Source organism: Manis javanica, chromosome 6 (genome assembly GCF_040802235.1).
Source record: "Manis javanica isolate MJ-LG chromosome 6, MJ_LKY, whole genome shotgun sequence".
NCBI lineage: Eukaryota > Metazoa > Chordata > Mammalia > Pholidota > Manidae > Manis > Manis javanica.
Genome location: NC_133161.1, coordinates 111,464,635 through 111,536,723, shown reverse-complemented (window position 1 = coordinate 111,536,723; position 72,089 = coordinate 111,464,635). Strand labels below are relative to the sequence as shown.

The 72,089-nt window shown below is 36.8% G+C and overlaps 1 protein-coding gene across 2 annotated transcripts; it reads left to right on the top strand.

Annotated features, from left to right (window-relative positions):
* Positions 1-16,876: 16,876 nt before the first annotated feature.
* FDX1 (ferredoxin 1) lies at positions 16,877-69,941 on the top strand. Of its 2 annotated transcripts, XM_037026632.2 has the most exons (5): positions 16,877-17,235; positions 22,087-22,211; positions 60,866-60,995; positions 68,588-68,704; positions 69,246-69,941. In XM_037026632.2, exons 1-4 carry the CDS (start codon positions 17,039-17,041, stop codon positions 68,658-68,660), a joined length of 525 nt encoding a protein of 174 aa, XP_036882527.2. In that variant the 5' UTR covers positions 16,877-17,038; the 3' UTR covers positions 68,661-68,704; positions 69,246-69,941. The 2 variants fall into 2 exon arrangements, with proteins under 2 accessions (XP_036882527.2, XP_036882526.2); XM_037026631.2 differs by lacking the exon at positions 68,588-68,704 and having other exon boundaries at positions 16,895-17,235.
* Positions 69,942-72,089: the final 2,148 nt, after the last annotated feature.

Here is a 72,089-nt window from a genome sequence, read left to right as displayed (position 1 = left end):
TAAAAGTGGAAATCCTGGATCAAATGGTATTTCTATTTTGAGCTTTTTGAGGAACCTCCATACTGCTTTCCACAATGGTTGAACTAATTTCCATTCCCACCAGCAGTGTAGGAGGGTTCCCCTTTCTCCACAACCTTGCCAGCATTTGTTTTTGTTTGTATTTTGGATGGTAGCCATCCTTACTGGTGTGAAGTGATATCTCATTGTGGTTTTCATTTGCATTTCTCTGATGACAAGCAATGTGGAGCATCTTCTCATATGTCTGTTGGCCATCTGAATTTCTTCTTTGGAGAAGTGGAGTTCAGCTACTCTGCCCATTTATTAATTGGATTATTTGCTTTTTGTTTGTTGAGGTGCGTGAGCTCTTTATATATTTTGGATGTCAAGCCTTTATTGGATCTGTCGTTTATGAATATATTCTCCCATACTATAGGGTACCTTTTTGTTCTATTGATGGTGTCCTTTGCTGTACAGAAGGTTTTCAGCTTGATGTAGTCCCACTAGTTCATTTTTGCTTTTGTTTCCCTTGCCCAGGGAGATATGTTCATGATGAAGTCACTCATGTTTATGTCCAAGAGATTTTTGCCTATGTTTTTTTCTAAGAGTTTTATGATTTCATAACTTACATTCAGGTCTTTGATCCATTTCAAATTTACTTTTGTGTATGGAGTTAGACAGTGATCCAGTTTCATTGTCTTACATGCAGCTGTCCAGTTTTGCAAGCAGCAACTGTTGAAGAGACTGTCATTTCCCCATTGTATGTCCATGGCTCCTTTATCATATATTAATTGGCCATATATGTTTGGGATAATGTCTGGAGTCTCTATTCTGTTCCACTGGTCTGTGGCTCTGTTCTTGTGCCGGTATCAAATTGTCTTGATTACTGTGGCTTTGTAGTAGGGCTTGAATTTGGGGAGTGAGATCTCCCTCACTGTATTCTTCCTTCTCATGATTGCTTTGGCTATTTGGAGTCTTTGGTGTTTCCATATGAATTTTTGAACTATTTGCTCCAGTTCATTGAAGAATGCTGTTGGTAATTTGATAGGAATTGCATCAAATCTGTATATTGCTTTGGGCAGGATGGCCATTTTGATGATATTGATTCTTCCCAGCCAGGAGCATGGGATGAGTTTCCATTTGTTAGTGTCCTCTTTAATTTCTCTTAAGAGTGTCTTGTAGTTTTCAGGGTACAGGTCTTTCACTTCCTTGGTTAGGTTTATTCCTAGGTATTTTATTCTTTTTGATGCAATTGTGAATGGAAGTGTTTTCCTGACTTCTCTTTCTATTAGTTCATTGTTAGTGTATAGGAAAGCCACAGATTTCTGTGTGTTAATTTTGTATCCTGCAACTTTGCTGTATTCCGATATCAGTTCTAGTAGTTTTGGAGTGGAGTCTTTAGGGTTTTTTATGTACAATATCATGTCATCTGCAAATAGTGACAGTTTAACTTCTTCTTTACCAATGTGGATTCCTTGTATTTCTTTGTTTTGTCTAATTGCCATGGCTAGGACCTCCAATACTATGTTGAATAACAGTGGGGAGGGTGGGTATCCCTGTCTTGTTACCAATTGCAGAGGAAAAGCTTTCAGCTTCTCGCTGTTCAGTATGATGTTGGCTGTGGGTTTATCATATTTAGCCTTTATTATGTTGAGGTACTTGCCCTCTATACCCATTTTGCTGAGAGTTTTTATCATGAATGAATGTTGAATTTTGTTGAATGCTTTTTCAACATCTATGGAGATGATCATGTGGTTTTTGTCCTTTTTGTTTATGTGGTGGATGATGTTGATGTTGATGGATTTTCGAATGTTGTCCCATCCTTGCATCCCTGGGATGAATCCCACTTGGTCATGGTGTATGATCCTTTGGAATTAGGGTGATATTGGCTTCATAGAATGAGTTTGGGAGCATTCCCTCCTCTTCTATTTTTTGGAAAACTTTAAGGAGAATGGGTATTATGTCTTCTCTGTATGTCTGATAAAATTATGAGGTAAATCCATCTGGCCCAGGGGTTTTGTTCTTGAGTAGTTTTTTGATTACTGCTTCAATTTCTTTGCTTGTAATTGGTTTGTTTAAATTTTGTGTTTCATCCTTGGTCAGTCTTGGAAGGTTGTATTTTTCTAGGAGGTTGTCCATTTCTTTCAGGTTTTCCAGCTTGTTAGCATGTAGGTTTTCATAGTATTCTCTAATAATTCTTTGTATTTCTGTTGGGTCCGTCGTGATGTTTCCTTTCTCATTTCTGATTCTGTTGATGTGTGTTAATTCTCTTTTTCTTTTAATAAGTTTGGCTAGGGGCTTATGTATTTTGTTTATTTTCTCAAAGGACCAACTCTTGGTTTCATTGATTTTTTTCTATTGTTTTATTCTTCTCAATTTTATTTATTTCTTCTCTGATATTTATTATGTTCCTCCTTCTGCTGACTTTAGACCTCATTTGTTCTTCTTTTTCCAATTTCGATAATTGTAATGTTAGACTATTCATTTGGGATTGTTCTTCCTTCTTTAAGTATGCCTGGATTGCTATATACTTTCCTCTTAAGACTGCTTTCGCTGCGTCCCACCAAAGTTGGGGCTTTGTGTTATTGTTGTCATTTGTTTCCATATATCCCTTGATCTCTATTTTAATTTGTTCATTGATACATTGATTATTTAGGAGCATGTTGGTAAGCCTCCATGTGTTTGTGAGCCTTTTTGTTTTCTTTGTCCAATTTATTTCTAGTTTCATACTTTTATGGTCTGAAAAGTTGGTTGGTAAAATTTCAATCTTTTGGAATTTACTGAGGCTCTTTTTGTTGCCTAGTATGTGGTCTATTCTGGAGAATGTTCCATGTGCAGTTGAGAAGAATGTGTATCCTGTAGAGTAGAGAAGAATGTAGAGTTCTGTAGATGTCTATTAGGTCCATCTGTTCTAGTGTGTTGTTCAGTGCCTCTGTGTCCTTACTTATTTTCTGTCTGGTGGATCTGTCCTTTGGAGTGAGTAGTGTGTTGAAGTCTCCTAAAATGCCTAAAAAAGGAGGCATTCTATTTCCTCCTTTAGTTCTGTTAGTATTTGTTTCACATACGTTGGTGCTCCTGTGTTGGGTGCATATATATTTATAATGGTTATATCCTCTTGTTGGACTGACCCCTTTATCATTACATAATGTCCTTCTTTATCTCTTGTGACTTTCTTTGTTTTGAAGTCTATTTTGTCTGATACTAGTACTGCAGCACTAGTAATTTTGGTAATTCTGCAAAGACTCTTTGTCTTTTGATTGGTGCATTCAGTCCATTTACATTTAGGGTGATTATTGAAATATATGTACTTATTGCCATTGCAGGCTTTAGATTTGTGGTTACCAATGGTTCAAGGTTAGCTTCTTTAGTGTCTTACTGTCTAACTTAACTTGCTTATTGAGCTATTATAAACACTGTCTGGTGATTCTTTATTTTTCTCCCTTCTTATTCCTCCTCCTCCATTCTTTATATGTTGGTTGTTTTATTCTGTGCTCTTTTGTGTTTCCTTTAATTTTTTTTTTTTGTGGGTAGTTGATTTTATTTTTTGCCTTTAGTTAGTATTTGGTTGGTCTGCTTTCTTTGCCATGATATTATTTTCTCTGGTGACATCTATTTAGTCTTAGGAGTGCTCCCATCTAGAGCAGTCCCTGTAAAATACCCTGTAGAGGTGGTTTGTGGGAGGCAAATTCCCTCAACTTTTGTTTGTCTGGGAATTGTTTAATCCCTCCTTCATATTTAAATGATAATCATGCTGGTTCAAGGCCCTTCTGTTTCATTGCATTAAATATATCATGCCATTCTCTTCTGGCCTGTAAGGTTTCTGTTGAGAAGTCTGATGATAGCCTGATCGGTTTTCCTGTGTAGGTGACCTTTTTCCTCTCTGTAGCTGCCTTTCAAACTCTGTCCTTGTCCTTGATCTTTGCCATTTTAATTATTATGTGTCATGTTGTTGTCCTCTTGGGTCTGTTGTGTTGGGAGTTCTGTGTACTTTCATGGTCTGATCAATTATTTCCTCCCACAGTTTGGGGAAGTTTTCAGCAATTATTTCTTCAAAGAGACTTTCTATCCCTTTTTCCTCTCTCTTTTTCTTCTGGTACCCCTATAATGCGGATATTGTTCCCTTTGGATTGGTCCCACAGTTCTCTTAATATTATTTCATTCCTGGAGATCCTTTATCTCTCTCTGCATGAGCTTCTCTGCATTCCTCTTCTCTGATTTCTAGTCCATTAATGGCCTCTTGCACCTCATCCAGTCTGCTCTTAAGTCCTTCCAGAGGTTGCTTTATTTCTGTAATCTCCCTCCAGGCTTCATCCCTTAGCTCTTGCATATTTGTCTGAAGATCCATCAGCATGGTTATGACCTTTATTTTGAATTCTTTTTCAGGGAGATTGGTTAGGTCTATCTCTCCAAGCTCCTTCTCAGGGGTTGTCTGTGTGATTTTGGTCTGGATCAAAGTCTTCTGCCTTTTCATGGTGATAGAGGTAATTGTGGGGAGCTGGTGCGTGTGTCAGCTGGGGGAACATCCCCTTTTTGCTGGTTTGTGGCCTTCCTCTCCTGGGAGAACAGCGACCCCTAGCAGCTTGTTTTGAGCAGCTGCATGCAGATGGGGTCTCTGATTCTTGCCCATCCGCTGTAGAGTTTAGTTCCATGGTTGCTATGCGCTTGGCCAGCCTCAGGCTGCTGCTCCAATATGGTGGAGCCATGTCAGAGGGGAAACGGGTAGGAGGCTGTTTATCACCCTGAGGGGCCTTTGAGCTGTGCTGCCGCCCAGGGTGTTAGGGTGCCCTGAGTTCCTTGGGATTCCCAGCTGCTGGGCTAAGTGTCCCAGGATGCTTCTGTCCAGCTGTGGGGTCCCTGTCCCTTTAAGACTTTCAAGAAGCACTCGCTTTTCTTTTGTCCCAGGGGCACTAGCTGTAGGGACCCACTCACAGGTTTTACTGTCCTATTTCCCTAGTATCCAGCACACCACGCACTGTGTGTCTGTGCTCTGGTGCAGATGGCTAGGGCTGGGTGATTAGCAGTCTTGGGTTCCCTCTCCCTCCCCGCTCCGACTCCTCTCCTCCCGCCGGGAGCTGGGATGAGGGGCGCTCGGATCCCACTGGGCCACAGCTTGTACCTTATCCCCTTTGTGAGGCGCTGGGTTCTCGCAGGTGTGGATGTGGTCTGGATGTTGTCTTGTATCTTCTGGTCTCTCTTTTAGGATTAGTTGTATTGTTGTATTTTCAAAAATATGTATGGTTTTGGGAGGAGATTTCCGCTGCTCTACTCACGCCACCATCTTGGCTCCACTCCATCCCAGTTATTTTATAGATAATACTTATAAACCACATTCTCAGTCTTCTGTGTGAAGTTGTACAGGATGTGACTATTGGCTGAAGTAGCCTGATAACCATGCTATATGCAATAAATGAGTTGGTATCTCATGTCTGCATAATACATATATGCATGGAGTCAAGCCTCCCAGGGAATGATTTATAGTCTGTTTACTAGAAAGGTTTTGCAAAATCCAGATGGAAAAGCTATTAAATATAGGATAATTAAAATGACAGTACCTCCTTTCCATCATTTACATTTTTTCTTCACAGTTTTATAATATAAAGATGTTTCATTGAATTCCTACACAACCACTTAAAAATGTTTTGTAAACACACATACATAAGTAAAATGTATTATATAACTATATATAAATATTATATATCCTTTGTATGTGTATAATTTATTAAATTATTATATATAATATAATTTATATATTATAATAATTTATAATATGTGTTATATAATTATATAACAGCCTAATTTACTATTATTTTAATTCAGTCATATTAAGTAATTTAATTATATAATATATAAATGATAATTACAATATTTATATAAAATAATTTGTATATAATTATAAGACATATAATATGCTTATATATATTATAAATTTATTTATCTGGATGAAACTGGTTTCTTTATGTGAGAAAAACCTTTTCTAGCCACCAATTAGGTGTCAAGGATTATAATATACACAAACTAATTAATATTTATTTGTAATCTGTTAGATTCTGTGATGACAGCAAAATAAAATGATTGCATATAAGAGAATTTCTTCCTTCCTTCTATCCAAATACCTTGGGTTATTATCTTATATTTCTATAAAAAGGCTCGTATTACAAGCCAAAGTAGAAAAACTACTATAATGAGTTAGAGGAAACCAAGTGCATTGAATCTATGGATTATATAGGGATAGGAAGGCATATGATATTTAAAGTTAGAAAAACCTGCATTGAGTTCTTGACCCACCACTGTAAACTATGTGTCTTTGCTAAGATATTCCACCATTTCCCTCAACCTGTTATCATCTGTAAAATAAAAACAATAAAAATAAGAACACTGGGAGCACATATTAGGTGCCAGACTAAGCCCTTTATGTGTATAACCTCATTTACTCTTTATGTTAACCATCTGAGATGGATTACACTATACCAATGTTACAGTAGCTGGATAGCCAGACATGAAGCCAGAGGGAGTTGGGGACTTTGGCCAGAGTTTACATTTGGTTATATGTTTGTTTATATTCTAAACATTCCATGTAAACTGTTCTCCTGGGATGTGGAGAGAGATGGTAGAGATACCAGACCTGCCAAAACTGACTGGTACCAACATGGAGGAGAAGTGGATTCTGACATCACCTCAATGTACATTATATGCTCATTAGCATACTAAAAACTACACCCCTTGGGATGATGACAGCTCTTAGGAAGGCGATCTAAGGACAGAAGGAGGGCATCACCCTATTTCCTAGAAATTCCCTCCCTATTCTGAGAAAAACCCCACCTAACCTGATGAATATTCTACCCTTGCTTAAACTCTAGCTATAAGAACACCCAACCTGAACCCCACTGTGCTGCTCACTCTGAAGCACACCCACACTCCCTCCTTGAGTGTGTACTTTGCTTTATTAAATTACCCTTTGCTTGTAGCAGCTCGACCTGCTCATGAATTCTTCCTTGATCAAAGTCAAGTAGTACTATAGTTTATTTAACTAATCTTCTAATAAGGGAGCCATGGGTTGAGGGCTCACCTAGTACATAAGACAATCTCCCCAGATGGACTGGACTGTCCAACAACATTATCTTATCATAATAATATAATGTAGTAATCAAATAGTTAATATATATTAAAATATTTAACACACTATTCATGTTATTTTTATCTCATTAGAGGGGGTGTCATTTATCAACAGAGAACAAGAAGATATAGAGAAGTAAACATGGAGATTGGTAATCAGGGGTCCTGGGATACTAGTCCCGATTTTTCCGTCAATGAACTGAGTGACTGTGGCAGTTCTCTTAACATTTTGGGCCTTGGTTTTCTTAATCTATAAAAATGAGTAAGTATCATTTAGATCTTTCTAGCTAGAAAATTATGTCTTTTTGTCATTTTATGATCTACTGGATCTAACTTCCTCTACTAAGCCAGCTCTAAGTTTTTTCTAACAGACTTGGTTGCATTTTCCTCCCTTGCCTCTGAATGCCTCGAGTTCATACACAAGTTCAGAAAGTGTAACGTGCTAAGAAAAATCTGTGAACAATAGAAAGAGGAATCTTATTTTGAAAGTTTTGTATATTTTGTTTGGCTCAGTTTTGTTTTGTGTAGGTAAGGCATTTACATAGTCCAAAAGTTAAAACACTGTCACAAGTCATGTATTGAGGACACTGCTCCCTGCCCTGCCTGTTTACCCACCTCCTCTTGCCTCTGTTTCTTTCTTTCTTTATCCTTCCAGTGTTTATCTATGCAAGTTTAAGCAATATGAATATAAATAAAATATTCTTATTTTCTACCCTTTCTTACACAAAAGATGATACATTATTTTCACAGTTATATACTTTGCTTTTCTTACTTAACAGTATGTCTTGGAAATTACTGTACACAAACAGAATGCAAACAGCTTCCTTTATTATATTTTTGCAGCTCCATATTATTCAGTTGCAAGTAGTACTATAGTTTATTTAACTGATCTTCTAATAAGGGACATTTGAAGGGCATTTCTAATATTTTGCTATTACAGAAAATGCTACCAATAATTAACACTGTACACACATCATTTTGTATTATACACAGCTGTATCTGTGGGACAATTTCCCAGAATAGGGATTCCTGGCTTAAAAGGTAAACGAATGTTAATTTTTATACATATTATCATACTGCCCTCCATTGAAATCAGACCATTCCAACTAGGAACATATCAGAGATCCTGCTGCTCCACAGCTTCACCAGCATCATGTTGTCAAATATTGGATTTTAAAATAATCTCTAGGAAAATGGTATGCAGAGTGATTTAGTTTGCACAAAGCAGCCTTTAAAAAAGAGTTGACAAGTTGAAATGTTGGTCAAATTTAAGGTAAGTTTTGATGAAAATGGATTCCTCAAAGCAGACCCCAAATCTAAAGCTATGTAGCAGAGCAGGATGATATTCAGAAACTCATGTAAATATCAACTGACATTGGAAAACAACAGAATATTTTCTGTAACCCAAAGCTTTATGCTAGCCAAGTTCAAGGAAATTCGGCAATTGCTCCTGGTTACTCAATCTTTATACAAAGAGATCAAATGCTGTTTCCCTGAGACCGGCCTTGAGCTGTCCCACAGCACTGCTAACTGAATTTTCTTTACTGTTGGGTTCTGGCCTGGCCAAATTAATATCGGCATATTAATAAACTCCAAAGGCAAAATAATATACATTTAATGTCTTGAACAGATACTATAGAGTAAAAAATGGGAGAAATGAGATGAAAACCAGAACTGGAGGAAATCCCTTTTGATATTGAGTCAATTAAACTTTCACACCCCCTTGTACATGTGTGTGGGCACCCATACACACATACCAGTAGAAGCATTTCTTTTAGATTCAAAGAAATAGAAATGTATAGATTCCATTCCATTTTTCCTCTCAACTCTAGAGGTGAATAGATCCATTTTTTGGTGGAATGTAATATAAATTATGTAATGTATCTGTTGTGTTTATATGTTATAAAAACTACTAATCAAAAGCCATCTAGTATCATTTTTTTTGTAACACCCCAAACCCCATTTAGTTTAAATAAATAAATAGACTGTGCCTTAGTTTATTCATTAGTAAATTGGTAATGATGCTGATATCTACCTCACAGGGATTTTGTGATTAAATAAGATTAAATAAGTCAAAACATATAAAGCACCAAGCAGTGAGCACTCAATGAATGTTAACTATTATTATATTTATTCTTTGTTACTAAGAAATTTCATGTGACTGTAGAATCTTTGGATGTCATACCCATGGTAGGCACAAAACACATTTACTTCTATAAATTGAGGAAAAGTCTTAAAACCTTAAGGCAAAGTGGTCAAATCAGCACAGAAAGTAAGTGATGGTGGAAAAGATTCTCTAATGGTTGGTGTTAATGTTTAATTTATTAAATATTTAAACCCAAGAGTGGGAGGCAAAATAATGGTCCACAGAAATGTCCATGCCTTAATTCTTGGAACCTGTGAAAATGTTGTATTATAACAAAGGGGATTTTGCAGATATTATTAAGGGTATGGCCCTTGAGAACAGAGATTATGCTGGGTTATCCAGATGGGGCTGCACTAACCACGAGTCCTTCAAAGCCAGAACCTTGCCTGCTGTGGTCAGAGAGAGATGACAAGGAAGGGTCAGAGGATTCAATGAGATTACATTAGCAGCCAACCAGCTAGTCTTCCTTTGAAGATAGAAGTCAGCCAAGGAATGCTGGCAGCCACTAGAAGCCAGAAAAAGGCAAGGAAACAGATTCTTCCCCTAGAGCCTCCAGAAAGTAAAGCGGCCCAGGTGAAGCCTTGATTTTAGCCCAGAGAGTCCTATTTCAGATCTGCCTATAGAAATGTAAGATGATACATTTGCTGTGGGAACAAAAAGAACTAACACACCAAAGTAGCAATCTTTTGCAAGGATATAGAATTTATATCCATTTATATGTTTTGTATTTAAAAATTTAAAAAGAAACATGTCATGAATGAACAGCACCACAAACTATATATTCCACTGGTTTGAACCATAGATGAATTAGATACACCATATATGCTACTGACTTGCAGTGCAATGTAGTCTTGAGAACAAAATATCCCAACATTGAAATACAACTGAAATAAGGAAATAACCCTTACTGTATTATTTCAATTACATTGTGGTCCCCATGATATCCTTTTTTGAGATTTAATCATATTTTTTAATCCAGTACATTGTCAATTTTCATAATTGTTCCCTCTGTACATATTGGAAAACTGGATTATTTAACTAAGTACAGGTTACTACTACATGTGTCAAATTTACTACATTCTTACAGCTTGTTTGATCTATTAATTATTGAAAGAGGTATGTTAATAATCTCAACATGATCACATATTTGACCATTTGTCCATGAAATTGTTCTGCATATAACATATGTATATGTAATGCTATGTTGCTAGATACTTGTAAGTTTGCAGTTGCTAGGTATTCCACGTTAATCTAAATGTTGTATACAGCGCTATATAATGACCCCATTTATCCTTTGTTATGAATTTCTTCCCCTCAAAGTCCATTTAACCAAATGGCAATACAGCAAATTAATTTTCTTTTGATTGTATGGATCTTGTACTTCTTTCCCTATATTTCTATCCTTTTGTAATTTGTATATGTCTCTTCTAAATGTGGTAGTCAGAATTTTTGCATCCTAAATGAAAGTTTGCCTTTCCATTGGTGTATTTAATCCATTTACTTTTCATATATTGGGACTTAGTTTTAAGATTTCATTTTATTACTTTAAAATATATGCTTTTTAAATGATTTTTGCTCCTCTTTTATTAATCTTTTGGAGCTTAAATGATGTATTTGTCAAGGTAGAAGTTGTCTGTGGTAACAGAGATTTTAAGATAAGTACCTTAAAGAGCATAAATGTTGACATCTGTTTTGTGGAACATTTCAGAAGTGGCCTGGGGGGAAGGGGAGCAGGTGCTGTGCCATCAGTATTGGTCGCCACTCTGCTACATGAGGTCACACCCGGACCCACACTAGCATGTCGGCCCTGCTATTCTGCTGTCTTTAATGCTCACCTTCCATTTTTCCATCTCGTGCGATCACTCTGGTTGTTGCCATCTTCTAGTGAGTGGGAAAGGAAGAGAGAGGGGAAAAGATCTTCCTCATAAAAAGGGTGTCTGGTTGCACACATCACTTCCAACTGCATACCATTAGCAAAAACTGTTACAAGAACACACATAGCTCCAAGAGAAATTGGGAAATGTGTTTTCTAGCTGGTAAGCCATGTGCTCAACTAAAATTTGGGGTACACTGTTACTAAAAGGAAGAAAGGGAGAACGGATCCTGCCAATAACACTTTGGCTTTTATTATTCCTTTCCTGTTTTATACGATGTATTACCAGTACAGTAACATGGTTCTATCTTGCTTTTACTTTTATTCTCTGATGAGATCATAGTTATTATTTTACAATCAGTTGTTATTTAGCTTTACCCATATGGTTGCTAATTTTTTTTTATCATTTCATTTTGCCTCTTGGTCCTTCCTTTGGGTTCAAATTCACTATTTTAGAAGAACATTAGTTACCTATTGCTGCATAACAAATTGCTCCGAAGCGTAATGAATCGATATACTTATTATCTCACAGTTTCAGGAAGTCAGAATCTGGTGTGGCTTCTCGGGGCCCCCTGCTTCAAGGTCTCTCCTAGGTTCTCACAATCAGTGTGTCAGGTGGGATTGTGGTCATTTCAAGGCTCAACTGAGGAAATATCTGCTTCCTAGCTCACTGAAATGATTGTGGACAGTATTCAAGTCTTCATGAGTGTACAAATGGACCGAGGTCTTGGTTTCTTGTGGCTGTTTGCCAGAGGCCACTCTCAGTTCTTTGCCATGTGAGCCTCTCCAACATTGCAGCTTCTTCATCAAAGCATAGAAGCCAGGAAAGCAATAGAGGAAGAAAGCCAAGAAGACAAAATTCACAGTCTTTTATAACCTAACCAGAGAAAGCATCCCTTTTGCTCTCTTCTGTTAGAAGCCAATCAGTAGGTCTCGCCCACATTCAGGAGGAGGAGACCACACCTAGGCATGAATCCCAGCAGGTGCAGGTCATTGGGAGTCATGTCAGAAGCTGCCTACCACAAACATCTTCATAAGTTCTTTCAGTGAGTGTTTGAGGACAGTAGCTCTATCGATTTTCGATGGTTTGAAAGTGTCTTTATTTCAGTCTCATTCTCTGTCCTTCTGGGATTCCAGGTAGAAGTATGTTAAACCATTTGATATTGTCCCACAGGCCAATGATGCTAGGTTTTTTTCCCCAGATTTTTTTTATATGATTTTCCAAACTTTCTATTGGTGTTTTCAGGGTCACTGCTCTTAGCTGCAGTGTATTGACTTCTAACCTTTGTACATTCAGGCATTTAAAAACATACTTCTAAATGGTTCACCACCAGAGGATAAAGCAGAGTGGAAATTTGAAAATATTAAATTGAACAATAAATAAAGTATCATGTTTCAAACTCTGGACACAGCCAAATATACTACTTAGAGAGAATGTAAATACTAAGGAAAATTTAAATACTCCTTTAAGAAAATTAATGAACTGAATGTCTAGCTAGATCAAGAAGTTAGAAAAAACAAACAATTTAATCCCAAAAACATAGAGTGGAGGAAATTAAAAGAGAAGAATAAAATTACCAAAACTACAGCACAGAAGATCAATGTCTAAGTATTTGAAAAGACTTATGAAATAAACTTTTGGCAAGATTATTCAAAGAAAAGGGAGAAGATCCAGAAAATAATGCAAGAAATAAAAAAAAGCAATGTAACAAAATGTATATCTGAGATTTAAAAAAAGGTAAGTAAGTAACAGGAAAAAATTTGTGCCAATAGGTTTTGAAAATTTAGGTGAAATATTCCATTTTCTAGAAAATTGTCACTTTCTAAACCAGCTTTTGAATAAATAGAAAACATTAATAAACTTGTAACTAAATAAATAAATAAAGGGAAACAATCAAGCATTTATTGTGCCTTTTCTACATAGGCTCTGCTTAAATATCTGAATAAAAGAGGGGCAGTCTGTCTTTACAGAAGTAGTCTCAGTAATGAATGGAGAAGGAATGATAGAATTACAACACCAGTATTTTGCAACCCCAAATGAATTGTTCTTTAGGAGTAGCTGATAACTTCAAAAAAAGACAACCAACTATTAACATTTGAGGGACATGCTAAAAAGTACTGAAAAAGTATGAAAAAAAAAGTAAGAAATAGGACCTGAAACTCAGCAAGTCACTTGATCCAAGTTCTTATTTACATGTAACGATTTAATTGTAAACTATAACAAAGGGATTTAAAGTGTGTAAGGTTCACAAAAGTTGCATATGTCAGAGAATGCTTCCTGTAAGAACTGAACTGAGTCCTGGAAGCTGGTTATGAGTCAGCTACATACAAGCAAAGAAAAACATAACCTGCAGAGGAGAAAGGCATGGGGTAGTACGGGTGGGTAGTAGAAAGAGCTTGAGGGGCATTGCAAGTCCAGCTGAGAATTTTGTTTTATTCAATTAAAAAATTGGTGATGGGATGTCATTCTGATACCAGGGTTCTTGTTTACAGAGTCGAAGAATGAACTTCACAAACACTCAAGGTAGGAGAGCAAGAGAGAGGCTTTTATTTAGAGATAAAGTGAGAGGACAGAGCTCCTGGCTCACACCTGGAGGGGACAAGAGTGCCTGTAGTGGTATGTTGTTTAATGCGTGGTTGAGGACTTTTAGGAACGTGGTAAAGGGCTAGGGGTGCAGACTTGTTAAGTGGTCTCAGAATGCTCATTTTTGATGAGTAACAGAAGAAATTTGCTGCTCTGATTCTTTCTCAGGATAGCAGCTTCCCTCTGTGAGTATGTCAATGAAGACCGCCTGCCCTGCCCCCAAGGTCGGCTGGGCTGCTGCCTGTGTGCTAGAGTGTGTTAAGAATCTTACTTCTTAACTTCTTGGGTTGTTTATAGTTGGGATTGCTTACCAAGTTAATCTTTTGCCCAGGTTGTAGATTACTTGATTAGGGTTAGAGAAGGAAAAACAGCATATAGGAACAGTTAAAAGTAAGCTGGCCCTTTAAGCAGGCTAAGGTAAATTTTAACAGTGTCAGGATCTAATTGACACAATGAAGTCACAGGTTATGCTGAGATACTGTAGCTAGTGAATGTTTAAACATTCCAGGCCGAGTTGCTCCTGGCCTTTTGAGCTTTCACTGATCTCACTGAAGAATGCCTATATTCCTAGTCTGGTATCTTTACCCTAGAGAATTAGTGTGACTCTGACTTTGTGTAATGCTTAAGATGAGTTTCAGTAGGGACTTACTTGCACGTCGTTACATTGTTCTGACTGTAATTATCTTGCTTTGCTCTTTCCTGGAGGCCCTCACCCTACTCTGCCTGAACCCACAGTCCTTGTCTCAATTCCACTGGTGGTGGAACATCACTCATCGATTTTCATCAAGGAAATAACATGATCATATCAGCATTTTAACAGGATCAGCCTACTGGCTCTACAGAGGATGCCTTAGAACAAGGTGAGACCGCAAGCAGGATGACCGGTTAAGACAAACATGGCAATTTATTTAAGTATCAGTTATATCTTTAACTTAAATTTAGGAAACTCACCAATATCATTAGCCATATTAATAAATTACCTGGGGATGGAGTTGGTAATTTCTTGGGGTGAAATATACTAAAGTTTAATTTCATATTCCATCTAAATAATTCAGATATTATAGATGGATCATATAGAACTAAAGCATCTATTACTAAATATAGAGTTGAAAAAATATATAAATGTTCATTAATAATAAAGTTGCATGAATAATATATTTGAGTACATAATAAAACAAAATGATATATAATAATATAATAAAATACTTTGCTTGTGCTTATGCTCTGGTCTTGGGACCAGGAAGGCCTAGATTTAAAGTTTAGCCCTGCGACTTACTAGCAATGTAATTCTAAGAAAGTCACAACCACGGTGGACCTGTTTCTTCATCTGTACAGTAAGACTGTTTTGCTCCCTGCTGTGTCTCCAGTACCCACATAGTGATTTACACACTGCTGATGTCAATAAATATTTGTTGATCAAAGTTGTATCTGCTTTAGAGAGTTGCGGTGATAATGAACTGAGATAAAAAATGTGAAAGTTCTTAACACAATTCTTAACAAAGATATTATAAAATGACTGCTTTATGCCAGGCACTATGCCAGGTGCTGGGCATATGAAATTGAGTAGGACAGTATCACTACTCTTGGGAGCTCTGTCTAAAGCAGCTAAAGTACGTGTGATGGAACCCATGGCAGGTGCTCAGTGAAGTTCAGAGTAGGTGCTCAATAAACTTTGAATCTGAATTTTTATGACACTTTATAAAGCATTTTCATGAATATTATCTTACTTGAAACAACTTATATAAGTTTTAAAAGAATAAACAAAAGCCTTAAGGATTCAGTAGAGGGAGGGATGATCTGTTGGGATGAAGAGGCACAATTTCATGGGAAAGACAGAATTTCAAATGAGCTTCAAACATTGATGGATTTTGACAGGACTAAAAGATGGAGTGATGGGAGTTTTATAACAGAGAAATATATAAGCAGAAGCTTGTCCTTAGTAATTCCATATTGCTTTTCTGTATTCGTGAACCATCTTTACAGATCCCCTCTGGAATCAACCCTACAGTCCTTTGAAAATCCAGAGAACATTTTTTCCATCTTTAGTCTTCATGCACATTTCATGAATTCTGATTACTAATTGGAGTTACATGACAACATCAATTTATTCACAAATATTTGTTAAACTCTTACTATGCTCAAGGCACTCTTCCTGGTAGTGTGTATACAAACTACCACTCCATAAAGCAAAAAGTTGTAAATGCCATAACTGGGTTTGAACTGGAATTTGCTCTACGAAGGCTGAGAAGGAACATTTGTGATTTTTTTTTTCAGTTCTCTTCCTACAATCAACTCATCTGATTTTGGAGATACGACCTTTTTAAAAAAAATTAACTGTTCTTTTATAACCTCTTTCAGATTACTTGCTGGTATTTGTGGTACCCTTTCCCACATGAGGTTTTTCTCTTTAGCCCAAGAGTGAGGCAATTTAAGAGTCAAAAGACTGCCGTCTGCCTGGCACCGGGTTCAATACCCACTATGCATTATCTTGAGAAACTATACCCAGGTGTATACGTTCTTGTTCTGAATGTTCTTTAAAGAATCTTCTATTTGCTTAGCATACTTGCAATATTCCCTCGACATTGGAGGTTGGCTGCTTCAACAGTAACCCTAGGAGGAAGGCCCAGGAAGAGTTCTCTCTCCTGGTTTGTGACGCATGTTGTGCGTATATGTTGTGTAACTCTCTGCACGGCCCTGAAGGATGGAATGTCTTATCAGTGCTGAAGTATTTCGGAAACTGATTCTCTTAGAGGATAATTTATCCAAGGTCTTAGAGCTCAAAAGTGGTAGACCTTGGATATGAACACTGCTATTGCTGACCTCAAAAATATCTTCCCACTACAAGATGCTAACCATAATAAAGTGTATTTTTAAATTTAACCATCTGTTTTTCGTAAAAGACTTAAAAAAAAAATCTGGGTTCATCAAAAAGCTTCCTGTTAGGTCTCACGATTTCAAGTACTCGGCGATCATTTATTACCCAGTTCAAGGCCTAGGCCTATTACCTGCTCTCTTCAGCTATCTTTTCAAATTTATTGCTCCTGCCCAGCAACCTAGACAAGGCAGCAAACTGAGGCAAAACCTGGTCAGGAGATACAGCGCTTAGCCCCGCCCCCTAAGAAAAAAGCCCGGGAGGCGTGGGAATGGGCAGGGGTGGGGCTGCCTTTCGGCCCGAAGCATTTATACGCCTCCCAGAAAGCCCCGGGATCCCTCTGCGCCCGCTCAGGCCAGGCTCCGGCCGGCACGCCGGCCTCCGCACGCTCTGCCGCGCTCGCGGACGCTCTCGCGGCCGGTGTCGCATCTGGGAGTCACGCGACCGCGGGCTATGGCCGCTGCGGGGGGCGCCCGGCTCCTGCGCGCCGCCACCGCGGCCCTCGGCGGCGCAGCCCAGCGGCGGCTGCTTCTCGCCGGAGCCGGGAGCCTCCCGGACGGCCGGGGGCCGGGCGGAAGCGCTGAGCGGGGCCTGCGGGGCCGTGTCGGGGCGCACCGGGCGCTGAGCGCGTCGGCGCAGGCGCACCGCAGGTGAGGCGCGGGCCGGCGGGAGGGGGCGGGGTCTCCGCCTGCGGGGTCCGCGCGCCCTCGTCCGGGGCCTCCTGCTCGTTCTTTCGGGTACCTGCGAGCCCTAAAGTTTTCTGTCTGAATCATCGACGCCTGAAGGGAACTGCGACCCCCGACGCACCCTGCCATTTTTCCAGCGCCTTCTGTGCTGTCAGGAAAGCCGGGCGATTTTGCTGCCGTGTTACTTTGCTTTGCGATCTAACCTTTGCTATGCGAGGATCAAGGATCCGGCAGTGACTTGCATAAGATGCTCCCCGTGGCCATGGTTTCTTTCTGGGTCTTCTGCTCTGTTAGGACATTCTGTCTGCAGTTCTTTGTCCGGGGAAATGTCCATTCAGAGCACACCCGTTCTGTTCTGTGTACTTCCGTGTATGCCCTCCTAGTCCCTGCGATGGAGTGGCAAGGCAGGGCCTTGGCACTTACTGCCTAACTTCCTCAGTCTCTCTAAACCTCAGTTTCCCCAATTGGAAACAGAGGATAACAATATTGTAGGCCTCACAGGGTTATTTGAGGAATAAATGAGATTATACAAGTAATGCAGTAAGTAGTCTTGTGCCTGGCAAATAGGACAATTCAGAAGATGCCACTTGTTTAACAGTAGCAGCTTCTTAGGCCCAGTAGTGTTTTGTATTAAATATTGAAAGAGATGTAAAAAGTTTTCCCCAAATGTGTTGAAATTCTGTATTCTTGGATATGTTTGTTTTTCAAAGATATAATCTCCTTAGACAAGTCCCCTTGACCCTTGAACAACACTGGTTTGAACTACATGGGTCCACTTAAATGCAGATTTTTTCAGTAAATATATGGGCAAAGTTTTTTGGAATATGCAGCAATTTGAAGTGAGTAATTTTATCTCTATTATAGTTGACACTTGAACAATGAGGGGATTAGGGGCTCTGACCCCTGCACAATGGAAAATCTGTATAGAACTTGACTTCCCAGAACTTAACTACGAACAGCTTATTGTTGATGAGAAGCCTGTAAACACATACTTTATGTATTATTTTATGTTTGTATACTGTATTTGTACAATAAAGAAAACTAGAGAAAAGAAATTTTTTCTCATCGTAGAGCAGCATGGTACAGACTTACGTAATGCAAATCTTTGAACAGCTCTCTGACCCCTGCTGTCATGTAACAGGAAACAAGAATTGGACGGAGAGTGTTGGATTTGTATTCTGTCCTTTCTAGTTTCTTCTTGATAGAGAATAGGGCCTAGGACTTAATCATCTTTTCTTCCTTAATCCTATTATGTAGTGGGTGCTCAGTAAATTGTTGCCTGAAACTTGAGTGAGATAATGGAGAAGGCAAGCCAGATTTGTTCATATATACCCTTCGCTTCCTGCCCTTGACTTGCCTCCAAATGGCTGCCTTGCTTTCTACAATAGATGCATTCTTGAAAAATTTGTGTATAAATTGGGACATAAATTGAATATACTTGTGTAACTGGTATTTAAGGAAGCATGAATGTTTTTGTAGATAGGAATTCTCTGCCCCAAATTTATTAAGTTTGGATTTGGGTTTATCAAATTGTCTTAAAGGGAAGCACATCTGTTCTGTTGCCTCATAATACTGCCTTCATCTCTTTATGGGCACGGTTTTCAGCTGATGGCCTGTGTCTTGTATCACAGTGTGTGGAGCTCCAACTAGACTTTCAGACTTGTATTATCTGAGAGATGTGCTGGCCAGTATGGTTACCACTAACCAGATGTGTCTATTTCAGTTTAAGATAATTAAATTTAAGTAAAAATAAAAATTCAGTTTCCCAGTTGCATGGCCTTATTTCAGATACTCAACAGCCATGTGTGGCTAGCAGCCACTTTATTCGTTTTTGCATGTATAGAACATTTGTCTCTGGTAGTGCCTAAAGTTTGTGGACAGAACAATTTTGTCTTTGAAGTTTAATATTTACACAAGCTATCAGCAAGAGAGTCAAAAAAAGCCTTTTACTTCAAAATAACCCTGACAATACTTTTTACTTTATAGTGATTTAGGTTTTACATATGTTACTGCACTTGACTCTTAAGAAATCCTGTGAGATAGATGGGTTATATAAATGGTAATAAAAATTTCAGATTAAATAGGGGGCAAAACTAGTACTAGACCTTAAGTAGTTTTTGTGTTTTTTAAGCACCATAATATTTACTAATTCCTTAGCCTGTAGGGTCATTTGGAAGAATTAAGGTGGCTACAGAAGCAAGGAACCCTAGAGGGAGCCCTTTTTTTGGTCCAACTGCTCTAAGCTACTTTGTATAGTGAAAGGGTGGGCATCAGCAGCAGTAATTCTTTTTCCAATTATAAGTCTTTTCAATTTACAACAGCAACCCCTGACGACTTTGTTAAAATATGTACTGTAGTTGAGCAGAATAAATGGCAGTAAGTAAAGGGTAACAAGTGAAGAACATAGTTGTTTGTTAGTACTGGATAATTAATTGATAGAGGATTTAGAAGGATCATATTTATTTCTCCGTGCATGAAATTTTATCCTTGGTAATACTTAAAGCTTTTTGTTCTTAGAACTGAGGGAAATGATCTACCAGACCTACCAACACCAATTGTTAATAGTGAATGGATGAAGTTATTTGGACAAAGAACTTGTATATAATACTTTAAGGAACAAAGTGTTTCCACAAACTTTCTCTCCTTCAGTTCTCTAAGCAGCGTGGTGAAGTCACTGTTACCGGTCTTACCCATCGTGATCTATCTAATGAGTATGTGACAGAAGTGGGCTAGAATCTACATCTTCTGATCTGAACATTCCCATGCACTTTCGACTACAGAATTGCCTTTCCTCTGTCTTTTCTGCTTCCTCTCCTGTCCTTTGTAGATCTATCACTACTCTAACTGCAGTTTTTTTCTTTCGCTGTACACCTTTAATACATAGCAGCAGTTCAAAAGGACTAGGTTGCTTAGCAACAACAGGGCTAGGGCTTTTAAGTTGTTAATCAGTGTTTGTTGAACTCTACTGTGTTAGATATTTTGCATACATTATCAGTAGTAGGAGATAAATGTTAACCTGATTTTACATCAAGGAGTCTGTAAAGGAGTAAAAGATTTCCTTGCTGTAAACTTAGCTCTAGAGCCCTCCAGAAAACAGCAATCCTAAAACCTCTGGCTTTCAGTAGTGTGTATAAATGATGGAATTCTTGCTGTTTACTTCTATAGCTATAGCTATAGAACATTTGTATAAAGTAACATTTGTTGATGTTGAATCTCTAGACTGCAATGCTGGGCTCAGACACATATTCCATCTGGTTTCTGGACATTCTGTTCTGTTTTTTTTCTGTTACTGAGTTAAACAGGTCTAAACTCAAGCTCATTTCCATCTTCTTCAGAGCTCCTTCTCTCTTAACCCTAGAATAGACTGTACCCCATAATTGCCAGAGATGGAAATTGCAATATTATTTCTTCCCACTCTCTCAATCCAACCTTATATAGATGGTACCAAAACCTGTTAATTTTCCCTCCTGAATATTTGTTAGGTCAGTGTCTCTTACATACTTTCTTAGTTTGTACTCTTTTAATACCCTCCAAAGTGGTTCCCTGCCTTCAAGTATCTTCATTTTCAACCATTCTACCTTGAAAAACTCAGTCATCTAGTTGAAATCATGAATAATTGGGGATACTTGTTTTTAAAGTGGTTTTTTTTGCTATGTAAAGAATTTTGAGAGCCAAGCCCTTTTGAGGAACATTCTCTGTTATTTGCTCTCTCATGCATGCACACCCACTAATAATTTTTAATTAATGGAATCCTTTTTTTTTTTCAGCATTGAATTGTCAAGGAGGCCATTCTCTGATAGGGGCTTTAGTTGCCTCGCTTGTGAAATGAGATAATTGGACTTGATACTTTGTAAGATATTTATAGCTCTGAAATATAATTCTAGGTTTTACTTATATTAAAGTTTTTCTTTGATGGATTATTACCACCTATAGGCAGCCTTGAAAGTTACAACTAAATATTTTAAGCTGAAGTACATCTTTTCAATTGTGAGGTAAAAATTAAAATGGTCACTGGTGGAGGCTAAAGGTCTAGTTGCTAATATAATTTCTTTTCCCAGATTTTGGAGTGATGTTTGTGAGAAGGGAAAGAAATTTAAGTTAGTCAGCTAACCACTAGGTAATATACTACCCTGTAATAAAACATGTAAGGCGCTATTATATTATCTTCCCACAGATTCAAACAAATAACCCTTTTCAAATTCCTTTGGATTTTAAATACACAATGTGGACCAAAATGAGATGTTCAAATACTCTGAAAACTGTCAAACTATAGCCTATCAGCAACAGCATAGTCAGATACCTGCATGACAGTCACCTTGATAGCAGAATGATTTGCTTTTTAAAGGTCTCTACAACATGGTCCAGTCTTTTAGGGACACATTCATAGGGACATTGTTTTTCAGAGACCTGTATGAGAGCAGAATAGACTTCATGAGTCATAATGACTGCTGAATGTTTTCATATAACTGTGACCTGTGACCATGACCACTGGAAGACATGCACCTGGTGGCCTTGATAGTGACATAGTTGTGACATATTTGCTATTGTCTTTAAGGTGGTAGAGCTTCCTCCTGGTAGGTGGGTAGTTTGACATGTCTCCGCTTTTGTGGTGTCTTCTTCCCAAATAAACTGGAAAGCAAAGAAAATACTGTACAAGAACATATTTGCACATGCACACACACACACACACACACACACACACACACACACACACACACACACACAGCCCTATTTCTTTGACCTTACAGGTTCTTAATCATTAAAACGTATCTTTTGAAATTACTAAAAATAATAAAGGACTGCTTCCTTTTCCAGCTCAGAAGATAAAATAACAGTCCACTTTGTAAACCGTGATGGTGTAACATTAACAGCCAAAGGAAAAGTTGGTGACTCTCTACTAGATGTTGTGGTTGAAAATAATCTAGATATTGATGGTTTTGGTGAGTATGGAACATTCCTTAAAATTTATAAGTGAAACTATTGAACAGGTTTCAACTTTTAATTTTTTTGAAGAATTTTAACCTATAGCATGCTAAGTAAAATACTAAAATTCTGATGTTACTGTTATATTTTCATTTGTAAAGAATGAGTGATACTGTATAGTCTTTATAGATTTATTTAGCTGTGTGCGCAACAGTCTGTTGTCTCATTACCTTACCTTATTGATTACATGTGTGATATAAAGCTAGGAGTAGGTATTGAAGTTGAAAGATTAGAGATAATAAATGTCATATACCACAGAATGGTAGTTTAAACTTGTTTTTTTTTTAAACTTATTATTTTGAAATAAGTACAGTAACAAAAATAGTACTTCTTGTATGATCTTCACTGAACTTCCTCTGCTGTTAACAGATTACATAACTAGTACAATAATTAAAACCCAGAAATTATCACTGGTTCAGTAACTAAACTACAGACTTAAATAATTTTATTGGTTTTCCCACTAATGTCCTTCTGTTCTGATATTAGATCCAGGATCCCACATTGCATTTAGTTATCATATCTCCTTAGTTGCTTTCATCTGTGACAATTCCTCAGTCTTGTTTTTTATGACTTTGATACTTGTGAAAAGTACTGGTAAGTCATGTTCAATTTGGGTTAGCTAGTGTGTTCTTGATTAGATTAAGCTTATGCATTTTTTTAAAAAAAAGTGAGGAGTTTTTTTTAAATTAAGGTATCATTGATACACAATCTTATGAAGGTTTCACATGAGCAACATTGTGGTTTCAACATTCACCCATATTAGCAAGTCCCCCCAAAACCCCATTGCAATCACTGTCCATCCATGTAGTAAGATGCTATAGAGTCATTACTTGTCTTCTCCATGATGTACTTACCTTCCCTGTGACCTACCTATATTGTGAGTGCTGAATATAATGCCCCTGAATTCCCTTCTCCCTTCCTCCCTACCCACCTTCCCCACCCTCTTCCCTTTGGTGACTGCTAGTCCCTTCTTAGAGTCTGTGAGTCTGCTGCTGTTTTGTTCCTTCAGATTTTGCTTTGTTCTTATACTCCACAGATGAGTGAAGTCATTTGGTACTTGTCTTTCTCTGCCTGGCTTATTTCACTGAGCATAATATCCTCCAGCTCCATCCATATTGTTGCAAATAGTAGGATTGTTTTTCTTTTTATGGCTGAATAATATTCCATTGTGTATATGTACCATATCTTTTTTATCCATTCATCTACTGATGGACACTTAGGTTGCTTCCATGTCTTGGCTATTGTAAATAGTGCTGTGATAAACATAGGGGTGCATATGTCTTTTTGAAATGGGGCTGCTGCATTCTTTGGGTAAACTCCTAGGAGTGGAATTCCTGGGTCAAATTGTGTTTCTGTTTTGAGTTTTTTGAGGAACGTCCGTATTGCTTTCTACAGTGGTTGAACTAATTTACATTCTCAATGAGGTCTTTTTTTTACTTAGTATTTTATTTTATTTTTATTGAGATATAACTGATATATAACATTAGTTCTAGGTGTACAGCATTATGATTTGAGATTTGTATGTACTGCAAAGTGGTCACCATAGTAAATCTAGTTGACACTGATGGCACTGTACATAGTCTTGAATGTTAGGTCACCTTCCAAGGGGAGGTAATTTTTCTGCCTCTTATTAGAGAAGGAAGTGTTTTATTTAGAGAGTTTTCATTTCTAGATTTTTGATCATATTCCGTAACCACTCATGCAAATCCTTTGTCCAAGAAACTGTCATCTTCCAGCTCAGAAGTGCCCTGGGTCATCACTTGTCAGTTTTGCTCAGGCATTCTCTCTCTTCAGAATGGTGGTCCTCACAGAGGATTCCCTGACCCATTAGCCTCAGTGGCACTTGGGAAATGCAGATTCTCAGGCCCCACTCCAGAGTTACTGAATTAGAAAGTGGGTCCAGTGATGTGTGTTTTAACAAGGTCTTCATGTTATTTTGATGCATGTTAAAGTTTGAGCACCACTGGTATTCAGTAAGTTACAAGGAGAATATCTGACTATGCTTCTTTCAAGGCATAGTTCTCATTGCAGTACTAGATCCTTTCCAGATCTGAATTCTTTCTCTTCTTCGATTTTCCCATGATACATTAAATATACCTTTCTATGTTAATGCTTATCATAGTTTTTCATTTTAGAGAGAATGCCTCTTCCATATTATCTTGTGAGCTCTTAGAAGACTGTTAATCACCTACACAGACTCATAGAGTAGACTTTGTCCAGAATTGACAATCAGTAATATTTCCTGATTTTCTAAATCTTATGTCAGTTTCAGGGTTAATTATAACAACTGCCATTAAGTGCATTCAACATTCGAGCATATGTTATTTATTATTATAACAACTGTAAAGAGGTGAACCTTTTTTTTTAAAACCTCCATTTTATAGATGAAGAAATAAAGTTCAGGGAAGTTAGTTTTCCCTGGGTCTTACATATAGCAACACATATGTCTCTAACTTTAAGCCTTTGTTTTTTCTAAGAAGTGTCTTTCCTGTATGAACACATATTACAGAATAAGGTGATGAAATAGTTGATAAAATTTTAAGGAGTTTTTTAGTCTAAAACAGTATTTTTTGGCTGAGATTGAGTCAGAATCTCTGTAGAACTTAAGAGTACAGACATCTGTGTCCCACACTCGATAGTACAGGGAGAGAGGGCTGTTGTACAAGTATATTTTTAAAAAGCTCCACAAGATTCAGATTCCACACTGTGGTTAAAAATGGCTAATTTAGGGAAATAATTTATTGATAATTTATATATAATATATATTCTATAAATTTATGTGTAATTGATCTCCCTCATGAGTTCATATTCAGCTACACTTTTGAACTTAGTTTCTCTGAATTATTCTCTCACAAATGAAGAGTCGCACATAGCACAGTAATTGAGAACAGACTCTGGAGTCAGATTATGGTTCATAAACCAGCATTGTCACTGACTAGCTGTAGGACCTGCTGCAAGCTCCTTTAACATCTGTGTGACTCAGTTTCCTTTTCTGTGATAAGGAATTATAATAGTTCCAGTATCGTAGGGTTGCTAATAATTAAATGGGACACTGGAAGTAAAGTGTGTGGCCCAGTGCCTACCTTGGTGAGAATAGTAGAGTTTGTGTCATTTTAACTTGGCACACTGCATCTTCCTCTCCCCAGTTCTGCAGTAGCTTTAACAACTAGCAGCTTCAGAATTACAGTGGCTGTGAAAACCAGTAGCCCTGCAGCCGCTGGAGAGGCAGACTGGGTTTGAGTCCCTCAGGAAGCCCCATCTCCAGAACACTGTCACCTGTCTTTCCAGAAAAGCTCCCTCCCAGGGAGTTGTTACTTGACCTACCTCAGAGATTGCTCTGTGGGGAAAGCTCTATCCCTAGGACTCTGTCTAAAATAATCACCTGCAGGTCTTTAACACTGTAGTTGCCTGAGGCTGTGATACCAGTTGGGTCAAACAAGAGCCTGGCCAAAAATATAAAAGGAAGAGCTGGGGAATGAGATGGCTTTGAAGTGCTGTGGGGAGCTAGAAGGCCATGTACATGTATGTGCTGGGCCATGTGCATGCCCAGGAAGGACCCAGCAGAGCCCCAGGTTCTCATGCCTGGCTAACCTGAAGGCCCACACAAGTGAAGGCCAAGACAAACATGTAAACCCTCTAAAGTCGAAGGTGTGCCTAATCACACACAGAGATCCTCAGCAAAGGGCAGAAGACTTCAGGTTCAAAGCACTGAAGGAAAACTCTTCCCAGTCATCTAGGTGAGCACTAAGTTAACCAGGCTGATACCTCAGTGGCCACACACTATGGTGAAGAGGGACTTTAGAGAATTAAAACAGGAAAACAACTAGAGAAACAAATAGCAAAAATAACCACCAAAAAGCCAGCAGAAACACCAAACCCAGGGGAGAGGGTAGCAATCCTTATTCCCAGAGTTGCCACATTATAGTATTTACAGTGTCCACTTTGCAATAAAAAATTCAAGATACCCAAAGGAACAGGGAAGTATGGCCCATACTCAGGGAAAAAAAGCAGTCAATAAAAAATGTCCCTGAGGAGGCCCAGGTGTTGCACTTATTAGACAGATATTAAATCAGCTATTGTAAAAGTTCAAAGAATTGAAGGAAACGATGTGGAGGTGGTCTTTGGCATCTTTACATAATGTGTGGAGGCCATTACCACTCTGTGTGAGGGTTCATAAAGAAGTAGTGTACATTGTTCCTGCCCTTGAGAAAACTGATTTTTTTGTGTTCTGGCAAAGCCAATGGAGAAGCTATCTAGTAAATCTATTTCTATAAATTTGTCCACAGATTCAATCTCACTTAGGAAAATACTTGTATATACTAGGTATATACTGCAAAGATATTTGTAACAGCAAAAGATTTGAAACAACCAAATGCCCATAAATAGGGAACTGATACATAGTTGTACAGTGGGGTATTATATGGTTCTATTAAATAAAAAAAAGCATCTTTGGAAGGAGCCTTAAAAACAAATATCAGTGTACCTGTTGGTAGGGGGGAGGTAGGAAGGAGATTGTCATTATAAAATTTTTATACTTTAAAAATTTTAAACATTGTAAATGGATTACCTATTTTTAAAATGTAAGAAGAAAACTCGAAGACAACATTAAGTGTCTAACAATAGGAATTGCTTAAGTCCATCATGGCATTTTTAAATTGTAGTATTTATCCGTTATGAATAATATTCCCAGTGAATTTATAACCACGTAAGTAGGTACTGATAAGTGAAAACACAGATTGTATTTAGTTGCTTTTGGTTTCAGAATGCACTGAAAAAATACTAGAAGATGTTTGATGTTGGTTGTCTCTACTTGGTCTGATTTTAGGTTTTTCATTTTTATTCTACCTTCTCCTATATTGTAACTGTTTCTGTAGTGACTTAACTGCTTTAATACCCTATGACTTCAGGAAGTTACTGACCTTCCATGTGCTTCACTTCCATTATCTATCAAATGAGGATAATAATAGTATTCACATCATAGGGTTTTTATAAGGATTAAATGAATTAATATATGTCTTCAGAACAATATCTGACACTAGAAAGTGTTATTACATTTATTACATAATATATATATTTTATTAGTATATTTTATTATATAAAAATAATCTGTATGCACAATGAGGTACCACTTCATACCCATTAGGATAAGTGTCAAAAAAATGGAAAATAACAAGTGTTGACAGGGATGAGGAGACAATTGGGTCCTGGTACATTGTTGGTGGAAATGTAAAAGGGTGCTGTGGCAAATAGTTTTGCAGTTCCTCAAAAAGTTAGAGTTACTGTATGATCCAGCAATTCCACTCCTAGGTATATACCCAAAAGAATTGAAAGCAAGGACTCAAACAGATAATTGTATACTAATGTTGATAGCAGCATTATTCACAATAGCCAAGAGGTAGAAACAACTCAAGTGTTCATCAGTAGATGAATGGATAAACAAAATGGTATATACTTACAATGGAATATTATTCAGGCATAAAAAAGGAATGAAGTTCATTTATATGCTACACATGGACAAACCTTAAAAACATGCTAAGTGAAATCAGGCAAACACAAGGGAACAAATACTTTGTGATTCCACTTACATGAGGACCTAGAATAGGCAAATGCATGGAAACAGAATGTAACAGAGGTAACCTGGAACTGAAGGGAAGGAAGAAAGGGCAGTTATTGTGTAGTGGATACAGAGCTTCTGTTTAGGATAGTGAAAATTTTCTGCAAATGTATAGTGGTGTTGCTTACACAATATGATAAATATACTTAATCCCAGTGAATTGTGCATTTATTTAGTAATGGCTTAAATGGTAGATTTTATGTTATGGCTATTTTATTAAAAAAGTGGGGTAAAAATCTGTAAATACAGGAAATAACTATCTGATTAAAAACAGAAAAATTTGGAAAATTTAAAAAGCATGTAAATTAGAAATTATCCATTCTAATTTCTATAACCAATAATAACATTTCTATGCTTTTGAAAACATATAAATTGTAGTTCTATTTATGCAAACATGAATTACATAAAATAAGGGTGTGAGTGCAGTATGAAAATATTACAGTTTCATACTATATAAAACTTGAAGTTGTGTGAATCCACATTTTTTACATGTGCTTAATTTTAAAGCTGACAGTCATGATGAACTGTAAACTGTGTTTTCGCTAATGTCATATGGTGGAGCCACCTTACCTGATAAGTAGAAATATTTCCTGATTTTTGGCAAGAGCAGAAGAGCCGATGCTATTTTTGTGTACACTGGGGCTTGTGACAATCATGATGCTGAAAAAATTCAAATCTGACTATCCCATAACAGTGCGAACTAAACTTTAGGTGATGGTGTAGTGCTGAAACATACCCTGAAGTCAGTAGGTTTGGAACAGAAGTTAAACATGACATAACATTATGAAGCAGGTTAAACATATCACCCTGGCTTTCCGAGCTATTATTAATTTAGGGGCAGAGGAGCTTAGAAAATATGATTTTCTAAAGAGAAATATTTTTAAGTTCACAAAAATCTCTTGAGCAAGGATATTGGGAACCAAGAGTGTTGACAGAGTCATAGGCAGAGACTGCAAGTCATATGCTGCAGTCTCCTGGGGCTGATTGTTTATGCTGAAAGTGCCTAAAATTCAGCTGAAATGATCTGCACTCTTGGCCTGCCCCTCTTTGCATTTATTTCTATGAGAAAAGTAGTTCCACCATGAGTTTTGATTTATGTGAAAATTTTAGGACTAGCATCCTTCCCACAAAAAGGATTGCTGGTTTTAAAAACGTTTTTTTCTTTCCATTGAATGTACCATGAGAGAATATCTGACATTAGGTATTCTTTTATAAGCATCATTTTTAATTAAGGTATCGGTGATATACAGTCTTATGAAGGTTTTTCACATGAGCAACATTGTGGTTTCAACATTCACCCATATTGTCAAGTTCCCCCACCCCAGTGCAATCACTGTCCATCAGTGTAGTAAGATTGTAAGCATCATTTTAAGTGGCTGCATGTTTTTCTTTACACCATAGTTTATTTAACCCATCTCCTTCTTTAGACATTTAGGGGGCTTCCCATTTTCAAGTGTTGTGACTAATCAGGTGAACATCCTCAGAAATTATTTTTATTTATGTATTTTATAATTTTCCTCGGTAAATTTCTAGGATGGAATTACCTAGTAAAGTTTGTTTTATAAATTGCTCAAATTATTTGCCTCTTTTTCTGATGAGGTATTATTTTAATAGTTAGCAAAAACTCTTTGTCATTTGACAAATTATGGAAATTAATTTTAAACATTTTATTTAAATGGCTTTTCACTTCTATTTTACATGAAGCTACATTTTTCTCAAAACAATGTAAAATATTTTCAGTAGATCATTGTATTGTGCATGCCTGTTATGATCTTAATACTTGAAACTATCTTTTTAAATTTTTTTAAATGTTTTTTTCTCTTATTTGTGGCAATATACTGTAGTATGGTGTTTTTCAAGCTACAGGTTGCAACTGTTAGTGGGTCCTGAAATCAATTTAGTAACTCCCAACTAGTATTATAAAGAAATCAGAAAGAACAGAATATATAAAACCACATCATCGTTTGCAAGGATATTATTTCTTGATATGCACTGGGTCATAATGTAAAATGGAATTCGTACTTTGAGTCACGTTAAATTTTTTTGAAAGTCGGTGGTTGGAATGGTTAAGAATGGAGTCATCCTGCCTTGCTTTATTTCCCTGCTTTTACCACTGTACCACCTTTGTACTTGGATTAGATACCTAGTATCTTAAAACCTGTCTTTTCAAGGGTAAAATGGGAATAATGTTATTACCTACCTCATACAGCTGCTATAAAGTTCAAATGGATTAATCCAAGCAAGTGTTTAAAATAAATGTTAGCTATTATTGTTAACACAGTTATTGGTACAGATTCATGGTCCATTATAGCAAATTCACAAAATACATTAAAATGACATCCAATAATTTCATCACACAGAGATAGCCACTAAGAGAATCATTTTCCCCCTAGTACCCCAGGAAAATAAATAATTTAATGCCAACACAATCTTTAGTAGTTTGATAAGAATTCTATACTTAATGCAGTCTTAGAAAAGAAGCTTTAAAGATCAAGGATCCTAACATGTCCAGAAATTTTGGCATGAAAATATAAGTTTGAGATAAAACTAAACTAGGTTCACGAAAGGTAGAGTTAAGTAAGCCTAAGCCACTTTCTAGAATAGAAATGAAAGAAATGTGATCAAGAATTCTGAAATGTCATTCTTATAAAGAAGAGGCTATTACAACAACATTGAGGGTTAATGTTAAGCTTAATATCTTTAGTTTCTAAATATTGTCCTTGTCATAAGTCATACTCACAGATGAACCCCCTACTCGAATGGAGCTGACCAAGTACAGTGCCTTCTTTACAGTTTCTCCCTGGGTAATCTCACTCCTTTGCCTTTAAATCCCATGTAGATGCCTATAAACTTAAATTTACATGGTCAGCTCTGACTTGCTCTGAAACCAGGTTTACAGATCCTACTCCTATTTTACATCTCTTCTTGGAAATTGCAACAACCATTTAAAAGTCAGCTTTTTAAAACAGCTTTTGATTTTTTTCTCCCCACTGAAACCTGTTTTTCGTAGAGTCTTTTCTGTCAGTAATGATCATAATCACTGAGCTGTTCAAGCCTGGAAGTGGGGAGCATCCTCTCTTCTTCCTTCTCCATCCCTGCCTCCAGCACCTGTCAGTTGTGCCTCCAAAATATGCCTCCAGTGCGTCTTACTCTTGCTATACATGCAGTCACTGATTGGGGCTGTATACCTGGGACTGTGCTGATCTAATGCTCTTGAACCTAACAGGTGGTGGTGTTATGTCATAATGTGTATCAGACATGTCCCCTGATTAAAAACCACGAACAACTTCCCATATCACTTAGGATAAAATCTGCATTCCTTATTCTAGCCTAGAAGGCTCTGCATTATTTGGCCTCATCTGCCCCTGACCAATTTCTCATCATACTTTGTCTCATTGTCTATACTGGCCTTTTCTCAATAGCTGAACTTACCCAGAATTTTTACCTTTTAGACTTTGTACACCTTGGTGTCTCTCTCCCCATCCTGAAAATCCTGTGTACAGGACTTTTCATCTGTCTGGTCTGTTTTGTAAGTTTCTTCTTAGTATGGCTTTGCCCAACCGCCCAAAACAAAATAAGGTTTCTCTCATTACCTTGAACCCATTATTCTTCATCACAGCATCTTATTAATTTCTTTCATAATCTGTTTATCACAGTATTAATTATATATTTCTTTGTTTACTGTGCATCTTCCTTCCTAGAACTGCAATGAAGGATAAAATAACTTCTGTTTTATTTCTCATTGTATATGAAATGATGAATGAATAAATGAATATCAAAGAACAATTGAAAATTTTGCAAGCACATGAATTTATATGCATTATTATTTTTAGCTTTTATATTAATATAGATGTTTTGTGTCATCTCTAAGTTCTCAGAGTGTATTGTATTGTCAACTAGGGGGCAGTTACACCTCTCTGATCAGATTTACCTAGTTAATTACCTCAGACTTAATTTTTTTCTTCTGTATGTCTGTTTTGAGGGAAACTTCAAATTGGGACTTTCTGGTAATGTTCCTATAAATGTATATCTATTCCTATCATATTTGTTGATGCTAGATCAAACTTTACTTGAGAAAATTAGTTTTTATATGTAGTCTCCTATTTTTAATATATTCTCATACAGCTAGCCTCTGGATTTTTGCTTGGGAAAGGGCTTAAATGTGAGGGTGGGCAATGTGTCTCATCAGCCTCACGTCTCCAAATGATATTAACATAAGATACACATGCACACACACACGTGTGTGTGAAATGATCTTGTTATGTTGGCAAACACTCAGATTACATGAAAAGAGCAATAGTCTGCAGATATATGGCTTTCCCTGGGAATTAAATCTGTGGCAAGAATTTTTGAGCATTTGCACAAAATCTTAGAGCCTTGTCAGCAACTCTCTTTGGAGAAGTTTTATTCATCACTAACCTTGAAATTAGCCAGTAACCACGTCTTACTTTTTTAATGTAATCTTTAAATTATGAAAATTTGATATTGTGCAGATTAACAATACTTAGGTTCTTACTGTAGCAAAAGCAGTACTGTGAAAACCGAAAGTATTGTCAAGAATCCCATAATTTGCAGCTGGCAGGCTGTGTGAATTGTAAATTTTACATTTGTAACTGTTGCTGAAGAGATGGCACTTTAGTTGGTAAACACATACCTGCCATCCTGTGTCAGTATTGTGTGAACATGCTGTTTATAGACATGTGAATGTCTGTGTGATTTTGTTGATTACAGTGCTGGTATTTTAAACTGGTTATAATTTAATATCATTTTTTAAAGTCTATAACAGTTTTTGCCAAGCATCCATTAAGTACTAGTGCCAGAAAATGCTTCTGAAAATCAGTTATTTTGGAACAGAAGTTGGATGTGACAAAATGCTTCGCAGAAAGCCAAAAATCTGTCATGATATGTATTACTGTTAATTTAGGAGAAAGAACTTGGAATTGTTAGTCAAAATGCTGACAAAAAGCAGCACTAAGGCTTACATATGTTTAAGTTCATGAAAATTGCTGTATGATCAAACAAGGATAATGGATAAAATGCTGGCAACAGGGGCTGGTATCAGTGTGGCTGTGATGGGTTCCTGAGTTACATCATTATCTTTGCTAACGCATGGAGTATATTTTATGTATTTGAAAGGTGGACATAGTAATGTAAAACGTTTGACTCCAAATGCTTGTTCTGTCTAAATATATTTTAAAACAAAAATATAAGAGGATTATAGATGTATGAACTATAAGAACCCATCCCTCTCTATTTTGTTTCATTAAGAAAATAACTTTAGAATTATGAAACATCAACAGCTTTCATAATCACTTAAGAATACATCCCTCAAAATGTGAACACTTTATACTTAGATATAAATGGGTATATGTATATGTAAGTATACAAATGCACATGTACACATATATCCATACATATGTATGTATGTACACACACATATACACATTTCCCCCTTTAATTTACTCTTATATAATCAACCACTTACAAAGACAGTAAAAGCTGGAAGCACCAACATTGCCCTAGGGCTTTGTATAAGCATAAGTCATATATACTTTTTGCACTTTTGATCCCCACCTCTCCATATGTATCATCATATTAATGTACCCATACCTGATTAACCATCAGTTTTAATGGGGGGGCCTCTATAGTTGTTATTTTTGTATTCTTTTTCCTTTTATAAGTTGTCTCCCACTGTTTGTTTTGTAGAGGTTGTTCCCTGTGTATATGATGAGAATAAAAAGTAATAGGCTCTCCAGAGACGGGTAAGATTCCTCAAGGGAGGAACAACCTAAGACAGGCACAGTCGCAGGGGGGCCATCAGGTGAGAAATTGGGGATCAACAGAGGTGAGGCTCAGAACCTCATCCCCCCTGCTTTGAGAGAAATCTTCTGCATCCGTGGATGTTTTGCTGCCCTTGTCTACCTTGGATTAATACTTAGTCCATAGGCACACACCTGATCATCTACATTTGCCCTCTTACAGCACTAAACTATGTTTTCTACCTTTATCTTGCATCTATCTACCACTTCAGCATTTTATTAAAAATAAAAATAATAATAATAATAAAGGGAGAAATGTGGGATCCACATAGAAATCAAGTATAAAAATCAAACGAATATTCATATTTGACCTGATTGTTTATAGTTCATAATACGTGATCAAAACCGAAAGTTTCTGTGATGAATGCCCTTGTACTGTTCACCATGTAAGAATTTATTCACTATGTAAGAATTCGTTCACCATGTAAGAACTTGTTCGTTATGCTTCAGAAGATTAGAGACTGACGAGAATTAGGCTTGAGATGGATTAATGATTGTACATTGAGCATTGACCCCCCCTATACTGAATTTTATTGTTGTTAACAACCATTTGATCAATAAATATGATAGATGCCCTCTCAAAAAACAAAAACAAAAACAAAACAAAACAAAACAAAAAAAATGTAATAGGCTCTCCCCATTCAAGAATAAGTTTTGTTCCCCAAAGCCTTTCCAGGTCAGCTTCTTGGCATTTGGTATGTGTTTTCCCACAAAAATCATGTTACATATGGTGGCTAGATTTTCAGGCCCACAGAACTTTGTAACTAAATCACCATTTATAGACTGGTCTCTATGAGAAAATAACAGGTTAACTTGTTGGACCCATCTATACACACACACACACACACACACACAAACTCCTTTGGACCCATCTACACACACACACACACACACACACACACTCCTTTCTCCACATTGCAGCCCATTCCAGTAGTGGGGATATATGCACTGCCCATCATTTCCAGTGGAGATGGTTTCATAGTGGATAGAAGCCTGGGAATTTCTTGATGTTAAAGGGAAGTTAGAGGATGAGGCCAAACATCATTCACTTTTTTCCTGCCCATAGCCTTTGACAGTTTGGCTCTAGAGGAGTTGGGAGCTACTGGAAGATTCACTAAGGATGTGAACTCCATGTCAGTGAGATATAGCATTGGTGGCAGCTCCTATGTTTTAACAGAAAACAAGTAGGCAGTGCCAGATCAGCTCTGATTGTGCAAAACCAGGTACTAATAAAAGGCACTCATAAGAAACCTACAGCCAACATCATGCTTAATGGTGAAAGATGAAATAACCTTTCTTCTAAGGTCAGGGACAAGGCAAGGATGTCTACTTGCACTACTACTGTTTAACATCATGCTGAAGGTCTTAGCCTGTGTATTAAGGCAAAAGAAAAAAATTAAAAGGCCTATAGATGAGGAAGAAATAAAATTGTTTCTGATTTGAGATGAATGTTTACATAGAAAATCACAAGGAATGTATAAAAAAACCCTTAGAACTAGTAGTGAGTTTAGCACGGTCCTAGGATACAAGGTCAACATATAATCAACTGTATTTCTTGTATTTCTATATACTAGCAGGAACAATGGGAAACCAAAAAAAAAAAAACCCACTTACAGTATCTCCTCCAAATGAAATTTGTAGGTTTATATCTAACAAAATATGTTTAGGCTCTGGAAAATTATAAAACTGATGAAAGAAAGCAAATACCTCATAGCATACTGTGAGACTTATTATGTTCATGGATTAGAGGACTTAACATAGTAAAGATGTCAGGTTTCTTCTTGATATATAGATTTAATATAATTTCCATTAAAATCTCAGCAGGCTTTTCTATAGATGCAGACAAGCTGATTCTAAGGTTTCTATGGAAAAGCAGAGGATATAGAATAACCAAACAGTTCTAGAAGAGAGAAGTTGGAAGAAGTGCAGTACAGATCCTAAAGCTCACTGTAGTGCTGCAGTAATCAGACCATATAATACTGGCAAAGGGCTAGACCTTGAGGCGGAATAAAAGAATTCAGCAATAGACCCATTAAAATATATGCAGTTGGGGGCTTTTGTTGGAATAGCTTTACTGAGGTAAAATTGATACATAAATTAGCCATTAAAAATATACAGTAGTTTTTTAGTATATTCACAGAGTTGGGCAACCATCCCCACAAAATCAGTTTTATTTTCCAGCGTGATTGAGATATAATTGACAAATAACATCATGTAAGTTTAAGGTGGATAGCATGATAATACATATATCTATTTGATACATATATCTATTGTGAAATTATTGGTACAGTAGAGTTAACACCTCTATCTCACATAATTAGCTTTGGGGTGTATGTGTGTGTGTGTGTGTATGTGTGTGTGTGTGTGTGTGGTGAGAACATTTCATATTTACTCTCAGCAAACTTCAAAATATGATAGACTATTTTTAACATAGTCACCATGTTTTACATTACATCTTCAGACCTTATTCATTTTTTTTTTTGAGAGGGCATCTCTCATATTTATTGATCAAATGGTTGTTAACAACAATAAAATTCTGTATAGGGGGGTCAGTGCTCAATGCACAATCATTAATCCATCTCAAGCCTAATTCTTGTCAGTCTCCAATCTTCTGAAGCATAACGAACAAATTCTTACATGGTGAACGAATTCTTACATAGTGAATAAGTTCTTACATGGTGAACAGTACAAGGGCATTCATCACAGAAACTTTCAGTTTTGATCACGCATTATGAATTATGAACAATCAGGTCAAATATGAATATTTGTTTGATTTTTATACTTGATTTATATGTGGATCCACATTTCTCCCTTTATTATTATTATTATTTTTATTTTTAATAAAATGCTGAAGTGGTAGGTAGATGCAAGATAAAGGTAGAAAACATAGTTTACTGTTGTAAGAGAGCAATTGTAGATGATCATGTGTGTGCCTGTAGACTATGTGCTAATCCGAGCTAGACAGGGGCAATGAAACATCCATGGATGCAGAAGCTTTCTCTCAAAACAGGGGGGGTGAGGTTCTAAGCTTCACCACTGTTGTTCCCCAATTTCTCACCTGATGGCCCCCCTGCGACTGTGCCTGTCTTAGGTTGTTCCTCCCTTGAGGAATCTTACCCGTCTCTGGCTAACCAGTCATCTTCCGGGGCCATACAGGGAAATGTAAAGTTGGTAAGTGAGAGAGAAGCCATATTGTTTGAAAAGGTTAGCTTTTTACTTCTTTCCAGATTTATGCCCTGTGGCTTCTATGCCCAGCACTTGTCTTGAGGTACTTTACCACCTGGAGGAATTATGATACTTGGTAAATTCGATATGAGGCACGAATTCTATTTAAGGGTTGTAATTAGGAAGGAAGAAGAAAAGCTATAGAGGTAGCATATGGAAGAAAACATGGGAGGATTGATTATTTCTTTGACATATCTTCTTGTAGAGAAACATAAGCATGTATAGGTTTTAAACTACTAACTAACTTGCGCACACATATTAACATAACAGGAATACGGTGACATAAACAAAGCAACTCTATAATTACCAGCCATCTCTAGTGAAGCCAAGAAAACCATTAAGGCACCCTAGGCATTTGTGAAAATTTGTCTATGATATGATAGATATTGTCCAACTGTACTTGAACAGTCTGAGAGAAATCAGACAAATTAAAGCAACGCATTTCTGGGATCTGTTCACATCCCATATGTTCTGTTAACCGTAGATAGTCTATAGTCGTTAAGATTTTGGAGCGCTACAACTTGCACCCCTCCCAACTCCTGGTTGAGTTCCAACAGTACAGATCCAGTCAAATTCATTGTCTCACTGTATGCACATGCCAGCCTAGACATCTCCCTCCTCATTCCAAGGGCAAGTCCAGGAAACGGTGGGGTGGGGGGCATCACCCGGATCCCTGTGGAGGCTTTTTGATGATCATCCCCCGGCACAAGTCCTCCAGAGAGTGCTGATGCCGGAAGCTCCTCCTCATATCGTATCTTAGTTCATTTTCTGGGTAGCCAAGCTAGCCCTTGATCTTCTGCATAAAAACAAACAGACCCTTTGCCCACACTTTGACAAGCCCTCTATACCACTGTGTAGAACTCATTGGAGGTCAGCACAAAGGAACTGCTTTTTTATTTTTTTATTTATGTATTTATTTATTTATTTAAATTTTTATTAAGAGAAAGGAATATTATGAGAAAAGAGTACCTCCATAGCTGATCATCTGACACCCTTTAAGTGATCAACATTAAGGATATTTAAAGCATGTGTTAATCTTTGATTTACCAATAGTTTTATCCTATCAAGGAGTAATACCCCTTTTCTTTCTTTCTTTCTTTTCTTTTTTTTTTTTAATCTTTAATCTACACTTACATGAAGAATACTATGTTTACTATGCTCTCCCTTTTATCAGGTCCCCCCTAAAAACCACATTACGGTTACTGTCCATCAGCTTAGCAAAATGTTGTAGAGTCACTACTTGTCCTCTCTGTGTTGTGCAGCCCACCCTCCCCTTTCTCCCTCCCCCCAATGCATGCTAATCTTAATACCCCCTTTCTACTTCCCCCCCTCTTATCCCTCCCTGCCCACCCATCCTCCCCAGTTCCTTTCCCTTTGGTACCTCTTAGTCCATTTTTGGGTTCTGTAATTCCACTGCTGTTTTGTTCCTTCAGTTTTTCCTTTGTTCTCATACTCCTCAGATGAGTGAAATCATTGGTATTTCTCTTTCTCCGCTTGGCTTATTTCACTGAGCATAATACTCTCCAGCTCCATCCATGTTGCTGCAAATGGTAGGATTTTCCCTCTTCTTATGGCTGAGTAGTATTCCATTGTGTATATGTACCACATCTTCTTTATCCATTCATCTACCGATGGACATTTAGGTTGCTTCCAATTCTTGGCTATTGTAAATAGTGCTGCGATAAACAAAGGGGTGCATCTCTCTTTCTCAAACTTGATTGCTGTGTTCTTAGGGTAAATTCCTAGGAGTGGAATTCCTGGGTCAAATGGTAGGTCTGTTTTGAGCATTTTGATGAACCTGCATACTGCTTTCCACAATGGTTGGACTAATTTACATTCCCACCAGTGGTGTAGGAGGGTTCCCCTTTCTCCACAGTCTCGCCAACATTTGTTGTTGTTTGTCTTTTGGATGACAGCTATCCTTACTGGTGTGAGGTGATACCTCATTGTAGTTTTAATTTGCATTTCTCTGATAATTAGAGATGTGGAGCATCTTTTCATGTGTCTGTTGGCCATCTGTATTTCTTTTTTTTTTTTTTTTTTTTTTTATTTATTTATTTATTTTTTTTTTTTGAGAGGGCATCTCTCATATTTATTGATCAAATGGTTGTTAACAACAATAAAATTCAGTATAGGGGGGTCAATGCTCAATGTACAATCATTAATCCATCTCAAGCCTAATTCTCGTCAGTCTCCAATCTTCTGAAGCATAACGAACAAGTTCTTACATGGTGAACGAATTCTTACAGAGTGAATAAATTCTTACATGGTGAACAGTACAAGGGCAGTCATCACAGAAACTTTCGGTTTTGATCATGCAATATGACCTATAAACCATCAGGTCAAATATGAATATTCATTTGATTTTTGTACTTGATTTATATGTTGATCCCACATTTCTCCTATTATTATTATTATTTTTATTTTTAATAAAATGCTGAAGTGGTAGGTAGATGCAAGATAAAGGTAGAAAACATAGTTTAGTGCTGTAAGAAGGCAAATGTAGATGATCAGATGATCAGGTGTGTGCCTATGGACTAAGTATTAATCCAGGCTAGACAAGGGCAGCAAGACATCCAAGGATGCAGAAGATTTCTCTCAAAGCAGGGGGGGTGAGGTTCTGAGCCTCACCTCTGTTGATCCCCAAATTCTCACCTGATGGCCCCCCTGCGACTGTGCCTGTCTTAGGTTGTTCCTCCCTTGAGGAATCTTACCCGTCTCTGGCTAACCAGTCATCTTCCGGGGCCATACAGGGAAATGTAAAGTTGGTAAGTGAGAGAGAAGCCATATTGTTTGCAAAGGTTAGCTTTTTTACTTCTTTGCAGATTTATGCCCTGTGGCTTCTATGCCCAGCACTTGTCTCGAGGTATCTTTACCACCTGGAGGAATTATGATACTCGGTAAATTCGATATGAGGCACGAATTCTATTTAAAGTTTGTAATTAGGAAGGAAGAAGAAAAGCTATAGATGTAGCATATGAAGGAAACTTGGGAGGATTGATTATTTCTTTGACATATCTTCTTGTATAGTACCTTAAGTATGTATAGGTTTTAAACTACTAACTAATTTGCACACACATATTAACATAATAGGAATACGGTGACATAAACAAAGCAAATCTATAATTACCAGCCATCTCCAGTGAAGCCAAGAAAACCATTTAGGCACCCTAGGCATTTGTGAAAATTTATCTATGATATGATGGATATTTTCCAACTGTACTTGAACCATCAGACAAATTAAAGCAGCCCATTTCTGGGATCTGTTCACATCCCATATGTTCTTTTAACCATAGATAGTCTATAGTCATGAGATTTTGGGGTGCTACAACTTGCACCCCTCCCAACTCCTGGTTGAGTTCCAACAGTACAGATCCAGTCAAATTCGTTGTCTCACTGTATGCACATGCCAGCCTAGACATCTCCCTCCTCCTTCTTATGGCAAGTCCAGGAGATGGTGGGCTGGATGCAGCCACAACCGCAGCATCGTCCGGATCCCTGTGGAGGCTTTTTGATGATCATCCCCCGGCACAAGTCCTCCAGAGAGTGCTGATGCCGGAAGCTCCTCCTCATATCGTATCTTAGTTCATTTTCTGGGTATCCAAGCTAGGCCTTGATCTTCTGCATAGAAACAAAAAGACCCTTTGCCCACACTTTGGCATGCCCTCTATACCACTGTGCAGAACTCATTGGAGGTCAGCACACAGTAACTGCTTTTTTTTTCTTTCTTTCTTTTTTTTTATTAAGAGAAAGGAATATTATCAGAAAAGAGTACCTCCATAGCTGATCATCTGACACCCTTTAAGTGATCAACATTAAGGATATTTAAAGCATGCGTTGATCTTTGATTTACCAATAGTTTTATCCTGTTAAGGAGTAATCCCCCTTTTCTTTCTTTCTTTCTTTTTTTTTTTTTTTTAATTTTTAATCTACACTTACCTGAAGAATACTATGTTTACTATGCTCTCCCCTATATCAGGTCCCCCCTAACAACCACATTACGGTTACTGTCCATCAGCTTAGCAAAATGTTGTAGAGTCACTACTTGTCCTCTCTGTGTTGTGCAGCCCACCCTCCCCTTTCTCCCTCCCCCCCATGCATGCTAATCTTAATACCCCCCTTCTTCTTCCCCCCCCTTATCCCTCCCTGCCCACCCATCCTCCCCAGTTCCTTTCCCTTTGGTACCTGTTAGTCCATTTTTGGGTTCTGTAATTCTGCTGCTGTTTTGTTCCTTCAGTTTTTCCTTTGTTCCTATACTCCTCAGATGAGTGAAATCATTTGGTATTTCTCTTTCTCCGCTTGGCTTATTTCACTGAGCATAATACTCTCCAGCTCCATCCATGTTGCTGCAAATGGTTGGATTTTTCCACTTCTTATGGCTGAGTAGTATTCCATTGTGTATATGTACCACATCTTCTTTATCCATTCATCTACAGATGGACATTTAGGTTGCTTCCAATTCTTGGCTATTGTAAATAGAGCTGCGATAAACATAGGAGTGCATCTGTCTTTCTCAAACTTGATTGCTGCGTTCTTAGGGTAAATTCCTAGGAGTGGAATTCCTGGGTCAAATGGTAGGTCTGTTTTGAGCATTTTGATGCACCTCCATACTGCTTTCCACAATGGTTGAACTAATTTACATTCCCACCAGCAGTGTAGGAGGGTTCCCCTTTCTCCACAGCCTCGCCAACATTTGTTGTTGTTTGTCTTTTGGATGGCAGCTATCCTTACTGGTGTGAGGTGATACCTCATTGTAGTTTTAATTTGCATTTCTCTGATAATTAGCGATGTGGAGCATCTTTTCATGTGTCTGTTGGCCATCTGTATTTCTTTTTTAGAGAACTGTCTGTTCAGTTCCTCTGCCCATTTTTTAATTGGGTTATTTGTTTTTTGTTTGTTGAGGCGTGTGAGCTCTTTATATATTCTGGACGTCAAGCCTTTATCAGATCTGTCATTTTCAAATATATTCTCCCATACTGTAGGGTTCCTTTTTGTTCTATTGATGGTGTCTTTCGCTGTACAGAAGCTTTTCAGCTTAATGTAGTCCCACTTGCTCATTTTTGCTGTTGTTTTCCTTGCCCGGGGAGATATGTTCAAGAAGAGATCACTCATGTTTATGTCTAAGAGGTTTTTGCCTATGTTTTTTTCCAAGAGTTTAATGGTTTCGTGACTTACATTCAGGTCTTTGATCCATTTTGAGTTTACCTTTGTATATGGGGTTAGACAATGGTCCAGTTTCATTCTCCTACATGTAGCTGTCCAGTTTTGCCAGCACCATCTGTTGAAGAGACTGTCATTTTGCCATTGTATGTCCATGGCTCCTTTATCAAATATTAATTGACCATATATGTTTGGGTTAATTTCTGGGGTCTCTAATCTGTTCCACTGGTCTGTGGCTCTGTTCTTGTGCCAGTACCAAATTGTCTTGATTACTATGGCTTTGTAGTAGAGCTTGAAGTTGGGGAGTGAGATCCCCCCTACTTTATTTTTCTTTTTCAGGATTGCTTTGGCTATTCGGGGTCTTTGGTGTTTCCATATGAATTTTTGAATTATTTGTTCCAATTCATTGAAGAATGTTGCTGGTAATTTGAGAGGGATTGCATCAAATTTGTATATTGCTTTCGGCAGGATGGCCATTTTGACGATATTAATTCTTCCTAGCCATGAGCATGGGATGAGTTTCCATTTATTAGTGTCCCCTTTAATTTCTCTTAAGAGTGACTTGTAGTTTTCAGAGTATAAGTCTTTCACTTCCTTGGTTAGGTTTATTCCTAGGTATTTTATTCTTTTTGATGCAATGGTGAATGGAATTGTTTTCCTGATTTCTCTTTCTATTGATTCGTTGTTAGTGTATAGGAAAGCTACAGATTTCTGTGTGTTGATTTTGTATCCTGCAACTTTGCTGTATTCCGATATCAGTTCTAGTAGTTTTGGAGTGGAGTCTTTAGGGTTTTTTATGTACAGTATCATATCATCTGCAAATAGTGACAGTTTAACTTCTTCTTTACCAATCTGGATTCCTTGTATTTCTTTGTTTTGTCTGATTGCCGTGGCTAGGACCTCCAGTACTATGTTAAATAACAGTGGGGAGAGTGGGCATCCCTGTCTGGTTCCCGATCTCAGTGGAAATGCTTTCAGCTTCTCGCTGTTCAGTATAATGCTGGCTGTGGGTTTATCATATATGGCCTTTATTATGTTGAGGTACTTGCCCTCTATTCCCATTTTGCTGAGAGTTTTTATCATGAATGGATGTTGAATTTTGTCAAATGCTTTTTCAGCATCTATGGAGATGATCATGTGGTTTTTGTCTTTCTTTTTGTTGATGTGGTGGATGATGTTGATGGATTTTCGAATGTTGTACCATCCTTGCATCCCTGGGATGAACCCCACTTGGTCATGGTGTATGATCCTTTTGATATACTGTTGAATTCTGTTTGCTAATATTTTATTGAGTATTTTTGCATCTACGTTCATCAGGGATATTGGTCTGTAATTTTCTTTTTTGGTGGGGTCTTTGCCTGGTTTTGGTATTAGGGTGATGTTGGCTTCATAGAATGAGTTTGGGAGTATTCCCTCTTCTTCTATTTTGTGGAACACTTTAAGGAGAATGGGTATTATGTCTTCTCTGTGTGTCTGATAAAATTCCGAGGTAAATCCGTCCGGCCCCGGGGTTTTGTTCTTGGGTAGTTTTTTGATTACTGTTTCAATTTCTTTGCTTGTAATTGGTTTGTTTAACTTTTGTGTTTCTTCCTTGGTCAGTCTTGGGAGGTTGTATTTTTCTAGGAAGTTGTCCATTTCTTCTAGGTTTTCCAGCTTGTTGGCATATAGGTTTTCATAGTAGTCTTTAATAATTCTTTGTATTTCTGTGGAGTCTGTCGTGATTTTTCCATTCTCTGTATTTCTTTTTTAGAGAACTGTCTGTTCAGTTCCTCTGCCCATTTTTTAACTGGGTTATTTGTTTTTTGTTTGTTGAGGCGTGTGAGCTCTTAATATATGCTGGACGTCAAGCCTTTATCGGATCTGTCATTTTCAAATATATTCTCCCATACTGTAGAGTTCCTTTTTGTTCTATTGATGGTGTCTTTTGCTGTACAGAAACATTTCAGCTTAATATAGTCCCACTTGCTCATTTTTGCTGTTGTTTTCCTTGCCCAGGAGATATGTTCAAGAAGAGGTCACTCATGTTTATGTCTAAGAGGTTTTTGCCTATGTTTTTTTCCAAGAGTTTAATGGTTTCATGACTTACATTCAGGTCTTTGATCCATTTTGAGTTTACCTTTGTGTATGGGGTTATTCAATGGTCCAGTTTCATTCTCATACATGTAGCTGTCCAATTTGCCAGCACCATCTGTTGAAGAGACTGTCATTTTGCCATTTTAAGTCCATGGCTCCTTTATCAAATATTAATTGACCATATATGTTTGGGTTAATTTCTGGAGTCTCTAATCTGTTCCACTGGTCTGTGGCTCTGTTCTTGTGCCAGTACCAAATTGTCTTGATTCCTATGGCTTTGTAGTAGAGCTTGAAGTTGGGGAGTGAGATCCCCCCTACTTTAGTCTTCTTTTTCAGGATTGCTTTGGCTATTCGGGGTCTTTGGTGTTTCCATATGAATTTTTGAATTATTTGTTCCAATTCATTGAAGAATGTTGCTGGTAATTTGAGAGGGATTGCATCAAATCTGTATATTGCTTTGGGCAGGATGGCCATTTTGACGATATTAATTCTTCCTAGCCATGAGCAGGGGATGAGTTTCCATTTGTTAAGTGTCCCCTTTAATTTCTCTTAAGAGTGACTTGTAGTTTTCAGAGTATAAGTCTTTCACTTCTTTGGTTAGGTTTATTCCTAGGTATTTTATTCTTTTTGATGCAATGGTGAATGGAATTGTTTTCCTGATTTCTCTTTCTGTTGGTTCATTGTTAGTGTATAGAAAAGCTACAGATTTCTGTGTGTTAATTTTGTATCCTGCAACTTTGCTGTATTCCGATATCAGTTCTAGTTGTTTTGGAGTGGAGTCTTTAGGGTTTTTTATGTACAGTATCATATCATCTGCAAATAGTGACCATTTAACTTCTTTACCAATCTGGATTCCTTGTATTTCTTTGTTTTGTCTGATTTCCGTGGCTAGGATCTCCAGTACTATGTTAAATAACCGTGGGGAGAGTGGGCATCCCTGTCTGGTTCCCGATCTCAGAGGAAATGCTTTCAGCTTCTCGCTGTTCAGTATAATGTTGGCTGTGGGTTTATCATATATGGTCTTTATTCTGTTGAGGTACTTGCCCTCTATTTCCATTTTGCTGAGAGTTTTTATCATGATTGGATGCTGAATTTTGTCAAATGCTTTTTCAGCATGTATGGAGATGATCATGTGGTTTTTGTCTTTCTTTTTGTTGATGTGGTGGATGATGTTGATGGATTTTCGAATGTTGTCCCATCCTCGCATCCCTGGGATGAATCCCACTTGGTCATGGTGTATGATCCTTTTGATATACTGTTGAATTCTGTTTGCTAATATTTTATTGAGTATTTTTGCATCTACATTCATCAGGGATATTGGTCTGTAATTTTCTTTTTTGGTGGGGTCTTTCCCTGGTTTTGGTATTAGGGTGGTGTTGGCTTCATAGAATGAGTTTGGGAGTATTCCCTCCTCTTCTATTTTTTGGAACACTTTAAGGAGAATGGGTATTATGTCTTCTCTGTGTGTCTGATAAAATTCTAAGGTAAATCTGTCCGTCCCCGGGGTTTTGTTCTTGGGTAGTTTTTTGATTACCGTTTCAATTTCTTTGCTCGTAATTGGTTTGTTTAACTTTTGTGTTTCTTCCTTGGTCATTCTTGGGAGGTTGTATTTTTCTAGGAAGTTGTCCATTTCTTCTAGGTTTTCCAGGTTGTTGGCATATAAGTTTTCATAGTAGCCTTTAATAATTCTTTGTATTTCTGTGGAGTCTGTCATGATTTTTCTGTTCTCATTTCTGATTCTGTTCATTTGTGTTGATTCTCTTTTTCTCTTAATAAGTTTGGCTAGAGGCTTATCTATTTTGTTTGTTTTCTCAAAGAACCAGCTCTTGGTTTCGTTGATTTTTGCTATTGTTTTATTCTTCTCAATGTTGTTTATTTCTTCTCTGATCTTTATTATGTCCCTCCTTCTGCTGACTTTAGGCCTCATTTGTTCTTCTTTTTCCAGTTTTGATAGTTGTGATGTTAGACTATTCATTTGGGATTGTTCTTCCTTCTTCAGGTGTGCCTGGATCGCTATATACTTTCCTCTTAAGACTGCTTTCGCTGCATCCCACAGAAGTTGGAGCTTTGTGTTGTTGTCATTTGTTTCTATATATTCCTTGATCTCTATTTTGATTTGTTCATTGATCCATTGATTATTTAGAAGCATGTTGTTAAGCCTCCATGTGTTTGTGAGCCTTTTTGCTTTCTTTGTAGAGTTTATTTCTAGTTTTATACCTTTGTGGTCTGAAAAATTGGTTGGTAGAATTTCAATATTTTGGAATTTACTGAGGCTCTTTTTGTGGGCTAGTATTTGGTCTATTCTGGAGAGTGTTACATGTGCAGTTGAGAAGAATGTATATCCTGTTTCTTTTGGATGTAGAGTTCTATAGATGTCTATTAGGTCCATTTGTTCTAGTGTGTTGTTCAGTGCCTGTGTGTCCTTACTTATTTTCTGCCCAGTGGATCTATCCTTTGGGGTGAATGGTGTGTTGAAGTCTCCTAAAATGAATGCATTGCAGTCTGTTTCCCTCTTTAGTTTTGTTAGTATTTGTTTCACAAATGCTGGTGCTCCTGTACTGGGTGCATACATATTTAGAATGGTTATATCCTCTTGTTGGACTGAGCCCTTTATCATTATGTAGTGTCCTTCTTTATCTCTTGTTACTTCCTTTGTTTTGAAGTCTATTTTGTCTGATGTTAGTACTGCAACCTCTGCTTTCTTTTCACTGTTGTTTGCTTGAAATATGTTTTTCCATCCCTTGACTTTTAGTCTGTGCCTGTCTTTGGGCTTGAGGTGAGTTTCTTGTAAGCAGCATATAGATGTGTCTTGCTTTTTTATCCATTCTATTACTCTGTCTTTTGATTGGTGCATTAAGTCCATTTACATTTAGGGTGACTATTGAGAGATATGTACTTATTGCCATTGCAGGCTTTAGATTCATGGTTACCGAAGGTTCAAGGTTAGGTTCTTTAGTATGTTACTGCCCAACTTAGCTTGCTTATTGAGCTGTTATATACACTGTCTGGAGATTCTTTTCTTCTCTCCCTTCTTATTCCTCCTCCTCCATTCTTCATATGTTGTGTGTTTTGTTCTGTGCTCTTTTTAGGAGTGCTTCCATGTAGAGCAGTCCCTGTAGGATGCCCTGTAGAGGTGGTTTGTGGGAGGCAAATTCCCTCAACTTTTGCTTGTCTGGGAATTGTTTAATCCTGCCATCATATTTAAATGATAGTCGTGATGGATACAGTATCCTTGGTTTAATGCTCTTCTGTTGTACCCTTTGACCAGCCTTTACCCATTTCCCTCAACCCCAGCCCCTAGCCCCTGGTCAATCACCATTCAGTTCTCTGTTTCTCTGAGTGACTTTTTTAGATTCTGTATATAAGTGAGATCATTCAGTGTTTGTCTTTCTTTGTTTTACTTATTTCATTTAGCATAATCCCCTCAAGATCAATCCAGGTTTCACCAGTGGCAAGGTTTCCTTTTTTATTGCTGAATAATTTTCCACTGTAGATGTGCACCCCATCTTATTCATTCATTCTAAGAGAGACAGGTCATTTCAGTGTCATGGCTATTATGAATAATGCTACAGTGTACATGGGGGTGCAGATATCTCTTTGAGATAGTGATTTTATTTCCTTTGGATATGTATCTAGAAATGGGATCACTGGATCAGATGGTAGTTGTATTTTTACTTTTTTGAGGAGCTCCCGTACTATATTACATAGTAGCTTTGCTAATTTGCATTCTCACCACCAGTGCATAAGGGTTCCCTTTTCTCTCTTTTATCCTTGCCAATACTTCTTGTCTCCTGTCTTTTTGGTACTAGCCATTATGACTGGAATGAGGTGATCTTTCATTGTGGTTTTAATTTGCATTTTCCTGATTAGTGATGTTGAATATCTTTGCATAGGTCTGTTGGCCACAATTCTATGCCTTCTTTGGAAAAATGTCTATTTAGATCCTCTAACCACTTTTTAAGCAGATTGTTTTTGCTGTTAAATCATATGAGTTCTTTGTTTATTTTGGATATTAACCCCTTATCAGATGATATTCAAATATTTTTTTCCTATTCCATAGGTATTCTTTCATTTTGTTGCTCTTTTTTTTTTTTCCTTCACAGAAGCTTTTTAATTTGATGTAGTCCCATTTATTTTTGCTTTTGTTGCTTATGTTTTTGGTGCCATGTCCAAAAAATTATTGCTAGAATCCATGTCAAGGAGCATTTTCCCTGTTTTCTTGTAGGCATTTTTTCATTTCATGTCTTATGTTTAAGTCTTTGATTTATTTTGAGTTAACTTTTCTGTATGTTGTAAGATAGGGGTCCAATTTTTTTCTATATGTGATTATTCAGTTTTCCCAACACCATTTATTGAGGAGACTATCCTGTCTTTTTTGAGTATTCTTGGCTCCTTTATGAAATAGCAGTTGACCATATATGCAAGGGTTTTTTTCTGGGTCTCTATTCTGTTCTCCTGGTCTGTGTGCCTGTTTTTATGCCAGTACCTTAATTGTTTTGATTACTATAACTTTGGACTATGGCTTGAAATCGGGAAGTATGATGCCTCCAGCTTCATTCTTTCTCAGGATTTCTTTGACTTTTTAATTCTTTTTGTGGTTACACATGAATTTTGACATTGGAATTTTGGTAGATATTTTTATTGAATCTGAAGATAGCTTTGGGTAGTATAGACATACTTCCAATCTATGAACATGGGTTATCTTTCCATTTATTTGTGTCTTCATTTTCTCTCATTAAAGCCTTATAGGTTTCAGTGTACAGATTTTTCATCTCCTTGGAAAAATTTATTCCTACATATTTTATTTTCTTTGATGCTAAATGGGGTTGTCTTCTTAATTTCTATTCCTGATAGCTTATAGTTAGTATATAGAAACACACCTGACTTCTATATGCTGATTTTGTATCCTGCAACTTTACTGAATTTATTAGTTCTAATAGTTTTTGGATGGAATATTTAGGACATTATACATATATATAAAATCAGATCATCTGCACACAGAGGTGGTTTGACTACTGATTGGGTGCCCTTTATCACTTTTTATTGCCTAATTGCTCTGGTTAGGACTTCCAGTACTGTGTTGAATAGGAGTGATGAGAGTGGGCACCCTTATTTTGTTCTTGATTTTAGAAGAAAAGCTTTCAACCTTTAGCTGTTGAATATAACGTTAGCTGTGGGCTTCTCATATATGGCTTTATTACACTGAGGAACCTCTATATATACTCACTTTCTAGAGAGTATCATAAATGGATGTTGAATTTTGTCAGATGCTTTTTCGGCATCTATTGAGATGATTACATGATTTTTATCTTTCAGTCTATTAATGTGTATTACATTATTGATTTGTGTATAGTGACCATCCTTGCATCCCAGAAATAAGTCCCACTTATCATGGTGTATAATTCTTTTAATGTGCTGTTTTATTTGTTTTGCTAGTACTTAGTTGAACTTTTGTATCTATATTCTCTAAGGATATTGTCCTGTAGTTTTCTTCTCTTATAGTGTCATTTGGCTTTACTATCAAGGTAATGCTGGCCTTATAAAATGTTTTGAGATGGTCCCTCCTGTTTTTCTCTGAAAAACTGACAAAGATTCATCTTCTTTCTTCTTTAAGTGTTTGATAGCATTCACCTGTTAAACCATTTGACTGAGGCTTTTCTTGGTTGGGAGGTTTTTGATGACTAGTTTCATGTCTTTCATCATTCTTGGTCTGCTCAGATTTTCCATCTCTTTATGATTCAGTCTTGGTAGGTTGCATATTTCTGGAAATTTATATATTTCTTTTAGTTATCCATTGTGTTGATATGTAATTGTTCATGATAGTTGCTTATGATCCTGTGTATTTCTGTGGTAGCAGATGTAATGTCTCTTTCTGATTTCTTTGAGTTTCATCAATTTTATGTTTTCAAAAAGCTAGCTCTTAGTTTCATTGATATTTTCTCGTTTTTCTGGTCTCCATTTATTTATGGGCTGGTCTTTGTTATTTCCTTCCTTTTGCTAACTTTGGACTTTGTTCATTTTCTGGTTCCTTCAAGAGTAAAGTTAGATTATTTATTTGAGTTCTTTTCATTTTCTTAATGTAGGTGTTTATTCCTATAAATTTCTTTCTTAGAACTGCTTTTCTTGCAGCCCATGAGTTTTAGTTTGATGTATTTCTACTTTGTTTGTTTTAAGATATTTTCTTATTTCTCTTTTGATTTCTTCTTCGTCCCACTGGTTGTTCAGGAGTATGTTGTTTAATTTCCACCTATTTGTGAATTTTCCACTTTTCCTCCTGTTACTGATTTCTGTTTTCACACCACTGTGGTTGGGAAAGATACTTGGTATGATTTCAGTCTTAAATTTTTAAGACTTGTTTTGTAACTTAACATGATCTATACTGGAGAGTGTTTGGTATATAATTGAGAAGAATATTTATTCTGCTACTGTGGGGTAGAATGTTCTGTATGTGTCTGGTAGGTCCATTTTCTGTAAAGCATAGTTGAATTTCAGTGTTTCCCAATTGATTTTCTACCTGGGTGATTTATCCATTATTGAAATTGTAGTATTGAAGTCACCTTCTATTACAGTGTTGTTGGTATTTTTTACCTTGAGATCTGTTAATATTTGCTTAATGTATTTTGCTGCTCACATGTTGGGTGAATGTATTTTTACTATTGTATCTTCTGGATGAGTTCCTTTATCATTATATAATTGCCTTCTGTATCTCATTACAGCTTCTGAGTTCATTTGTTATGTCTGATATAAACATATCTAACTAGATTCTTTTGGTTTCCTCTTGCTTGAATTATCTTTTCCATCCTGTATGTGTCTTTGAAGCTGAAGTGAATCTTGTAGTCAGCATATAGTTGGGTTTTGTGTTTTTATCCATTCAGCTACATGGTGTTTTTTGATTGGAGAATTTAACCCACTTACATTTAGTGCAATTATGATAGGTAAGGATATAAATGCCATTTGTTCATCATTTTCTGGCTGTTTAGTAGTTCCCATATTCCTTTATAACTCTCTTGCTGGAGTGGCAGGCTTTGGTGTACTTTATCTTTTGTATATCTATCGTAGGTTTTTTACTTTGTGGTTACCATGAGGCTTATATAAAACATTTTATAATTATTGCTGTCTCTTTACACTGATAACAACTTAACTTTGATCACATACCAAAAAATGATGCCCTTTTAGTTTTTGATGTCACAATTTGCCTTTTTTATATTGTGTTATTAACAAATTATTATTATTATTATTTTTTTTATGTTGGGAAAAATAATTTTATTTATTTATTTATTTATTTATTATTTTTTGAGAGGGCATCTCTCATATTTATTGATCAAATGGTTGTTAACAACAAAATTCTGTATAGGGGGGTCAGTGCTCAATGCACAATCATTATTAATCCATCTCAAGCCTAATTCTCGTCAGTCTCCAGTCTTCTGAAGCATAACGAACAAGTTCTTACATTGTGAACGAATTCTTACATAGTGAATAAGTTCTTACATGGTGAACAGTACAAGGGCATTCATCACAGAAACTTTCAGTTTTGATCACGCATTATGAATTATGAACAATCAGGTCAAATATGAATATTTGTTTGATTTTTATACTTGTTTTATATGTGGATCCCACATTTCTCCCTTTATTATTATTATTATTTTTATTTTTAATAAAATGCTGAAGTGGTAGGTAGATGCAAGATAAAGGTAGAAAACATAGTTTACTGTTGTAAGAGAGCAATTGTAGATGATCAGGTGTGTGCCTGTAGACTATGTTTTAATCCAAGCTAGACAAGGGCATTAAAACATCCACGGATGCAGAAGATTTCTCTCAAAACAGGGGGGGGTGAGGTTCTAAGCTCACCACTGTTGATCCCCAATTTCTCACCTGATGGCCCCCCTGTGACTGTGCCTGTCTTAGGTTGTTCCTCCCTTGAGGAATCTTACCCGTCTCTGGCTAACCAGTCATCTTCCGGGGCCATACAGGGAAATGTAAAGTTGGTAAGTGAGAGAGAAGCCATATTATTTGAAAAGGTTAGCTTTTTACTTTGCAGATTTATGCCCTGTGGCTTTTATGCCCAGCATTTGTCTTGAGATATCTTTAGCACTTGGAAGAATTATGATACTCGGTAATTTCGTTATGAGGCACGAATACTACTTAAGGGTTGTAATTAGGAAGGAAGAAGAAAAGCTATAGAAGTAGCAGATGGAAGAAAACATGGGAAGATTGATTATTTCTTTGACATATCTTCTTGTAGAGTAACATAAGCATGTATAGGTTTTAAACTACTAATTAAATTGCATACACACATTAACATAATAGGAATACAGCTACATAACCAAAGCAGACCTACAATTACCAGCCTTCTCCAGTGAAAACAAGAAAACCAGTTAGGCACACTAGGCATTTGTGAAAACTTATCAATGATATGATGGATATTGTCTAACTGAATTTGAATAGTTTGAGAAAAATCAGACAAATTAAAACAATACATTCCTGGGAACTGTTCACATCCCGTATGTTCTTCTAACAGTAGATAGTCTGTAGTCGCAAGATTTTGGAGCGCTGCAACTTGCACTTCTCCTAATTCTTGGTTGAGTTCCAACAGTATAGATCCAGTCAAATTTGTTCTTTTACTGTATGCACAGGCCAGCTTAGATATCTCCTTCTTCATTCCAATGGCAAGTCCAGGAACTGGTGGGATGAATGCAGCTACAACTGCAACAGCGCCAGGATCTTTGTTGAAGTTTTTTGATGTTCATCTTCTGGAATGACTCTTCCAGAGAATGTTGATGTTGGAAGTTCTTCTTCATATTGTATCTTAATTCGTTTTCTGGGTAGCCAAATTAGGCTTTGATCCTCTGTATAAACACAAACAAACCCTTTGCCCACACTTTGATATGATGTTTTTATCATTGTGAAGAACTTATTGGAGATCACCACATAGGAACTGTTTTTTTTTTTTAAGAGAAAGGAATATTATCAGAAAAATGTACTTCCATAGCTGATCATCTGACACCCTTTAAATGATCAAAATTAAGGATATTTAAAGCATGCTTTAATTGTTGATTTACAGTTAGTTTTATCCTATCGGAGTAATTCCCCTTTTCTTTCCTTTTTTATTTATTTATTTTTTTATTATCATTAATCTACAGTTACATGAAGAATATTATGTTTACTAGGCTCTCTCCTATACCAGGTCCCCCCCACACACAAACCCCTTTACAGTCACTGTCCATCAGCATAGCAAAATGTTGTAGAATCACTACTTGTCTTCTCTGTGTTGTACAGCCCTCCCCTTTTTCCCACCCCCCCCATTATGCATGCAATCATATTACCCCCTTTCTTCTTTCCCCCCCTTATACAAATTATCTTAACTATAGCTAAGTTTTAATACTTTTGTTCTTCAACCTTTAAATCAGAGTTAAGTTGTTAAATGGTTAACATCACCTTATTGCAGTATTAGAATATTCTGAATTTGACTATATACTTACCTTTATTGGTATGTTGTGTATTTTCATGTTTCTGTGTTACTCATTAGCATCATTTCATTTCAGCTTCAAGAATTCCTTTCAGCATTTCTTGTAAGGCATGTCTAATAGTAAAAAAAAACTCCTTCAGCTTTTGTTTGTCTAGGAATGTCTTTAACTCTCTTTCATTTCTGAAGGAAAGCTTTGCCAGAGAGTATTCTTGGTTGGTAGTTTTTTTCAACCAGCATATTGAATATGTCATCCCACTGTCTCCTGGCATGTAAGGTTTCTTTTGAGAAATCCATTGATAGCCATATGGGGGCTTGCTTGTAAGTTACAAACTTCTTCTCTCTTACTGCTTTAAGATTCTCTCTTTGTCTTATGTCTTTTGACAGTTTTATTTTAATGTCTTAGAAAAGATAATCTTTACATTTAGATTGTTTGGGGACCTATGAATTTCATGAACTTGGATGTCCAAATCTCTATCAGATTTGAGAGGTTTGCAGCCAGTACTTCTTAGCAAATCTGCAGGTCTTTGGGGTCAGTTACTGGAAAATTATTGTGTTCCCTTGATGGTTTCATTTTCCCTCATTTTTTTATGTTCCTTGAAGTCTTGTATTGCTCTCTTCACTTTTGAAGTAGCAGTCCCATCCTTTAGTCTTTACTGACTGACTTTGGGAGAGAAATACCTTTTGTCAGCCCTGCTAAGGATTTGGAGGCTTTCTCTGGTCTTCAGTGGATTCACCTCTCCATACCTGCTGCCTCTTGTGGTAGAATTTTTAAGCTTACATGCTGTCTCTAGATATCATTGAGCCAAATTGTGTCTAACAACCTTCCTTTTGCTTTCCCAAGGGCATTCTGTCCCAAGTCTGCAGATTTAGGTTGTGTTTTTGTGCATGTTCACTAACTGTCTGCATAAGCTCACTCCTGCCATTGTTAGGAGCATATAAAGGGAACTGGCCACAGGGTAGGAAGATGTGTGGAGTGCTTGGGGTGCCCACTGGCTAGCCAGGTAGATTTGCAAGTGAGGCTTACCAGCCAGTAGGGCCCATGACATCGTAAGATTCGTATACCTTTTAATACATTCTGAGCCCTGGCTGCTGATCTTCCAGCCACTCACTGCTCTTCCAGGTATGCAGGTCACAGCTCAGTACTCTGGATAAGATGAGAGAGAAATGGGCCTTTTTGTCAGCTTCTTCTCAAAATGGCTGTTTTCATTCTTGGGCTGCCCTGGAGTTTCAGTCTCACAGAGCTCCCCAAGGCACTTCTGTCTGAAGTCATTCCAAACTGTAGATAAGGGTGGGATACCATCAAGGGGTATCTTTTTTGGCTATCCTTGCTGCTGTCACTTGCTTACCACAGTTGATTTTAAAACATTTTCATCACTTCAAGTGGAAATCCTATACCCTTTAGCTCTCACTCCTCAACCCATTTACCCACTCTTAAACTACCAGTTATTTACTTTTTCTGTCTGTAGATTTGCTTATTCTGGGTATTATATATAAATAGGATCATATTATAAGTGTTCTTTTGTAACTAGCTTCTTCCATTGAGTATTATATATGTAAGGTTTATCTTGTTTATGTTGTAGCATGCATCAGAACTTCATTCCTTTTTATGGCCAAATGTTAATATCCCATTTTATGGGTACATCATATTTTGTACCCCATTTGTTGCTTCATGGATATTTGGATTGTTTCCACTTCTTGGCTGTGGCCAAGATACAAAGGCAGTTAGGAAAGAAAGGATATTCTTCTCAACAAAGGATATAATGTTGGAACAATTGGACATCCATATGGAGAAGAAAAACAGCAATCTCAAACAAGTTATACAAAAATTAACTCAAATTTTATTTTATATCTAAGTGGAAAACTTAAAACTATGAAACTTTGAAAGGAAAGCACAGAGAAAATCTTTGAGTCCTGGGAGTAACAAAGAATTCTTAGGTATGATGCTAAAAGCACAATCTATAGAATAAATTTTTTTTAGTTGGATTTCATCAAAATTAAAATCTTTTGCTCTGCCAATGACACTGTCAAGAGGAAATGACAAGTGAGAGTGGGAAAAAATACATGCAAATCATATAGCCAATAAAATGTAAGAACTCTCAAAATTCAGTAGTAAGAACAAACAACCCAATTAAAAAATAGGTAAAAGATATGAACAGGCACTTCACCAAAGAGACTATAGAGATGATAAATAAGCACATAAAAAGATATTCAGGGGCAGCTGGACCTAAACGTGTACCTATGTGAAACTCAGTGCCATTTAGAGCTCTCTCACAGTGGCCCAAGAGGTGAATGATGATGCCATTCTCCCAAATGGCTTTGGAATATAATGGTGGAAAGTCTCCCAAAAGATATTGAGCATCTTAAATTTTTAGAGAAGTGCAAATGAAAACCACAGTACAATAGCACTAGATTAGATGCCTACTAGAAACTGTGGTACAACCATACAATGGAATACTTCTTAATAGTAAAAAGGAATGAATTGTGGATATACGTGACAACTTGTATGAATCTCAAAGGTATTATGCTGAATGAAAGAAGCTATTCTCAAAGGATTATATACTATGTGATTGTATTTATATGGCATTCTGGGAGAGACTAAAACTATAGGATGGAGAACAGATAATTGGTTGCCAGGGTTTAGGGATGGCACAGGGTGTGCTTCAAAGGAGCAGCCCAAGGGAATTTTTTGGAATGTTGAAATTGTTGTAAATCCTGATTGTGGTGTTAGTTATACAAAACTTATACATGTGTTAAAATTTATAAAACTGTATTCCAAAAAAATAAAAAAAGTCAGGTGCCTGTTAATTGGAGACTATCTCTATAAAACCAGGCAATTAATAAATTGAAAGAAATAGCTATCACAAAATAGTAATTTTTTTATTAGAAAAAAAAAGAACAAAAAATGAGTAACTTTTTTTTTCTGAAATAGCCTTTTCATACAGTTTTAGTCTCTTTTTAAAATATCTTTTTTCAGAGACATGTCTTCACTATTCTCTAAAATACTTCCTTTTTTAAAAATATACATGTATCTGTGGACATACAGGTTTATCTCAAAAAAAAAAAAAACAACTTGAAAACATTGCCCAGGTTGTCTTATTATTTTGGGGTTTCTTCCAGTAAGTGCTATCTATGGGATCTTGTATCTTTTCTGCAGATTTTTTTTCAATAGTGATATTTGTACCACAGTATGACCATTAATTTCTCTGGTTCACTATTAGCCATCTTATCCAGGTAGAGTTGATTTCATTCTGAGTCTTAAAGTTTCTATTTGCGTTTCTTCCTAATAGAAAGAATAAGGAAAACGTATGTGTTGACAAGTAGTAGCGGAAAATGTTTGAAAGGAACCATACAATAAGGAAGGATCATGAATGTGGTGCATTTATTTAAAGGATAAACACATGACAATGTATAATAGGAACTTAGCAGGTAGGAACCAGAAGTGAACTAATAGGTATTCAATATTTGTCAAATTCTTATTAGAATATTCTCTTCAGCTCCGAGCTTTGTGCCAGATATGGAAACAATTGGCAAGGTTCCTGAGAGGGCAATGGAAATTATTAGAGAATGAAAATAAAGCCTTGAAGAGAAGGTTAAAAGAATTGAAGTTTCCTAAGGAAGAAGAGTTTAAAACATGAAGAGCTGGGATATAGGTGGTAACTCTTCATTTCATCTGACCAGGTGGCACAAAAAGGAATGTCCTAAATTTCCCAGACGTATTCACTGGACAGATGGACTTTTCTATCCATTCCGAGGTGACTTGAGACCATGTTGGATGGACTGTTTTATTCACTGGGCTCTTCTGACGTGGCATGTGTCTGGTTCTCTCCCATTTGGGCCATTTTTATCTGAACTCCCTTTCTAGCAGGGCGCTCGCCTTGGCTTTTTCTGCTGCTTACTCTTCCATTGCTTTTTCCCCTCCCCGTTGGTGAAGTGTCATGACTTGCTTCTGTCTCTTTTCATCCCAAATTCATCCTTCACACACAACCACCCTTGAGGTCTATCTAAAATCAAATATGCCATGTCATTTTCCTGCTTAGAATCCTTTAGCAGCTTCCTGTAACCTATAGCAAAGGTTCGTAAACACCATTTCTCCAGGGGCTGGATCTCGGAGAGCTGGAGTTAATGGTTGGCCATAACCTCCTAGTCAGTGTGATCTCTGTGGCCACCCACCATGAAAGCTGGTTACTGAGCATACGAGTTACTCACCTAGTATGTTCAGAAGCAAGGTGGAGAATAATTGACTTATAGAACAGTTCACACTTACTCCTCTATAGCGCATCTCGTCCTGACCTGGACTGTTGAGTTTTGTTTTCCTTGCATCTTCTGTTACAAATGACTTGCAGTTCTCAGGACTTGTTTTTTTAGTAACAGAAATCTGAAGGGAAGTATATGATTTTTAAATTAAGAAAGTTCCTTGGGATATTTTGTAAGGATTGTTTCACTTAAATTTTAAAGGGAAAGTAGGCTGCGTTTCCTGTTTTTTTGTCCCATAGTATCTCCAGAGAGATTTGCCATTTTATTTTATTTACTTATTTGTTGTTGAAGTATATAGTTGACATATTGTATTAGTTTCAGGTGTACAATAGACTACAACACATACACTATGAAATGCTCACCATAACTAGTTACCATCTGTCACTTTTCAAAATCATTATTATATTATTCACTATATTCCCTGAACTGTACTTTACATCCTTATGACTTTATGACTTTTTATTTTATAACTGGAAGTTTGTACCACTTCACCCCCTTCACATATTTCGCCCATCCCTCCACCCCTCCACCTCCTCAACCATCAGTTTGTTCTCTGTGTTTATAAGTCTTTTTCTCTTTTGTTTTGTTTCTTTGTTTTTATTTTTTTAGATTCCACTTGTAAGTGAAATCCTATGGTATTTATCTTTCTCTATCTGACTTACTTCACTTAGCATAATGCTCTCTATTCTACCCATGTTGTCATGGCAAGATTTCATTATTTTTTATGACTAATATTCCATTGTATACATAATCACATCTTCATCCATTTATCCACTGATGGGCACATAGGTTGCTTCCAGATCTTGATGATTGTAAATAATGCTGCAATGAACACTGGGGTACATATGTCTTTTTGAATTAGTATTTTGTTTTCTTTAGGTAAGTAAACTCAGTGGAATTGCTGGATCATATGGTAGTTCTATTTTTAATTTTCCAAATAACTTTCATACAGTTTTCCGTAGTGGCTGTACCAATTTTTATTCCTTTCAACAGTGAGGACTCTGTTTTCTCCACATCCTTAACAAAACTTATTATTTCTTGTCTTTTTTTGGGGGAGGAGGGGTTTTCTTAAACTTTATTTCTCCCTTTGATTTTGGTTTCAGAGGCATTTTTATTTTATTTTTTATTTTTATTATTATTTTTTTTTATTTTGGTATCATTAGTCTACAGTTACATGAGGAACATTATGTTTACTAGACTTCCCCGTTACCAAGTTCCCCTCACAAACCCCATTACAGTCACTGTCCATCAGCGTAGTAAGATGCTATAGAATCACTACTTGTCTTTTCTGTGTTATACTGCCTTCCCCGTGCCCTGCCACCCCCACCGCCCCACCCCCTACATTATGTGTGCGAATCGTAATGCCCCTTTTCCCCACTTATCCCTCCTTTCCCACCCATCCTCCCCAGTTCTTTTCCCTTTGGTAACTGTTAGTCCATTCGTGGGTTCTGTGAAGTCTGCTGTTGTTTTGTTCCTTCAGTTTTTTTCTTTGTTCTTATACTCCACAGATGAGTGAAATCATTTGATACTTGTCTTTCTCCACCTGGCTTATTTTACTGAGCATAATACCCCCCAGCCCCATCCATGTTGTTGTAAATGATAGGATTTGTTTTCTTTATATGGCTGAATAATACTCCATTGTGTATATGTACCACATCTTCTTTATCCATTCATCTACTGATGGACACTTAGGTTACTTCCATTTCTTGGCTATTGTAAATAATGCTTCAATAAACATAAGGGTGCATATGTCTTTTTCAAACTGGTTTCATAACTTACATTCAGGTCTTTGATCCATTTCGAATTTATTTTTGTGTATGGAGTTATGTAATGGTCCAGTTTCATTCTCTTACATGTAACTGTCCAGTTTTGCCAACACCAGCTGTTGAAGAGGCTGTCATTTCCCCATTGTATATCCATGGCTCCTTTATCGTGTATTAATTGACCATGTATGTTTGGGTTAATATCTGGACTCTCTATTCTGTTCCACTGGTCTGTGGGTCTGTTCTTGTGCCAGTACCAAATTGTCTTGATTACTGTGGCTTTGTAGTAGAGCTTGAAGTTGGGGGGCAAGATCCGGCCCACTTTATTCTTCCTTCTCAGAATTGCTTTGGCTATTCGGGGTCTTTGGCGGTTCCATACGAATTTTTGAACTATTTGTTCCAGTTCATTGAAGAATGCTGTTGGTAATTTGATAGGGATTGTATCGAATCTGTATATTGCTTTGGGCAGAATGGCCATTTTGACCATATTAATTCTTCCCAGCCAGGAGCATGGGATGGGTTTCCATTTGTTAGTGACCTCTTTAATTTCTCTTAAGAGTGTATTGTAGTTTTCAGGGTATAGGTCTTTCACTTCCTTGGTTAGGTTTATTCCTAGGTATTTTATTCTTTTTGATGCTATTGTGAATGGAATTGTTTTCCTGATTTCTCTTTCTTCTTAGATAACTTCTTCATTCCCTTTTCACGGTACCTGACAAATAATAGGCATCCAATAAATAACTCTTATTTATTATGAACAAGGAGAGATTGATAGGGAAGAGTATTTAACTTTAGGTGTAGGTTTGGTTGCTTTCTGATTTCTCTTATATACCACAAAGCTTCATTAATTGTGTTGAACTCTCCAGGAGAAGGTAAAAAAACTTACGTAGCTATTATATAAACTAATACTATATAACTTTAAAAATGTATCCATTTTTATATGTGCGCATGTCTGTTTATTAATTTGTAAACTCTTCAATATTAAGATTATGTATTTTTGAGTTTCCCTTCACAGCACCTAATCTAGAACCTTTTTGAAATAAGATGCGGAAGTGATTTCAAATTGTGTATGTGTGTGTGTCAGGTGTCCCTAATTCTCATTATTATTCTAAAGTAAAGTCCTATGATGTATGTATGCTAATGATGATTCTAAAATTTAAATAATTAACTTAATTAAAACCATGATGACATTGTGTGTCTTGCACAGTTGAGTACGTTGAGTGTCTGTTTTTTTTTGTAGGTGCATGTGAGGGTACCTTGGCTTGCTCTACCTGTCATCTCATCTTTGAAGATCACATATTTGAGAAGTTAGAAGCAGTCACTGATGAGGAGAATGACATGCTTGATCTGGCATTTGGGCTAACAGATAGGTAAGATTTTAAGACCACTGCAGTTGTACTGATCTGGGAAGAGAAAGGTTTTATTAGTTTTTATCTACTTAAGACAGGTCTGACAAGTGTAGTAACATGTGCAGTGCAGATAGATCACAGTCACAGACTTTGAGTATCAATTATGTGATATTTCTCTTTGTTCACTGTTCTACAGTTTAGCCCTTATGAACCCTTTCCTTTTTATAAAAGCAATAAATAAATGGATGAATGAATGAATGAGTGAATGAATGAATGGAGATGTTGGACGTAAAAGTTCTAGATCCTAATAAATCTTTTTTAGTCTATTTTTATTCCAGGAATTAATAGTCATTATAATTTAATGAGTTGAGATTAAATTTAATGCTTTTTATGGTGTTCTTGAAGGACAGAGTTGATAATTGAACAAAATTGTAATGGAAAGTTTTATGTACTTGGGAGAACAGAATTTTTAAAAAAACCTATATAACATAGTAATTATGATAAAATTAATATTTCTAAGTGTACATTAAAATAAATTGATCAGAGCTTTTTCTTGTTATTAAGTAATAGGTTTTAAAGAATTGCTCTTAAAAGTGGTAGGATTTGTAGAAGCAAGTAATACCTTTTTTAAAAAAATTATCTGGCCTTTTGATTGGAGTTAGGGTAAGTAGCTAGTTGATTTATAGTTTCAAAGGGCAAGATAATGAGGGTTTACTTAATTAAGGTTGGCTTGGGTGTTTAATTATAATTTGTTGAACTTAATGAAAAAATGATTTTTTAAAAAAATTATGCAAAAGTGATAAAAGCTTTATTTCATGTGTATTATGTAGCTTTATCAGATCCTTACAAAAATGTTTAAGTCAATTGGTAGTTATTTAGAGGTAAAGAATCATTTTATTCCTTTTGAACTTCATTTCCTCCTTGGTGGAGGTAAGACTGATACCCTGGGAAGAGAAACTGAGAAAATAATGTCTCTTTGGATTCCAAAGCAAAGCAGATTATGGCTGCAACCTACCTGTCCCCTCCTGTCTCCAGGTGTCACGTTCTCTAAGACCTCTTTTATTTCCTGAAGGATAACATACAGAATATACTCAATAAGTTTGTTAATTTGGTTGTGAGAATTGTTTCTCTTTAATGGAAGGGATGAATCACAGCTAACTGCTTGCCCTTTTGTTCAGATAGAATTTGTAGGTGCGTGTAACAGTCTTCTAGGTCAAAAGAAAACACAAGAAGAAAAGGAGAGGTATAGTGAGAAGACATACACTTACGTAAAAAGATACAAAAGACATAATATAAATGTGAACAAGTTAAGAACTGTGATAATCAATTTCAGAGACTTTTAGAACAAGATATAATGGAGAGCAAGGAGCTTCTATAATATTTTATAGCTGATATTCTTAATACACAGAATTTTAGTAGAAATGCTTTGTGGGGAAAAGAATATAATGTTTTTCATAGGTATCATTCATTTATAAAACACTTTGACATATTTAGAATGAAAGAAATTTTGCTCAAAGCTAGTCACCACATAAAAACTATTTCTAGGGTAGCATACAGTTTTGAAACAAAGAAACAAGCAAATTTACTTTTAGTTCCTTTTTATGTTAATGTTAAGTGCCATGTAAATGTCTTTAATTTTTTAGATAAAACCTCATCCTTTCAATGTTTATTATAGGTGTACTTAAATTTGATTATTGATGGACTGATGATACCCAGGCTCATATGGTACTTCTTACACTGTTTACTTATCTCCTATTTCCTCTTGGAAACAGGGGCCATGTATTTCATCACTGTATCTCCAGTGCCTTATTCATAAAAGGGCATCGTCAACTATTCGTGCAATTAATGGTTGACAGATTCAGAAATGTATCTGTGAATCTATATTGGAAGACTGTCATGGCTTGCTGCCACCCGTATACATGGATAAGTGGATCATCTACACAGAGGCCTCAGTTTCTGTACTTAAACAGTACCTGGGTTATAGGGTTATGTGAAACTCATAGAACAGTGTTTGGTGGAGAAAACATTGATTAAATGGTACTTTTTAGCATCAGAGCAATAATAATATCAACATATATGTCAGATACTATGCCAAAGCACTTAACAAAGAGTATTTTTAACCTTAAAGATTGTCAGTATTATTACCATTTTAAGGGTGGGAAGACAAGATTTAGTCACCACAGATTTGCTCAAGGCCAGACAACTAGAGAATAACACAGCCTTGATTTGAATCCTTTATGTTGGGCATCAAAACCCTTGATTGTTTTACATTTCAAGCTCTTCCTCTGAATTGAAAATCAAACTTGAAGGTAAAGTATACACAATAATCAGTGTATTTCCACTGTCAGATATGTATAACAAAGGTGATTGCAGAAAATGTTTTCAAGATTTGCATATCAGAATATTGGGGGACTGATAGTGAAAGAATGCTTGCCGTCTGTCCGCTTCTCCAGAGGTAGGAGACACTGTACACTGGGGAGACACTGGAGCCAGAAAGAGACCTGTAAGAAGGCAGAGGAAGTAGGGACTGAGAAAACAGCCACAGAGTGCCAGTACTTTAACTTCCAAGGTCGTAGGGCCAGCAAGGGCTCTCAGCGCCATCCACCCTGTGTTCCCATAACACTGCTTGTTCTTCTGTCACTACACCTACTGTATTCTTCCCTGTTTCACTGAGAGCTGTTTCCTACTCTTTTTTCCTACTAAATTAAAAATTCCTTGAAGATGAGCATTATCTCTGTATGAACATCAAGAATAACCAGTATTCTATGTAGGGCTCACCACAGTCCTAGTGAATTGGTCTAAATCAGCTTGCTACATTTTCTCTCTTGAAGATAGAGCCTAATACATAGTTGAGTATTGTCAAAGCTGTTTTTTTCTCTTTTTTTTAAGTGTATTTTTAAAAATTGATGTACAGTTGATATACAGTATTATATTGGTTTCAAGTATACAACAGTGTTCAATAGTTATATACATTATTAAATCCTCACCACCAACTAGTGCAGTTACTGTCAACATAGAAAGATGTTTCAGAACCACTGACTGTATTCCACATGCTGCACTTCCATCCCCATGACCAACTTACATTATGATTGAGATTTTGTGCCTCAATACCCCTCACCCTACCCACCCACCCACCACAATCCTTACCTCATAGTAACCACCAGTTACTTTTCAGTGTCTATGAGTCTGTTACTGTTTTGTTCATTTTGTTTTGTTTTATTTTTAGATTTCACGTATAAGTGAAAGCAATTGTCTTTTTCTGCTTGGCTTATTTCACTGAGCATAATACCCTCTGTGTCCATCCATGTTGTCACAATTGGCAGGATTTCTTTCCTTTTTATGGCTGAATAATATTCCATTGTGTATATGTACCACAACTTCTTTATCCATTCATCTACTGATAGACTCTTTGGTTACTTCTGTATCTTGGCTATTGTAAATAATGCAGCAATAAATATAGGGGTGCATATCTTTTTGAATCAGAAATTTTTTTTTGGAGAAGGAAGTGCTAGAAGTGGAACAGCTGGGTCATGTGGTATTTCTATTTTTAGTTTTTGGGGAACCTCCATACTGTTTTCCATAGTGGCTGCACCAATTTACATTCCTACCAGCAGTATAGGAGGGTTCCCTTTTCTCCACAACCTTGCCAACATTTGTTATTTCTTGTCTTTTGGATAGTGGTCATTCTAACTGGTGTGAGGTGATATCTCATTGTGGTTTTGATTTACATTTCTTTATAATTAGTGATGTGGAGCATCTTTTCATGTGCCTGTTGGCCATCTGATTTTCTTCTTTGGAAAAGTGTCTGTCCAGGTCCTCCAACCATTGATGTAAGTGGTGTGTTAAAGTCCCCGAATATGTTTGAGTTTCAGTCTATTTCTCCCTTTAGTTCTGTTAGTATTTGTTATACATATTTAGGTGTTTCTATGTTGTTTTGAAACCTATTTTGTCTGATGTAAGTAATACTACCTCTGCTTTTTCTCCCTTTTATTTGCATGAAATATCTTTCCCCATCCCTTCAACTTCCAGTCTATGTATGTCTTAAGGTCTGAAATGCATCTCTTGTAAGCAGCATACAGATGGGTCTTGTTTCTTTATCCATTCTCCCACCCTGTGTCTTTTGATTGTTCATTCAACACATTTACATTTAAGGTGGTTGATAGATATGTAATTATTGCCAATTTATTAATTGTTTTCTGCTGTTATTGTAGTTCTTCCCTGTTCCTTTCTTCCTCTCTTACACTGTTCTCTTGTAATTTGATGATTTTATTTAGTGTTGTGATGGATTTCTTTTTTTTAATTTTTTGTGTATCTATTATAGGCTTTATGTTTGTGGTTACCATAAGGTTCCTACGTATTGTCTTAAATATTTAACAGTCTGTATTGTTGATAGTCACTGTATTTCAAACACAATCTAAAAGTACTTATTTTTAGTCTTCTTCCTCCTCCACACTTTATGTATTAGATGTCATAATCAACATTTTTTTGTGTATCCCGTGACTGATTTTGTGTATTATTGATTTTACTGCTTTTTTTTTCCAACTTCATACTTGCTTAGTAAGTAATTGGTCTGCTGCCTTTACTGTAGGTTTATTTTCATTGATTAAAAATTTAGGCATAAGAACATTTCCATGTACAGGTGTCTCTTTAACATATCCTGTAAGGCCTGTTTAGTGGCAGTGGATTCTTTTAACTTTATCTGGGAAACCTTTAATTTCTCCTTCAATCTGAATAATTACCTTGCTAGGTTCTTTCATTTCAATACATTAAATACTCCATGCCATTCCTTTCTGCTGAGAAATCTGCTGATAGCCTTACAGTTTCCCTTATAGGTAACTGCTTTTAAGATTCTCTCTTTATCTTTAATCTTTGCCTTTTTAATTACTGTATGTCTTAGTGTTGTCTTTATGGGGTTCCATTTGTTAGGGGCTCTCTGTGTTTCCAGGACCTGGGTGTCTGTTTCCTTCCTCAGATTGGGGAAGTTTTCAGCTATTTTTCTTCAGAGACTTTCTACTTTTTTGTCTCTCTCTTCTTGTGGGACCTGTATTATGCAAATATTGTTTCATTTGGTGGTGTCACACAGCTCTCTTAGTAGCTTCTCATTTTTAGAAATTCCCTTTTCTCTCTGTTCATGAGCTTTGTTATTTTCCTGTTCTCTAATTTCCATCTCATTGATTGTCTCCTCTACTTCCAGCAGTCTGCTATTCATTCCCTCCATTGTAGTGTTCATTTCAGTTATTATATTCTTAGCTCTGAGTGGCTCTTCTTTAAATCTTCTACTCTTTATTGAAGTTCTAACTGAGATCATCAGTTGTTTTCCCCAGGTTAGTGAGCATCTTTATGACTGTTACCTTGAAATCTTTATCAAGAAGATTGGTAATCTCCATTTCATTTAGCCCATTTTATGGTGTCTTATCTTGTTTTTTGGTTTGGAACATTTTCTTCTGCCTCCTCATTTTGTCTAGGTTTCTGTGTTTCTTCGTTTGTATAGATAGGTCTACTCTGCCTCCTGGCTTTATGAAGGTATCCTGTGGTTCTCAGAAGCTCAGACTCTGCCGGCCAGGGCCTGGTTCTCCTGAGCGGTGAAGCTGCAGTTGCAGTTGTGGGGCTGTAGGTGGGACTGCCTTTCTGCCTGTTTGCAGGCAGTGGCTGATCTCTCTCAGCAGAGACCGACAGCTCGCCTTAGAGGGCCTTCTGTGTACTGTGCAGTGCTTCTTCTGGGATCTTTGTGGGCAGGCCATCCCTCTGCCTGCCAGGCAGCAAAGTCTGATACTGCTGGGCTGAGCAGGCTGGGTGGGCATATGTGCAGGAAGCATGCCACAGAGCTGAGCTGCCCATGAGGAAGGTGGAGCATTTGGATCTGGCCCCCTCAAGTGACCTCCTGGGCTGAGGGAGAGCCTGGGAAGTGTCATCCACTTGCCCTTTCTCTTCCAGAGAGAGTTCCCTCCAAGCTCTGCCCCTCTGGCACACTTATGCTGATAAATCTTTCAAATTGTTTTGGCTCTCAGCAGGGCCAGAGTGTGTGCCTGTCCTGCACAAGTGGCAGGAGTCAGCCTCCCGGAGTGCTCCAGCTCTCTCTGGTGTCCTGCCCCCATTAATCACCTGGCACAGTGCAGTACAGACTTGCGCTCCCAGAGAGCACATCTCAAGGGCCAGGTGTGCTGCATTCCTGAGTGTTTATCCCCTCCTTTCTCTATTCCTGTCCCTCCCACTTTTGGGTTGGGATGGGGGAAGAGCTTGGGTCTGATAGATGGTGGCTTGGCCACTTTCCTGTTCTCTGTGTGATCTTTCTCTTCTTCCCCAGGTGTAGGTGGTCTGTTCTTTAGTCTTCAGGTTACTTTCAGGGTTAGTTGTATTTGCTGTAGTTGCTTCCTTGCTGTGTATGTGGGAGGAGGTTTCCACTTTGCCTTCATACTCTGCTATCTTTTTCTGGAAATCTCAAGGCTGTTTCTAATTAAAGAATAGGAATTATTAGAAGGGGACTTTTCTTTTTTTTCTACCAGTTACATATACTTGGTTATATATATAATCTCCATGGTCATATATACTTCTACTCAGAAACTTTCCAGTCTCTCATTGCTCACCAGTTAAAACCTAAACTCATTCTTCAGTGTTCAAAGCTGTCTGGGCCTGGCCCTTCTTAGCCCGTCACTCTCCTGTACTTGTCTGTCTTGTGCAGCAGCCAACCTAAAAACCTGTATTGCCACAGACATGGCTTGACTCCCTGTTGCCTCTGCCTCAAATGACTTACTCTTTCTCTTTTATTAAATCCCATCCATCCTTTAAAGCCCATTGTAAACACATCTGCCCGGGCCAGAAGTAAGTGCTTTCTCCTCGGATCTCTTGGCTTTCCATCTCTGTGGCATTTGTCATAATCTCACATGTTAATTATCTGCAAATGTGTCTCACCTCTACTGTTGGAGTGAAAATTTACTCTTTAATACTGATATTAGCAGCTAATCCTCCCAGCAGTCCCATGAGGAGCCCGCTTACTCTCTCTGTTTAGGATGAGGTTTGGAAACTATTTGGCAGGATTAAGAAAGTTGCCTGTGAACACACCATGTTCAGTGCTGCTTCTGGACCACTGTCTGTCTGGTTCCAACCCCCATCTTGCCTCCTTCCTGGATGCCTGCTACCCAGCACGTAAGAGGTGGTCAGTAAGGGTTGAAGTGACTTTTCTGTTCTTTGCATACCCAATAACATTTAGTACTGTGCCTTTAGATGCTAAATAAATGCTTAATGAATACATTAATGAAACTAAGACCTACATATCACATTCCATCAAATGGAGGACAGTTTGATTCTAAGTCTAATACATTTATTTTTGCATGCCACTAAGAAAGTACAAAGCACTGCTGATTAAAATTGGGCACAAAGTTATCACTTAACATTTTGTGTATATTGACAAGGTGGTTTATACTTATCTAGGTATAGATTTATACATCACTGTTAGCAAAAGAAAATATAAATGAAATAAAAGTGGTAGTAATTCTGAAAAAAAAATGAAATTCGTCTAGTGACAAATATTTGCTTTACTGATACCAAATCTGTGCCTTGCTGTGTTTCTGTATTTTTCATTTTTGTTTTGTATTGTTTTTGGACTTACTCTTCAGGGTAATTAGATTCAACACACAAAGTACTAACAAACTTCCCTCGACTCAGTTGAAGAGATACCTATGTAAATAACAAGTTTTCAGCTGTGATGTGACTGCCACCCTCACAGTGTAGAGGTGATTGTAAAATGCCATTGATTTTAAGACATATCTTGTTTTAGAGATGTTAAAAATATGGGGAAAAATAGGCATCTGATAATTAATGACTTATATGTATGTGTTTATTCCAGATTTCTTATTTGAAAGGCTTTAAAAAGTATAACTTTCTTTTATTGTCTGATAGTTTTAATTATCTGGGACTTCATTAATCATTCTCTTGGTGTTGCTAAAACCTTAGTTTTCTTTCCTCTACCATTGTGTGTCTGATGATTCCATTGCCTGTCAGCCCCTTCACCAAAAAAGCAGTAGGTCTTATGAAAGAATTAGTAGATGATAGAAACTAAAGATTAAAATGAAGCTTTGGAACAACACACTTTTTGATTTTCATATTTACATTCTGCTACTCTCTAGTTGGAAGGGTTGTATATATCTATTTCTACTTAATGGAAATTTAAGAGGTAAATAAATCCCTAATTTAGAAAATATCTTATCAAACTGCATTGCCTTGTGAATAATATATACTTAATACTAAACTATACCTCCCCACTTTTTTATACAGATCCCGGTTGGGCTGCCAAATCTGTTTGAGAAAATCTATGGACAATATGACTGTCCGAGTACCTGATGCCGTGGCTGATGCCAGACAGTCCATTGATATGGGCAAGAACTCCTAAATAAATATGAGTATTTTCACAAAATGTTAATCTGTTTTTACAATTATTATTACTAATGTAATTGAGAACATGGATGAATCGGTTTATTATTATGACTAGTTTTACTGCTTTAATTCACCTTGTCTAACTACTGAGTTTCATAGTTCTGAAAGTATGCAATCTTTATTTTGGTTAGAATATAAAAAGCAAATCAAATGTTAGAACATAGTTAATATGATAAAACTTTGTGTTTTACCCTATGTTTGTTTAGTGATTTTGGGAAATTTTTTCATATAAATCTTACGCCTGCTACATATAAAGTAAGTTGAAAAAATAGTATTATTATTCCTATTAGATGTAGGTGAAGATAGAACTACAAATTAGAAGATGTGTACTTGAATCTGCATCTTGTTACTACAGATTGTATGTTCAGATTGAAACTGGAGAAATTATAAATATCTTCTTTACAGCAATAACATGTGAATGTATCTGGACAAAACTAATTGCTCAGTAAACTGCTTAATTTCAAAGACAGTTATTATCTTATAAATAAATATTTCAAAATTTTGTTTAAATAAAAAGTATAATTCTTTGTGGCCTGAGCTCCCTCACAGCATGGTGGCTGGGTTTTAATAGTGCCCCAAGAGAGAATTCTTACACCAGGCAAAAGCTGTGTCCTTTCTTTCAACAACGAGTCATGGATATCACAGTATCCCTTATGCCACTTTTTTTTTATAGTAGTGAAGCACTAAGTCTGGCCCATCATTTGAAGACTGGGTGTCAGAGAATTTGCATACATGTTTTAAAGCCACTACAACTGTTTTCGGGTTAACCTGGCGTATTATTGCCTGTGAACTAACAGTGTGTTCTAAACTTTTTAAAAGGGGCTAGATTTTACTCTTGCATTATGTTTTGAAATATTCTTGTATCTTCTTTGTTATGATGGTTCATTTGTTTTATTCTATGACTCCCAACAGTTTTCTTCTTGACAGTTTATTTAAATAAGAGGGAATAATGGTAGGCTCCCTTTCAATGCTGTGTAATTTTAGTTTACATTTCTCTGTCATTTTGCTATCAAGAAAGGCATCTTCCTTTTGTAAAATACTCTGTATAATTGTTGAATATGTACTGAAACTTAATATTGTATTTGGTTTTCACAGGTAAACCATCCTGTTACTACATAACTAATTCAAAACTGCTGTACAGTTTTAAGTGAAACACTCTAAAAATTTCCAAACCTTTTGCCTAACTTTCACTGTTAAAATATTGTCTAATTTTTGTCTTAAGGGACAATTTTCTTATTTTCTTTCTAATAACTACCCATATAGTGGTCCACATGGTTTCTATAATGGTCATTCAGCATTTAGAAAAATTATGTTTCACTTGAAAAATTGTTTTCTAATGGAAAGTTAAGGTTCATTATATATTTTCCCATCTTTTCTTTTTCTTCCATTTTACAACTCTTTTAATTGCTTTTCCCTACCTTAAACTACTTGAATTTTGTGGTAAATCACATTTTGGATCAGAGTTCGTGAGATGGCTTATTTATTGGATAACTTATCACTCTATAATGAAAAAGAAAATAGAAAATAATGTATTACATGTGCATTTCTAAAAATAGCATATGATACTTTATTTTAAGTGTAAACCATTCAAAGACATTCAAACATTACATAGAAATTTTGTTTCTTGAGGGAATATTTAAGAATAGAAATATGAACTTGGTTAAGCAACAACAGGATTTCTTTAATGTGTCAACATATCACATGATGTCAAGTTATTTTTATCAGATTTTCTTCTGTTTATAAGTTTTTAGAAACTGGAAAATTAGAAAACCAGCTGGCGGGAGGAAAGCGTGATTACTTGTAAACACAAATGTGGCTATGACAGAACAGGGACTGGGAGTTAAAATATAATTTAAATTTACCAGAATCAACTTAGAGAAGCTGATGGAAAGATCTTTATAGTGAGAGGTACTACTTTTCAAAAAACTGTTAGCAACAAATCATCTTAATCAATGTCTTACTCTTCTTTTGACTCCTGTTTGCTTTTCTTATATCTGGGTGTATTATCTGTTATTTAATTTTTAGACTTGATTTGATAATGTTATAAAATTAAGCAGAGCCATGTGCTTTTCTGACTCCCTTTGTCTACTTGCCATTTCTGAAACACTCACCTTGGCAGCAGTCTTTAGCATGCCTTCGTCTGTCCGTACTCCGCCTCAGACTGCCCTTTTTAGTGTTTACTGCATATGACATTGTATAGAATATTACATAGAGCACTTACTTAATTTTTCCCCTTATAGACTAAGCTTTTTAAGAGTAAGTCCTGGGTTGTGTTCAACTTTGTTACTGCAGTATCTATCCTATTATTTAACCCACAGTATGTATACATTTAATATTTGAACTAATTAGAACCTGGTTTTACAAGGAATATGCTCCTAGCATTTGCTCTGTGGCAGTCACTTGTTAAGGATGAGACTTTATGAGCTCCTATATATAGTCCTATATACAAGCCTGCATGCCAACTCCAACTTGCCAGGAGTTCAGGTATCATAGGACATTTTTCTTGAGAGATCAACTGTTTTCCATTCTTTTAAGAAGGACTCTGTTCTTTTTGTAAACAGACCTTAGATGAAACAGCTTTCGAATGAGCCGAACAGGTCCCTCTACTGGTCTTAGGTCTCATAGGTTGGTGGTTCTTGAAATGTGAGTGCTGAGGTCCACAGGTGGCACGTGGACTCCGTCTCC

Bases quoted from the DNA above. Each gene is read 5' to 3' on its own strand.
- FDX1 (XM_037026631.2), top strand. From the start codon at position 17,039: ATGGCCGCTGCGGGGGGCGCCCGGCTCCTGCGCGCCGCCACCGCGGCC. The intron at 22,212-60,865 runs GTGAGTATGGAA...TTTTTTTTGTAG, and splicing joins TCTAGATATTGATGGTTTTG to GTGCATGTGAGGGTACCTTG. The intron at 60,996-69,245 runs GTAAGATTTTAA...TTTTTTATACAG, and splicing joins GCATTTGGGCTAACAGATAG to ATCCCGGTTGGGCTGCCAAA.